The sequence below is a fragment of the Cinclus cinclus genome, chromosome 27 (assembly GCF_963662255.1).
Source record: "Cinclus cinclus chromosome 27, bCinCin1.1, whole genome shotgun sequence".
Classification (NCBI taxonomy): Eukaryota; Metazoa; Chordata; class Aves; order Passeriformes; family Cinclidae; genus Cinclus; species Cinclus cinclus.
In genome coordinates, this window is record NC_085072.1 from 6,404,577 (window position 1) to 6,465,109 (window position 60,533).

The 60,533-nt window shown below is 45.5% G+C and overlaps 1 protein-coding gene across 5 annotated transcripts; it reads left to right on the forward strand.

The window, feature by feature from the left end:
* The first annotated feature begins 3,570 nt into the window (after positions 1-3,570).
* Positions 3,571-59,299, forward strand: KDM5B (lysine demethylase 5B). 5 transcript variants are annotated; one of them, XM_062509348.1, is made up of 27 exons: positions 3,571-3,771; positions 15,912-15,989; positions 17,280-17,402; positions 18,254-18,424; positions 23,866-24,000; positions 27,146-27,239; positions 28,379-28,482; positions 29,909-30,067; positions 30,624-30,743; positions 31,194-31,352; positions 31,785-31,966; positions 34,739-34,901; positions 35,888-36,007; positions 37,683-37,877; positions 38,419-38,600; positions 39,342-39,466; positions 39,784-39,934; positions 43,842-43,956; positions 46,628-46,983; positions 48,080-48,218; positions 49,998-50,177; positions 50,998-51,183; positions 52,917-53,402; positions 55,280-55,391; positions 56,730-56,884; positions 57,544-57,873; positions 58,439-59,299. In XM_062509348.1, the coding sequence occupies exons 1-27, from the start codon at positions 3,634-3,636 to the stop codon at positions 58,574-58,576; spliced, it is 4,596 nt and encodes a 1,531-aa protein (XP_062365332.1). In that variant the 5' UTR covers positions 3,571-3,633; the 3' UTR covers positions 58,577-59,299. The 5 variants fall into 5 exon arrangements, with proteins under 5 accessions (XP_062365332.1, XP_062365333.1, XP_062365334.1 ...); XM_062509349.1 differs by having other exon boundaries at positions 51,025-51,183; XM_062509350.1 differs by having other exon boundaries at positions 3,571-3,756; positions 51,025-51,183.
* The last annotated feature ends 1,234 nt before the right edge of the window (positions 59,300-60,533 follow it).

Sequence of the window (60,533 nt, forward strand, 5' to 3'; positions counted from 1 at the left end):
CCAAGCACAGGGAAGGGTGTGATGCTGTTGGAGTGACTCCAGAGTAGGCCATGAAGCTGATCAGAGGGATGGAGCACCTCTCCTGAGAGGGAAAGGCTGAGAAAATTTGGATTGTTCAGCATGGGAAAGAGAAGCTTTGGGGGAACCTTTCAGTATCTGAAGGGAGCCTACAGAAAAGATGAAGAAAGACTATTTAGAAGGGAATGCCTTCACACTGCCAGAGGACAGGGTTATATGGAATATTGGGAAGGAATTCCTCCCTGTGAGAGTGCTGAGGCCCTGGCCCAGAGCAGCTGTGGTTGCCCCATCCCTGAAGTGTCCAAGGCCATGGTGGACAGGGCTTGGAGCAACGTGAGAATAGTGGAAGGTGTCCTGCCCATGGCAGAGTGTGGAACAAGATGAGCTTTGAAGTCCGTCCCAGCCCAAACCAGTCTGGGATTCTGTGATCTTCCTTGCAGTGTCTGAGTCAGGTACATAAATGAATGCAAACAAGTCAATATAGGCTGTGTGAATAAGGTGCCCCAGGCAGGTGATGGCTGGTGCAGGAGAATGAAGGGAAAATTTGCACTAGTAGGAAAGTTCACAGTATGGTGCCCATCCAAGAAAACACAGAAGATTTGCTAAATATTCCTCCAGGCTGAGGGGACTATTGCAGTCAGATGGTGTGTGAGGAGGTCTGTGCTGCAGCAGTGTGTAAAGGGACACTTAGATTTAAATAGTTCTAAACAGATACTCTGGAGCTCACAGCTGGGTGAGGATAGATGAGTTGCCAAGAATAAATCCCTGATGTAGTGAAGAAAGCTTGGCTTCAGTTGGAAGCCTTGGCATTCCTCACCTTGAGCCAACACTTTTGGATGGCCTTTGCACTATGTTTTGGAGTCCTGGTCCCTTTTTTCTCACTGTCCCTGCTTGGTCCCTGCCAGCCCTGCATCTGCTCCTGGGTTAGCCCTGAGCTGCAGCAAATGGGGGAATTCTGTCCACAGGGCACCAGTGGAACAGGCTTGGAGAAAGCCCATCTAATAAAGGGTGTCTATTAATGACAGTCAACTGAACCGTGGAGAAAGAATATCTGTGCTCTCATTCCAGCCGAGGGAAATTGGCTTTGATTCCTGCAGTTTGTGCCTCTAATACTTGGGGAATTGGGTTTCTAAGCCAGACAGTGCTGTGCCACACTAATCCCCTGAACAGAACAAACACTGCAGATGTCACAGCAGAAGGAAGAAATAGAGAAGGCAACATGCAAAAGTACTCATTTGTGGTGATGAAGTGTTTTTGTTAGCAGGTAGCAAGGTTAGCAGGAAAGACAAGTAGGATGCCTGATGGGATACACAAACCCTCCAGGGCTTCCTGCTTACCTTAAATCTCCATCTTATCCACCCCTGAGCCACTGCTCTCCCTTGAAGGCACCTGTTTTTTTATCCCTGGGACATCCCTTGATCTCCTTGCTCTGCTCATCTTCAGATCTCTGTAGCAAATGCTTTTTCTCCTCCATCAGAACTACCTAAGTAAGACACCTGTGTCTGAGTGGTTTTTCATCATAGCCCCATGGGAGGCCTTTAGATGTGACAGAAATAGTGAAATAGTCCTGCTGACTGTGGTCCTTCAGATCTGATAAAAGGAGTCCTCGGGGAATCATTGCAGAAATGGATTTATTTGTGGAACACCATAATCCACTGTTGTTCAAACATCCCCACACAGACACTCAAACCCAATGTTGTAAAGGTAGTGGTCCCTGCCAGAGGCCCTCAGGTTTGGGATGTGCTGCAGACCAGTTGTTGGAAGGTGATGTGTATACCAGCTAAGTATTCTTTCCAGAAGGTGATGGCCCAGCACAGTCCCTGAGCCCAGGGTTGGGATGGAGAACAGCCTGTGTTGCCGGGGTCAGAGCTGGTGCTTTGTCCTGTGCCCTTGGCAGCCTTCTCTGAGCCGTGGCCAAAGTCCCCAGGCTGTGGGTCCTGCTCCTCTGTATCCCTCAAGGTGACAGCTCAGAGGGATTGCTCCCTTTGACACTGCCTGCACACATGCTTTATGAAAACTGTGTCTGCTTCCTTTTTTTCCCCTCCATTTTAAAGTGAGGAGAATAATTAGGTTTATCCTAAACTGGTCCTGAGCACTTTTACAAATTTTTGATTGACTGTGAGCAGGAGCAGCAGGGTGGAGAGCTGACAGATTCCTCCTCATCGCATCTCCTGGGGACAGTGTTCCTCTGCCGTGGGAGCAGCTGCATGCTATGGAGCTGATGCCATGAGCGTTCCCACTGTGGCAGCATGCAGTGGGGTAAACTGAGGGAGGGCCTCAGTGCCTGCTCTGGAACTCGGTGGTACTTCCCTAGCCACAGCAGTTAACAGTGGACGCTTTTCTGAGATTTAGTGGAAATTTGAAGCCAGTAAGAGAAGTTTTTCAAAAAATGACACCCTGAGCATTGTGTGCACATCTAAAGCGTTGCAATTATTTAATTGTCGGATGTGAGAGCACCTGGGTTGGCAGCGCTCTGGACCGGCGGCTTGAAGTACCGAGGGTGACTTTGTGCCTTCAGGGCCCGCGTAGCCCCGGTTCCGGGGGTGTGGGCGTCTCTCGGGGGTCCCTCGGGCCCGGGGGCGGTGCCGGGGCGGGGGGGGGTCGGTCCGGGGGCGGGGCCGCCCCCCTTCCCTTCCCCCCCCCCCCCCCCCCCCCCGCGCACGTGCGCTACGTGCGGCGCCTGCTGCGGCTGGGCCGCCCGTCCCCCGCCCGGCACCGCCCCCCAGTCCCGGCACTGGGGCCGGGACCGCCCAGTGTGGGACCCCCGGCGGGAGGAGCCCCGGTTACCGCCGGGGCATGGGGGGAGTGTGTGTGCAGCTCGCCGCGCTCCCTCGGACCGGGAGCGCTCCTTTGCCCCCGCGCTGCCCGGGGCCGGCGGGCAGGACAATAGCTCGGCTCCCCCCGAACAAAGGGGCCGGGCCGGGGCCGCGGGGGCTCCGCGGCCGGGGCAGACAATGCGGCCGCGCGGAGGCGAACGGCCCCGCCCCTCGCGTTACGCGGCTCTTGCGCAGCCAATGGCGACGCGCGGAGATGCTCTTTAAAAAAAGAAGCGCCGGCCGTGGTCCGCTGTCAGCTGTGCGGATCCCTCCGCGCATGTAAACACAGCGCCGGCGGCCCCGCGAGGGGGGGCGGGACGGACCGGCCGGGGGCACGGCGGGAGGGGAGCGCGGCCCCAGGGGCCTCCCCGAACCAGCGGTGCTGGGGGGAGCGGCCGCAGCGCGCCCGGGGCGAGGGGACGCGCACAAAGGCGGCGGGAGCAGGGGACGCGGAGCTTCGGCCCGGCGGGCCGGGAGGAATCCCCAGCGGCCGCTGTGAGGGGGGCCTCGCTCTCCGCCGGGGCCCGTGTAGCGGGCGTGGGATCGGCGTCGCGCGGGCCGGGCCGCGCTCCAGAGGAGCCGCAACTGCCTCTTACCCCCGCCCCCAGCGGGCCCTCCCCGGTCCGGCCCCGCGCCCCCTCACAAAGGCGCGGGCGGGGCGGGGCAGCCGCGCCCCCCTCCCCTGCCCGGGCCGGGCGGACTCTTTTCCCATCCCCGGCCCCCCCGCGGACGCGCACGGAGCCCGGCGGCTCCGGAGATTGTTCGTAGCGCGGAGCGGAGCGGCCGCCCCGGCCGGGCCATGGCCGAGTTCTTGCCCCCGCCCGAGTGCCCCGTCTTCGAGCCTAGCTGGGAGGAGTTCGCGGACCCCTTCGCCTTCATCCACAAGATCCGGCCCATCGCCGAGCAGACCGGCATCTGCAAGGTGCGGCCGCCGCCGGTGAGTGCCCGCATGGCGCCGCCGGGAGCGGCCTTTGTGTGGGGCCCGGCCCGGCCCCCCCCCGGCCCGCGGCCGCGCAGGTGACCCCGGGCAGGCGGGGCCGCCCCGCCGCCCCTCGGAAGTTTCACCGGCCGGGGCTGAGGGCACCGAAGGGACCGACCGCTCCCTCCGCGAAGTGGCTCCCAAGTGTCGGAGCTCCCACTGGGGTAGTCGCCGAAGCGGCCGTGGAGGGAGCGGGGGCGGGGGGACAGCTGCCCCAGACAGGCCAGGCCTCGGCCCGGCTCCCGGGTTTAGCCGGGGCCTCGCGCCCAGAGCAGCCCCGCCGAGCCCCGGAGGAGGTGCCGGGGTGCTGCCCTCCATGTTGGCATTGTGGCGGTGTGGGGCCGGGGGCGGCGGGGAGCGGGTCCCCCCGGCCCCGCCGCGGCCTCCCCGGTCTCGGCGCACTTTTAGCACAGGGAAATGTTTCTCAAGTTGGACAAGACCAAACTCCGCAGCCGTGAGTTTGGCTGGTGGCTCTGCGAGCTGAAGCCTAGACAGACATGGCCACCATTTTAGAATGCAATCCACAGTGGGAAGAAGTAGTAAGCCTTCATCATCATCATCTCGACCGATGGTGTAATAAGCTCAAAACTAGGGTATGAATTCTGATTTCCCCTTGTTGGTCGACTCAATTTACTAAGAAATGCTGTGACGATCTTAAGAACCGTAGTTTTGTGTAGTCAGAATTGTTAGTTTGTTTAAAGGTATGAACACCCACACTGGTGAGAAGAGGGCCTTCTCAAAGTAAAAATCTAATTAAACAATGTGTGAATCATCTTTATTTTGAGTGAATTGCTCTTCCCCTTATTGGAGAGTGGTGCGAGTCTTGGGGTGGTGCAGCAGGGCAAGGCAGTTAACATGACTGCAACAGCTAGAATAGAATGCTAAACAGGCATTGAGCCTACATCTCCATCAGCAAGGGGTAGACTGTAGACTGAAGTTTCGTGAGGGAGACTTTGACTTTCAAAGAAATAATGTTCAGAAACACACACTTCTGACTTTTGTGTTTTGGTTGTTACTGGGACTCCTATTGTGTCCATCCTTTTCCTTCTGAATTAAAATAGTAACTTGCTGACTTAGTGTCTGAGGTGGCAGAAATGTTTGTAGCAGAGTGAATAATGTGAATCTTGCTGGAGAAAAAGGAAGATGTTTCAGCTCTCTGGAGAAAGAACCCTGATTGCTGTGTGAAGACTGCTCTTGAATTTGTGTCCTGGTAGAATGTGCTAGGGCTTCTTTTCATGCAGGGCAGCCAGATACTCAGAGTTAAGGGTGGAAGATGGTTTTGTTACAGAGTCACTGCTGAAGTTGTGTAGTATTTTTTAGTAGATGTTCTGGGGTTTTAAGTTGCCAACAGTGTTTCAGCAACTGTGACAAGAACTGCTTTTTTTGTTTGGTAGGGTTTCTTGGGGGAGTTGTTAGTTTGTTTGGGTGTTTCTGTTTTTGAAGGGGGTCTTTATTTGTTTCAGAAACATGTCATCTAAAAAAATCCCATCTTTCTTAGCTGCTTGTGTAAAAAGCCAAAACTGTATCAGAACGCTACTTGTAGGATGTTATCTATAAATCAACAGCCCTCCAAAGTACTGAATTACTTATTGCAATTGTGTTTCCAGCTGCTCTCATCTACTCTTCCTGAAGGAGCAGGTATTGCTCCAGATACTACACCAGGTATTGTGCCTTCCTGGCCATGTGATCAGCTCTTTGAGTGTATTTAGAAGCTGGATGAAAATAGTGGGAGCTGCTGAGAGCTGAGCACGGGTGGTTCTGTGGAGCCTGGCTTTGGTAGAGCTGAGCTCCCATGGCTTTATCTGCCCTGGATAATGCCTGGGATGACTTGTGAAGTGCGTGGTTGGTTCAGCGGCCTGGAGCATAGAGGGAGCTCTTCCAAAGCGACCAGAAAAGCCTTTAAGTTGACGTAGTTCCTGGCCTTGCCCCTGCGATCAGGAGCCGCAGTGAATATTCAGTTATTGTTCTTTTTGATGTAATTGAGGGGTCTGTAATACCGTGAGCTAAAGACTGTACTACCCTTTGCACAACGGTGTGTGTGTGTTCCAGCTGGATGCCGTGTTTGGTGATGGCTGAGGTTTGGAATCTTCCTGCATCCAAGGGAATCTCTTGCCGGCGTGCGCAGTCTGGTTACGTGCCGGGAAGCAGGTAGGCAGCACCATGAGCTGTCAAGATCTGTGCCGAGAGAGGAATTTAAAATTCGATGATTGGACTGGCATTATTTTAGCTTAAACTCTGCTGTGTAGTTATCAGCAGATGAATTTGTGTTTCTGTATCTGAGCAGCAGTATGGAATAATGTTGTGTGAGACTGGTGGTGCCCAGCTGTAGCTTCCCCGTTTGCTTGCGGCCAAGTCCTTGTTCCAGAACTGGCTTTGATGCTCCAGCACTGGAGAGTGCACAGGAGAGCTCCATGGGCTCTGAAGGATTGGCAGCAGGGCTTTCTGTGGTCCCTTTCTGCTGGTATTAGCTGGGAACCAGGTGGGCCCAGAGAAAATCACGCATGTGGTGGCTTCTTGTGTGGCAGCTTTGGAGGACAGTGACCTGTTTAGTGAGGGGATCAAGGTAGCTGATGTGCAGAAGACATCTGGGTGGAAAACTGAGTATTTTGGGTGATTCAGTGCATGTTCACAAGATGAAAGAACATCCAGGAATATAACAGGAGGTGCAATTTCTGCATTGCAGTTTCCAGTTGAGCACTCAAAAGTTTTCTTCCCCTCCATTTCCAGTTCAGTTTGTTCCAGCCATCACCAATGACTGAGTTTTGCTCTTACTTGGGGTTTCTGAGATACTGCAGTGACTGGTGGAGGGTACAGCTCAGTGGCACTGTTCTCTGTGGCTTTTTGTCAGCAGTGTGGAGCATGAGTAGAGTCCCAGTGGCGGCAAGGTGCTCGGATGGTGGTTGCTCCTGGTAGTTAGTGGCCTGCATAAAGTAGAGATTTAAATTTGAGTCTGTTGTGGATCTGTGGGGGAAGGGGCAGCTGGATGCAGGAAAGTGGGTGAGGTACAACTTTTTTGCAGTGCATCATGTACCATTTTGTAATTAGAATTTTCTTCTATGAACCAAAAAACATCTTTTATTAGGATTTCTTCATTTAAATGGTATCTGGTAGTATGGAATAGACTAAGTTTACTCCAAAACTTGGCATGTCAACTGCTGGCCTTATATTCTAAAAGGCCTTTGCAGAACATGTGATAGATCTGCAAATCAGTGGGAGCATTTAGGGGGTCAAATGAAGAATTGCTTGAGAGTGGAGTTGTTCTTTAAAGTAGGCAGTTAATAGTAATTAATGGAAGCAAACAGTCTTACAAATGTGAAGCTTAGCTTCAAGAGTTAATGGTTACATGTGGACCAGGAGTGATATCAAATGCTCCAAGCCTTTCCTGAAGATGGACTCTTCCTTCACTTTGTTGCATCATTGCTTTGCAGTTGTGAAGAAATAACAAATAATGTTTGTTTAAGCCTTACTTAACCATACAGATGCATTTCAAAATACACAGTATTGTACAATGTACTAGAAACATCATAACTTTCCCAAGGCCAAGCATGAAAATTGAGAATGTCCAGTCTAAATTTCATTGCTCTAAATAACGTGAATTTGGAGAAGTACTGTTAAGACTTCCAACGAAATTAAACCAAGCACTTAAATATTCAAAAGTCTGTATTAGCAGAGCTGGAATTTTGAAGGAATTGACACTGGAGTTATCAAAATTATTGACTGTCAGTTTTTAGTAAATCCTGGAATACTGGTGAACTTGAGAACAGGGAGAAATAATTTTCGTAATGGTTTATGTTCTTTGTGGGTGCAAGAGTTGAGCCCCTCTAGCTCCAGAGTGCAAGAACGTCTGGAATAGTCCCAGACAGGAACTTGGAAGATGATAGTATGGAATACAGTTGTATGAACACTACTGTGGTCAAATTAGTTCTGTTTTTTTCCATGAGACCAGGTATTTGTTTAATTCAGTTGTGTTGTCATTGTCTGATATCTAGAAATTGTGTTCAATATTCTAATTATGAAAATTACCATTGTGCAAAATTAATACACAAAATCACAAATTATTTCAACTACTAATGAGTGTTTGTAATGAAGAATCCCTTTCTAATGGTGTCTCACAACCTCAAGCCAAGGGTATGTAATTTGCATTGCAAGTCTAAAAGAGCAAAAGCTGTGATTCTGAATGGAGTTATGGTGGTCGCTTTAGAGGGATTCCAGTTGCCCAGTAAACAATAGATGTTGTGAAACAGTAATCACTTAAGTAGGACTCAATGAGAAGGCTTACCTTTGGAACAAAGGAGCATAGAGCATCTTAGAGGAGGAAGGAGTGTAGAAAAATAACTAGATGCCTGTGAAAGCAGTGTAATGGTGGAATGGGAGCTCTGGATAAGCCAGTGCATGCAGCTCTAGAGTTTCTCAGTGATAAATGGGGGGATTTTACCTCTGTGGCAGCACAAGAGTAGAAAATTCTGCATTCAGGATTCTGCATTTGCTGGAGGATTTTAAAAAGATTTGACAACTGAAGAGGGCACAGAGAAGCATCAGAAAAGTCTGGCACATGGCATAATGAATTTTGAAATATTTAATGTTAGCAGAGCCTGAGTGGTGAAACCTAAAGGCTCAGGGCTTGGTAGAACTAGACCCGATCCTTCAAGGATATATTTTGAGGAGCAACATTGATTTAAATGTTTAGACCTCTTAAGGTCTGTTTAGGCTTCTCATTCAGCTGGTTGCTTGATTTATTTTCATTTTTATGGAGAAACAGAAAACACAAAACAAAAAACCGATTCAGTTTTGGAGCAGCTTGACTGAGGGTTCTGGCAATGTGGTCCTGGAGCCATGAAACAAACCACCACTAAAACAGGAAATAATGCAGAGAATTGCAGTACTTTGTCTGAAACAGGAAGCTGATGGTGATGGTCCTTCAGATTTGATAACACAGAGAAGCTCAGTCAGTTGATTTTATCAAAAAGAAAACACAGAAATAACTTATTTACAACGCGTAAGTGAACTTTAGTAGGAGAAACCAGAGGTGCTGCCAGTCTGTCAGTCCCTGCGAGCCAAGCCTGAGTTGCTGGTCCTGCTGAGCAGGGGCCAGGCTCAGGTGAGTCAGGAAACAGCATTTCTGACTGAGGGGATCAGCTGGAAGGGGAAACGGAAGGATGGAAAGTGGTGGCTCTGCCACTTTGGGAATTTTGGGATCAAGAATGAATGGGGTTTTGGGAGGGGAAGAGATATTTTAGTGCTGAGGTTCCTCTTCCCCTCCTGTTCCCCCTGTCAATTCATGTGAAATGTAGGTCAGCTACCAAAGGTCATTAGGAAATACTGGCTTTAAATGAAAAACTTGTCATATCTATCACAGGGGTGATATTGTAAAATTAAGTAAATTCAGAGTAGGTTATTTACTGATCTCTAATTAGCAGGAAAATCTGCAAAAGAATAATTCTTTTTATTTTATTATTTATTTTACTAATGGCAGTGGCCATGCACAGAGGTCACCATGGTTGCTTTCTGCTCTTCAGGAACACTGCAGCATTGGGGTGGGCTTAAGTGGCAATGAGAATTTCCTCTCCTTGCTCAGTTTCTTTCAGTGAGGGATTTTCAACACACACTCTTCAGCTCATTGAAAATTTAAGATGAAAGAATTTAATCCAGGACTTTCCATATGGGGTAGGAATAACATAGATAGAATTTCTGTAGTTTTTTGGTTAACTTAAGACAGTCAGGTAGCAAATAGCTGGAAATGGAGTTTAAAAGTAAACATGGCTCCCTTGCCCAGCATTGAAACCAAAGCTGCCAGTGGAAGAAGCAAACCCTGCCACGTATCCGTTAGGACATGCTTGCTGTCAATCCCAGATGACTGGGTTATGTCTGAGATGTGCTGGGGGGAATGCTGTGTCCATGCCCACAAGACCAGGTTGAGTGTTTTTAGAAGTCAGGATGAAACTTGTGAGATCATCTAGCCTGCTGCCCTTAGGAGTGTGTGAGTGAAAGGTCTTCCTTGGGAGCAGGTGCTTTTCCTGGGATGGTGAATCTGAGCAGCTGAAAAGGCAGGATGTTTGGAGAGCCAGGGCAGTGGATGGTGGAAGCCATGGGGAATCCCTGGGCAGCTGAGGCTGGTGGAGTTGTCCTCAGCTGTTCTGGATGGCTGTGAAATTCAGGTCTTTTCCTGTTCTGAGTTACACTGGGAGTGAAATCGAGGTTTGAAAGCTGCCGGGTACCACTCTGAAGAGGGTATGGACTCATTCCAAGGGCTGTGGTGGGACAGCCTGAGGAACGGAGTGTGCTGTCTGTGCTAGTCACACACGCTCCGGGATGTACTGGGGATCAGAGCAAAGGTCTGTCCATAGGTAGTCCTGGGCTTTGAGGGGAGGTGGCAGCAGCTCTTGGGATCTGCTGCACTTAGACACCTGCAGCTGGGTCTGGCCCCAGTCCTGATGGATGCTCTCTTTCAGGGTCTTGGTCAGTGTTCTGAAGTGAATCAGGGATCTGGGATTGAGAATCATCTCCAGATTACCTGAGCCTTTATTTCTCTCCAGGTGTGGAGCTGGCACAGAAGCACTGGGATCTAGAGAGGTGGTTCCCACTGTACACTCATCCTTGGCTGTGGTTCTCAGATGGGAAGGATCTGTGGTTGTGTCTGTTCTCTTTTACTAGTCTGCAATACATAACAGAGCCAGTTTTGTCTCAAATAAGAAATACTCTATCAGACTTCTTTTTGGAGAGTTCTGCACAAAAGGTGGGTAAATGCACCCAGCGTCCCTTACTGGCAAGGAGGAATTCCAGGGGGTTTGATGGAAAAATCTCCTTCATTCAAAATGACCAAGGAAGGACTGTTCATCACAAACTGGGTTAGCTGATGGTTGGAGTTCCCAGCCAGTGTTAGCCTTTAACAGGGTCACAGGGGGATTAGTTCCCGTTAGACAAGAGCTTTGTGGCTGACCCACTGCTGGCTGATAATGGCTTTCTGTGGATTCTGCTGTCTGAGCTCCAAGTGTGTTTTTAATGTAGTCATAAAACCAGGAGACTGAAAAGGACCTCCTGAGCCACCGAGTGTGCTCCCTTCCTCTTGGAGGCAGCAATCATGGAACACCTTTGCCAAGGCAAGATCATAGATGTGGGAACAAATAATCTAGGTCAGGCTCACAGGGTGGGCATCCCAGGAAGGGGGGAATTGCTGCAGTTCACTGAATGAATTCTCTGGCAAGAATTGCTAAGATATTCCTTTGGATCTTACTATGAGCTGCTCTCTAGCAAAATAATGAAAGGGCTGTCTTTTTTGTGTGTGTGTGTCAGACACGGGAGAGACTGCAAGTAAAATGCTGCTTGCAGTTTTCAAAAGATGTTGAAAAAATATAAGAGACTTCAGAAAAAAGCCCAAGGAAAAAGACCCTTTTATTTGTAGGACTGGAAAGCTGGTTCTGTAAAGAGAAAAAAAAAATGGTATTTGTTTATTGAAAAATGTCGTGAAACATTTCTTCTGGGAAGGATTCAGGAATAGCTGCTTTGGCAGTGAGCAGACAAGGGATTTGGTTATAAAGGACATGAGGATAAGGGAAGAAGAAAAGCTGAAGCCAACTAACTTGTAGAACAACTTACCAAGGGACAGTGGTAATTTCTTGTTCACTTGAATTCATAGGGGTGGGGGTGGTTCAATTTTAATTAGTGAATTTGGGTGAGGTGCAGGTTTGCCAGCTGAAATGCAGTGCTCTGAAGCCTGATGTCCCTGGAACAGCTCAGTTGGGAGCTGGAATATGGAAATCACCAAAATAATTCTGCTGACCATTTGTAGGTTGTGCTGCTGCTTGAAATACTAATGTGATCCTTAGAGTGTGCCTTCTGCATGTCTGGATTTGTCCCTCAAGTTTATAGAAGAGTTTGGAATTTCGAAGTCAGTCTCATTTTTGCCTGGATTTGATGACAGATTTATCACAATTGGAGGCTAAGGTGAGCACAGGATTTTGTTTGTCCCTTGCAGGCTTATAACAGTCAGGGATGGACAACAGAACACAATAGAGTCATTTCAGATGAAGAGGCCTGGTGGAGTAAGAACTGGTTTTTTTCTTTTAGGAAATTAATGTTTTCTTGCTTTCTGTGTATACTTAATCTTAATGCTTAGCATGGCTTTTGGAAGACACTTAAAACTGAACTTCCTAAGCTTTTAAAATTCATTTTTAAAACAGGAAAATCCAAACCAGTTCCTTTGAGGAGCTGGATGAAGAGGGTAAGTCTCTACTGATTCCCAGGCATGAGCTTTAGGGAAGAGTGCCTGGAGAGTTGGGGGTGGGGGCTGGTCTCTTCCCCAGCAAAGCTGCTCATGTAGCTCAGCAGCTTGGCAAGTGAATCCTGCACAATAAAGCTCCCTCTCGTGGTGCTGCTGCCTTTCCAAGTGCATAAAAGCATTTCTGTCACACAGAAATGTCTTTTCATGGGCCTGCAAGTGAGCATCACATTTGGCTTGGTAACTTGTGCTTCATAATGTGTCCAAGATTTTTGTTGAGTAAATAATACACTTATTAAAGAAGGGTTGAAAGTACCTTGTTTGGGCATACTGTGGAATAGAGAAATATTATCCTCACTGGTTATATCAACATTGAGTAGTTTGGATGCTCCAAAATAAACTTGTTGTGATTTTAAAATGACTCTGTGACAGTCAGGATGGACTGTCTGCTATACCTGCTGTCATTTCTCCAGATGGTGAATGGCTGTGGGTCTGTAACAATGTCATCTGACACAGTTTGTGTTCAGTGGGATGTGCTGTAGTGTGTTTGTAAAGCCAGGAGTGGTTTTATAATAATCAAATGTGATATATTATATATGATATTTATTTCCCTCACCTCTACCTGCACTACTGCAGCCTCACCTCAAGTCCTTGGTGCAGTTTTGAGCACCACAGTATAAAAAAAGACATGAAGCCATTGGAGAGCATCCTAGGGAGGGCTGTGAGAATGGTGAAGGGTCTGGAGGAGAAGCCTCATGAGGGGCAGCAGAGGGACAGGTAAGGATCTGTTCCCTCTCATGACAAGTGACAGGACTCATGGGGATGGCTGGAGCTGAGTTGGGGGGTATTCAGAATGGATATCAGGAAAAGGTTCTTCCCCAGAGGCTGCTGGGGCGCTGAACAGGCTGTCCAGGGAATGGGCACAGCTCCAAGGCTGAGTTCAATAAGTTTTGGAAAGCGCTCTCAGACACTGGGTGGGTGTCTGTGCAGGGCCAGGAATTGGATGTGATGATCCTGATGGACTTGGTGGTCCCTTCCAACTCAGCATATTCTAAGATACCTGCCTTAAAACCTTGGAAGCTGGAGTCAATCCAGCGTTGCCTCTCATTAAGCCAATTTATGATCACCCAGCAGAAGCTCTTGCAATGACTTTCTCCTTGCTAAAAGTGAAACACTTTTAAGCTGTTAAATGTTTGATTCTGGCTGATGAACCCATCTGCCTGATAGGTTGAAAAGTCACCTTCTGAAGGTGCTGTTGAATAAATGGAGTTTCCAAAGCTTATCTTTGAGAAACGGCTGACGTACCATCAGGGTGTCTTGGTGTGTGCGTTGGTCATTTAGTCATTGGTAAACTTCAAAACTGCAGGTGTAGGAAATGCCTGTTGTGTTGTCTGGAGTCATGTTACTTCTCCAACACAGTAGGTGACTGGTGCTTTGCCAGAGCCAGTTTTGGCCCAACAGGTAGGACTGTTTCCAAACATGCACCAGTCAGTAATAAATAGACACATGGAGATCATGGAGATAATCAGCTAATTCTGGAGCAGGATGTTTTGGGTGCCATGCTGTGAACGAGGTGTTTCTGTAAGATCATGCACATAAACTTCCTCATTTCCTTCCATAAGTAGAGGGGACTAGCCTGCTTTGTACTGTCTGATATGGATTGGGCCTGTGTCTGCCCTAGGCACCCTTGGAGCTGGATTTCTTTAGTCTGAGCATGAGCCAGAGCCTGTAGGAGCAGGTAGGGATCCTGTTCCTCCTGTTGTGCCCAGTAGCATGCAGGCTTTCCTCTGGGCCCTGCCCAGAGCAGCAGCCTATGCCAGCAGATGTGTGGCCAGACCAGAAGAGTCTCCTGTGCTGTCCCCTCCCTTCCTTGGCTTCACTGATGTGTTGCCACTGCAGAACTGCAGGCGGTGGCTCTGAAGCACAGCCTAGACTGGTGACAGTTTCAGAGGTGCTGTCATTGTCTACATGAGCTGAATTCTTGTCCATGTTCATCTTATTCCTGGATCTTGTCCCCTGCAGAGCCTTATTAGTGTATCTGGTCTGGGGTAATGCACAGTGCACCCATGGACAGCCTTGGCTTGCTGCTTAGCAAAGCCAGAAGCAGCACAGCCCTCAAGGTTTAATTTACTCTCAGCCTAAGCAGAGTTCCCTACAGTTCTCCCTTGGGCAGTTTAATACAGTCCCCAGTGTCTCAAGGAGTGTCATCACCGCTGTGTCCCTTCCTGGTCTCAGTGCCTGTTTCCCTGTCTTTGGTACAGAGCAGACTCTGGAGTTGTGGCTCATGATGTAACCAGTTGATTCAGACTGAGAGTCAGATTTGTCCCATTGAAGTACAATACTTCAGATCCTGCCCAACTGCTCCCAGTTGTGCATCTCATCTTACATCTTGAAGGCCCTAAAAGATTCATCAGACAACCGGATATTAGAAAAGAATGTCAATTCTCTTCCTCAGACTTGATGGTTTCATTGCATTTGGTTGTCTGGCATAGACAATAGGTAGTAAAAAAGAAGGGTTAGTGTTATCGAGTTTCTCAAGAACATGCACCAGGCAGTCTTGTGGTTTAAAGCAGGAAAATAATAGAGAAATATGTACCACTGGTCAAGGATTGAGTATTCTCTGGATGATTTGGCACCCTGACCTCCTACCATTGTTTAATTCCCAATTCAAATGTTAATTTCAACTAGCATTGTCAAGTTGTGATGTGCTGCAAGTGCCTTGCAGGATCAGAAAACTGCTATTACCAATTTTGAGGTCTGGATTAGTCAATGCAAGCTTGGTAAAATGGATGAATGGATTGATGGCCCTCTTTGCTCTTCAGCTTCTCCACACTCTTGGTGAATCTTGCCTCCTTGTTTGTAAGACAATTGTTTGGAAACCATGTATGGTTGGTTTTGACTCCAGTTTTCATATTCTCTGTGAATCTAAAATTAAAAATACTGTGTTTATAATGCTGATCTTACTTCAGTTGCCTCAGCCACCCAGTGCTGAAGAAAGGTTTTTTTTTTCCTGAAGCAAAGTTCTGTCTTACTACTGTCAGTAGCTCACTTGTTCATGATCTTCATTCTGTCATTAGTGGTAATAAGATAACTTTATATGTAATAAATTCCTGTCAAGTTTAAATCAAATCTAATTTATTTTTGTGAAATTGTGTATTGCCAAACCAAGCGTGTGCAGTAAATGTCAGAGATCTAAAAGATAAAATAGTTTTATAGTTGTGTTTATAAATAAGTCTTCAGTTGCAGGTATTTTATCAAAGCAATAAAAATATTTTTTAAAATTGGTCATATTCCAGCTCTTCCTGAATGTTTGCAGCCAAGGAAATTATTAAGCATTGGCAGAGGGTGCCCAGGGGAATGGTGGAGTCACCATGCGTGGAAATGTTTGAAAGATGTGTGGATGTGGCATCTGGGGATATGGGCTAGTGGTGAACGTGGTGGTGGTGGTGGGTTAGAAGTTGGAGTCAGTGATCTAATGGGCTTTTCGAGCCTTAATGATTCCATGCTTCTGTGGAGGCTTACAATGCAGGACAGGTCTTCAGTTCCAAAATGCAATTCATTTTGTGTTCCCATTATCTATTTTTGAGGCACAGTGTAGTGTTCTAAGGAGTAGGCAATGGCACTCACTCACTCAGTATGTCTCCCTGTTTCTGCTCTCTGCACTTGTTCCTGGTGAGGGGGATTTGGGTATCAGCGCAGCCCTGGCTCCCTGACAGGTCAGGATGCAGCCACTGAGCCCCCTCTGTGCCAAGTTCCGTTGGGGCTGAGGAGGCTCTGGAGGCCCCCTGGGCCCCCTTCATGCTTTAGGCTCCTTTGGCTTTTGACTGTCACAGAAACTTCCTTCCTTTTCCTGATCTTTTGATGGAACCCTTCTGTTTTCCAGGACTGGCAGCCTCCATTTGCATGCGATGTCGACAAGCTTCATTTCACACCAAGGATCCAGAGGCTCAATGAACTGGAGGTAAACTGGAAAACTGAGCAGTACTTCTGCTCCCAAATGTGTCGGTGTGTTTTTGGGAGGTGATGTTTGCCAGAGTTGGCCATGAGCTGACAGCACTCTGGACCACAAACAGCAATTTTTAATTAGCACGGAAATTCATCTGTTTCAGAACCTAGTTAGAAACATTCCAGGCATAAAAGTAATGTTAATGCACATTAAAGGAACATAATTTAAGCCTTTTCCACACAGGCGTTTTTAAGTAGTTAAACTGTCCAGGGCCATAGATCTGTGTCTGTGTTTTGCACTCATACAGCATCTTTCAGAAGGAAAAGAGATGAAAATGAAACACTTGGAGTGCTTTAAAAATAGCCAGCCTTTTGGAAGAAACAATTGCAAAATCTGGATTCAGTTTGGAAATTTGCTGTTCAGAAGCACTTTCATTCACTGCTTCAATGAATTGACACTGAAGGGGAGTGTGAGGAGCCCTGGTTGGCTCTGTGCTGGTACCATTTGGGATGATGGTGACTCTGTGCCTGATTATTCTCCCAATTCTTGGTTTTTAAAGCCTTGACGTGATCACGTGAAGTGCTGGGGAAGGGCTCAAATGCTGGCTTGGAATGCTGAGAGAGGGATTTGTGTGACCACAAGCTGTTCAGAACTCCCTGGAGTTTGCAGACAAGCTAATCTGTACAGACATGGTCATTTTTTGCCTTAAGATAAGAAAATGTGCTGAAAATAAGATACGTCAAAATTTAAGTTACTGCTCTTACATAGCAGCAGTACAGTGATCTTCCTGTGGTAATTGCTGTGGAACCAGTCAGGCTTTCCCTGCCCTGGCCCATTTGTATCCTTAAAAGTGAAACAAATACACCAGTGAGTGAGAAGGGATAACGGAAATAAACTTTAACATTCTTTTTTGAAGAAAATACTTTTTGTTTATTGTTTGTTGCAAATAAACTAAATACTAATAAACTATTGCAATAATTAATGTGTAAATGCAATAAATCCTGACAATGCATCTGGTTTAGGGAGCTTTTAGCAGTAATAACTTACTGTTTGGCTGTTCTCTGAAAATACTTTTCTCAGTGCAGTAAAAGGTAACAAAAAGTGACTCAAGGAAAGATACAGATACCATTAGCAGTATCTGTATGGAATTTAGTTTTCTTCAAATGGTGAGAGGGGAAAAATGCAAAATTACTCTTGCAGAGGGCAAAGCTGGGCAAGCAGCTGTGGCTGCAGTGCTGTAAACCTTATACAAAACCTACATCTGCTTTTAGCATGCAGTTCACTTGTTTGGTTTGTTGGTTTCAGGCCCAAACTCGTGTAAAGCTGAATTTTCTGGACCAGATTGCAAAGTTTTGGGAGCTTCAAGGATGCACACTGAAAATTCCACATGTGGAGAGGAAGATCTTGGATTTATTTCAGCTTAACAGAGTAAGACCATTATGGAAAAACTATCCTGAAAAGCTGCTATGTTACCTCAGTTCCTGGGATGGTATCACAGCTGGTCAGGGGAGGTTTTGGGGTATATCTATACCATTGTTTAAGCTAACATAGCTAATGGGACAGAAAGAATAAGAATACATTATCAGGGAAAGACAATAAGTAATACATTATAATGGAAGTTTTCCTATCACCTAGATCACCTCAAATTTGCAGCTGTTCTGTAAAATTGAAATTGGGTATACTGGTCAAGAATAAACTTAGGCTGAATTGGAGAAACTTCCTGAACAGTGACAAAAGTGGGAGAAAAAAATTTCCATTAGGAATATGGAAGAAAAAAAATCAAATTACTTTTAGGATGAAACTTGTTAAACTTGTGGAGAAGTTTGTGCATACTGATAGCAAGAGATGGGATTCTTTGAAAGGGTATGTTCTTTCTCATGTCTTTATGTCTAGGGCAGTTTTTATTGGGAATTTTTGAGCTTATTTTATGACACTTCTTACAGTGAAAAGAGATGAGTGTCCTGTGCTAGAAAGTTGCGTTGGGATACAAAGTGACAAATTGCAGCCAAATAGGTTCTTAGAGTAGGCTGAGTGACTGTACATGGAACACAGGTGTTGACTTCTTTGTAAAGTAATTCAACAGCTTTGTAATTACTGAACAGGTTATGTGTTACATATTCCAGTTATTGCCTTAAAACAACTTTGATGTCTTAAGTGGTTTTTTAAATCTTTTTTTTTTTTGTGGTTTAAAATGTCAATTTGGATGTTGTCCTGCCTTTCTCCTCGAACACTGGCAGTTTTATCATAAAATATGTGACCATTTTATTTTCACTTTTTAGCTAGTTGCAGAACAAGGAGGATTTGATGTTGTTTGCAAGGAGAGAAAATGGACCAAAATAGCCACAAGGATGGGCTTTGCTCCTGGCAAAGCCGTGGGCTCGCACATCCGCGCACATTACGAGCGAATTCTCTACCCCTACAACTTGTTCCAGTCAGGAGCGAGTCTCTTGGTAAGCTGTGCTGAAACCACCTGCTCAGCTCATGTAGCAGCCAGGCTGGGAGGGTTCTTTTGATTTCTAGAATGTTTGTGAAGCTGCATTTCGTGCTGGGTGTCATGCAGGTGACCATATGCCATGATCAGCAGTTTTGAAAGCCATGGGCAAACTTTTCATTAGAAATGAAGTTTTTAGCATTAGTTCCCCAGGCAACATCTGACTCCTGCTTTGAACAGTGTCTGTTGGGATTTTCTCTCTGCAGTTTACAGGAGCCTCATGACAGGCGACATTGCTGTAGTGAGTTCTGTAAGGCCAAGTACTGCTGTATTCATGGAACATTACCAGGTCCATCCCTCTGCCACAGCAAGTGCTGGGGGCCTGTGTCACATGCCTGGAGTGACTGAGGGACTGTGCCAAGCCATGGCTGTGCTGTGGCACGTTCACTAAGGGAGATAAGTTGCAGAAAACTTCCTGGCTGCTGTAGTGATGTTAACAGCAGGACTTGGGATTTTTTCCAAGTTTAAATCTTCATCCTTCCTAGTAATCAATCTTTGATTTGGCCATTAAACCAAAATTCAGGGTTGATTGAGAGTGGAGGCCACATCATCTCTAATGAGGAATAGGTCTGTTCTTTTAGAGCAGCAGTCATTTATTTGGGAAGCCAAAATTGCTTGCAGTTTCCAACATCCATTTTTATTTCTTTGAAATGCTTTTTCCATTATGATCTTTCAAAGGTAGGAGTGCTGACCTTTTTCAAGCAATAAATGCCCTAATCCTGTTACAAGCAACATCTGTGTACAGAAATCAACACAGGTATTAACATAAAGCTACCAGAATGAGGAAGGGATTTTATGTAAATCCAGAGAAGTTAGAATTAAACTTTTTATTTAGGCAATGACAATCATTTCTCAGTGAAGAATAGCTAAGTTCTGCTGGCCCTTCAGAAAAAGGGGTCTTTTGCAAACAGGATAAGAACAAAATAGGACTGAAGATAAAAACCTTCATGCTAAGGAAACTTCTGGATCAAAAATATTTTGGCTTCTCTCAACCATTTATGTTAAGTAATGGAAAGCAGCACCATTTTCTAAAGGCATTTAATTGAAAACTTGGCATTTGTATTAGGTCTGAAAACTGTAATTTCTCTTTGGGATTTTTATTGAGCTCGAATGTTTGTTACACCTGCTTTGCTGCCATATTTTTGAGGTGCCATTGCACAGGGAAATTAAAAGTTGTAGCAGAGTGAATATGGCACCATAGTATCCTGGGAATGGAAGTTTCCTGAGAACGTCTGTCACACAGTTGACACTCACTTCATGGTTTGTTCAGTATTAAACCCTTTTAGAAGAGGAGAAACCTCCTTGGATGAGGAAATGCTTCTTTTTAAATGACTTTTCAAGCTCTGTCTTGCAATGGGCACTTGCCATCTGTCCAAACCGATATGGAGGCAGTTATAGACAAATTATGCATGTAAGGTTAACTTATTTTTTTAGATCCTTCCCTCCCCAGGCAGTTAAAATATTCCCCTCCTATAAGTGTCAGCTGCAGATTTTTTAATGACCTGAGAAAATTCAAAGAAATAAGTTGGTGGGTTTAGACCACCTTTCACTCTAATTTGACTTTTTTTCCTGACACTGTTGTCTTTCAAGCGAGTTGGTTTTACAATACATTTTCTGAGTATCATCTCAAATGAAATTATTTTTTGGCATAATTTCACATGTTCTTATTAAGTGGTGCTTACCCAGATGCTTCTTGTGTAGATGTCCATTCCTATGTGTCTGTTCAGTGTTTTCCTGGGAATCTGAGCACCTGAGCTGTGTTTTGAGAAGGTGTGGCTGTTACATGTGACAGCTGTCAGTTGGAGATGTGCTTCCTCTTTCAACAGCCTGTTGAGAGAAGCTCTTCACACAGCTCTGGTGATCATCCAGACAAGATTAGTGCTTGGATTCACTGAGTCTTTTGATATTTTTTTTCTTTATTTGTTAATGCTTGAAATATTGGTTGCCTTCTTTCCTGCAAAAAGCCGAAAAAAATGAAAATATGTAGTTTCCACTAATGACTGTGCTATAAATTTAATCTCATCTGGATCTGTGTCTAGCATTAACTGTTTGTGTAGCTTCAGTACATGTTAAAATGTCTCCAGGAGTTATTTTTTACAGATATTCCAGCTGGATGTATTTCTGTCTGCATGCTGTAATAATGAAACTCTCTGGAGCTGTTCAGAATGGAAAGCATGTTTTCATTAAAGCTCATGTTCAGTCCAACAGCAAAAAAATCCTTAAACCAGCCAATTTCTAATAACCAAAGCAGCACTCCACAGGGGGTGGAGTTTGAAATTGGACTACACAGGCCTCGGGTGTCTCCAGAGCAGCTGCAGTGAACCTGTTGGTACTGGTTCCTGCCACCTGTACCTCTCACTCCCAGCTGAAGTAACTCTGTGTCCGCCCAGAGAGTCACACTGAATACCCAGAGGGAAAAGTGTCCTCTGCATGAACTGAGGATCCAGACTCTTCCAGTACATCTTCTGTGGTGCATTGCCCAGATGTTTCATGATTTAAACTGCAGCTACATTTTGGGGGCCTCGAGGTGCTCTTACTTCTGTTTTTCAGTGAATTTAGCTGACTCAGTAACTGTGCATCTGGTCTCTTTTCCAAACTAAGACTTTAGTGGCCTTAGTGGGATTCATATTTCCAAAGATTTGTATGTATGTGCTTCTGATAAAGATGTTTCAATGTAAGACTGTTCTCTGGCACTTTCATTGTTCCTGGAGAAAAATGAGCACCTCTGGAGTTTGGTGGGGTTTACCCTCCATGTATGTGTAGCAGGGGTAAACCAGTTGTGTTCTGCAAGTACAGGGAGCCTGACTGATTGGCTTTTGTGTAAATTACTGCCAATTTAATTACTATTAATAAATGTCTAAACCTGGAGGAGATGAATTGTATCCCTTTCCCCCCTCCAATCGTTTGACTTCCTGAAGGCCTTGTGATCATTCCTGCTTTGTCCTTTGTCTGCTCCTTTGTGGCTTCAGCTGATGGGTTTTAACTTGCTCTCTGCCACTGCTGAGGGTTCAAGGATCATGTGTGTAAGCATCATGGAATATAACAAGATCATGGTCAGAGTGTGTGAGATGAGCTCTGGGGAATGGTTGATAGAAGCTCAACCTTGCCAAAGCCTGGTTGGGAAGAGAGAAGGACTGGAGAGATGGCAAGCTGTGTCCTTGGCTGGAGACAGTTGATCGTCAGCATAGGAGTAAGGAAGGTACAGGGGAATTCTTTTCTTTAGAACTTAACAGTTCTAAGTGTTCTCTTGGTAGAGCTGAAGTTGTGAATTAACAACCAGTCCACACCACTGCCTTTGCCTTGGGTTAGAGAGACACTGGGAAATGTTTCTGCTTAGATAGGTGGTGAAACATCATTATTTAGGAAAAGTTTGTCTTCAGGTGTTTTTCAAGGAAGAGTGAGTGCTCTTTTTTTAATGGGGTTTGGGGTTTTTTGTTTATTTGTTTTGTTTTCTTATTTTATTATTTGGGGAATGGGGTGAGTTTTTGGTTAGTTGTTTTTTTTATTTTTGTTGAAGGTTTGGGGTGGTTTTTTGTTTGGTTTTTTGGGCTTTTTTTGTTTTGTGTGTGTTTTTGTTTGTTTTGAGGGTTTTTTGTTTTGGGTTTGTTTGGGCACTGTGCTGAAGTAAGGCACAATGTGTTGATTTTCAAGGTTTTCTTACATTCTTATATTTTTGTATAGAAAAAGCCTTCTAGATCTTTTTTTTCAAGCATTTTATGTCCTCTATTATCAGAAGCAGCAGAAACTCCTTTTTTTTTCCTGGTAATTTTGGTTTTCACATGAGGAAATTATTCAAGAACCCAGATTTTATAGAAGTTATTTTCTGGTCTCTCATTTTCAGCCTTTTCCTACTCATTTGCTCTTTCTGCTTATCTGTTTTCTGTTTTGAGAAATTGTTACTTTTTGTTTTCTTTCACTGATGTCACCTCATCTTCTTTCACCTTTGGTAGATGCCTCATCCATGGAAACATTTAAGGCCGGGTTGGATGGGTCTCAAACTTGGGTGGGTCTAGGAAGGTGTCTCTGCCCATGGCAGGGGCTTAGAACAAGGTGATCTTTAGGGTCCATTCCAACCCAAACCCTTCTGTGATCCTGTAATTCTGGTTCCAGTGGGAGCTTTAAGGGACCAGGCTCTTGTGAAGAGGCAGCTGCAGTGCTCTGGGGCTCCAGACCCAGTCTTTGAACATCAGCCAGGACTCGCTGCTCACGTGCATGTGCTGCAGAGTTCAGTGGTAGTGTGTATTTAATGCTGAAATTAAGTCAGCCATTTTCTTTCAGAATAGAACTCTAGAGTTTACAAAGTCTAAGACTGGAGGCAGTCTGAAAGCAAACAGCGGTTCTGGAGGTTTCTTTGGTCAGTGTCACAGGCTGTCTGTGGGTGATGTTAATGACATCCTGCATTCCCTTGACTTATACTGCTTTTTTGTTAAATACATCATTTTTCAGCATAAACACTTTTTCCTCTTTTTCCCTCCATGCTTCTGGCTGTAATTTGTTTCTGAAAGTCTGTTTTCTGTGCTGTCTATAGAGCATCATCGTCCTCACACCACTGCAGTGGTTTTTTCTGTCCTTTACTGCTCTCTCTTGCTGAGTAAATGCTTGAGAACAACAGAACTAGGGAAATGTGGATCCAGCAATTTCATGAATTGCTTCCTGGCAACATGAGATTATTTTTTTCTTGCTGTAGGATTTGTTTGTTCATTAAAAACTGTTACATTTTGTCTGCAGTTACTGAGTGTTGTGTGGCCTGACAAATGGGGAATTGTCATTAATTATTCTGTTTCTTGCCAGAGGTATGCACAATTTTCAGCAATTAAATGTGTTCATTCAGCAGCTTGAAAGAACTAAAACTGTTCCGCATCTTTTCCCTTCTGCCCTTAATTCAAGCAGCAGTTGTCCTTTCCAGAAGATGGAAAGAAGGGAGCTCCTGCAATGTGGGTAGTACAGAGCTGTATTTCAGTTAGGACAGGGATGTTTGATACGTTGTAATTTACTTTTATATTGCTCTGTATGTTGGCATCACAACCACTCAACCTTAGGACACTTCAGCAGTTCCAGAGTGCTGGTGACCCAGTCTGCAAAGGCCCCACCTGCCAGAAGTATTGGGCTTGGTATTCCACACAGAGAAATGTTTGGTGCACATTAACACTTAAAGGATGACTTTGACTTTAAGGGTTTAAGGTCCATTATTATGGCTATTGCAGCCATTAAACTGAAAAGAAAAAGTGATGATGTGCCTTGTTCGGGTAGGCAATGTTACGATTGTCATACATGCTGTTTATTAACTCAGCACGGGAATTATTAGGGCCCTGTCTGTTCTTTCCGTGAGCCAGGAAATTGTTCTACGTGGTTTGTATTGCAAGGGGAGGTAGAAATTAAGTAATCCAATTGTCTCTTTAGTGCTTGCAGAAGCCAGATCTGAGCAGTGACACGAAGGACAAGGAGTACAAGCCCCACGACATCCCGCAGCGGCAGTCGGTGCCACCGTCGGAGAGCTGCCCGCCCGCCCGCCGCGCCAAGCGCCTGACTCCTGAGGTGAGCCTGGGCAGGGCAGCAGGGACCCTGAGCACCCTGTCACTCTGTGTGTGTGTGTGCGTGTAGGAACAGCTGCTTCACTGTGTCAAGGGCACCTAAACGTTTATAAATTTATAAACCATAAATAATGGGTAGGAATTGGCTGGTATTTTACCAAGTGTGTTACTGTGGTTTGGAGTTCTGGGAGGCTCTGCTGTGCAAGCTGTTGGTAAGTGTGTAACATAACAGCAGAGTTATGCTTTCAGCATGATGTACGTTCTCTGGGGCTCTTAGATTAAAATACAGGTGACAAATCCGGGATGTGAAGCAACTTTGATGTGTTGTTCCTCAGTCAGTGAGCAGCACTTACTCTCTATATGTACTGGGAGGTTTCTGTACATCTCTCAAGAGTTGAAGTCAGCTATTAGAGTGGGGAAGATTTTGATTATAGCATTAGTGTTGTTGTCATTCATTTTTCACACTTGAGTTCTGTCAATTTGTGTTAATTTACCCATGCAATATAAGGAAAAAATGTATACCATCAAGTTGGTTTAGTTTTGTACAACTTACCTGTCCTTAAGCAACAGTAATTATTTGGGTAAGCGTGAAATGTAATTGGTTATATCTCAGTATCTTCTGTGAAGACATATTTTAGGACATCATGTGTCTCCTTTGTTGCTGGAAAACAGAAATACGTTGGCTCCAGCCTTTCCAGCCTTATGATCCTATCTCCAGAGAGTTCCTATTTCTTTTGTTTGAGCAGATGAAGAGTAAGGGAGGATATTCCCAGGAGAAGGTCTGATTAGTGGTGACATCATGAGCTAGGAAGGTCACAGTTTGTTTCAGACTCTTATTAACTTCCATTGTTCTGGTTTTGGTCTTTATTAGTACCAATAATACAGCTTAGCTGTTGCAAATTCTGCCTGTAATTATGCTTGGTTAATGAGTTACAATTAAGGGTTTCTTAAGCTTTTCCACTCGAGTACCTGGTTATAAGTAGATTTATAATTCTGGGCAAACTTGAGTAGTTTGGGCTGAAACTTTCCATTTGAAGTGTCTGGCTGTGGTTGAAGGATACATGTTTTCATGGATCCCTTAAAAATTGACAGCAGGACAAATATACACTAAAATTCCAACTATTTCTCTGGCAGCGGTATCAGATGGCACTGACAGAGAGAGCACATTTTTGTCATTTTGGGGGAAACCAACTGCTCATCCTTTGCCAAAAGGCAAGGCTGCCCTCTCAGCTCTTGCCCCAAGCACCACTGATGTTGTATACCTGATTTTGTGGAGAGAAAACCCATAATTAAGAACATAACTGGAACACACAGCGCTAAGGCTGAATTGAGCAACGAGTGGCTGGCTTAGCCAGGAGCTGTAGTGTTTTAAGACAGTAATTTCCCAAAGTTAGGATTTGTAAATGTGAATTTTGCTGTTCCATGTCAGTGCAGTCAGAGAAGGTGATTACATCCCTTTTATTCTACATTGAAGGTCCAAGCAGTTGGCATTTTCACTGACCTGATTGCAAAAGAGTAACATTCAGTCTCAGTTTTTTGCTCTAATGAGATACACAATTATTTGTCAGGGTCTTAAACTGTGATTCCTAAATTCATTCTCATGTTTGCCAGTTTGATGTTTCCTGCTCTTTAAAGGCTGACCATAAACATTTAGCAAAAGTGAACCACAGGAAGTACTGTAAGTTACTGTGGCCTGTAGGATAAGCGTTAGTTTGAAGTTGTGAGACACATGAAGTTTTACGTTGCCCTTTCCTGCCTGGTGAGTAAACAGTCAGGAGAAAATGTTCATCATGAGAAGAGAAAAAGGCAGTGACTGTCCAGGCTGGCTTTGAAATGCGAAGGCTTTAGGTGCTTGATGTCGAACAGTTCAGTTTGAAAGACCACAGTAATGCAGGGAAGGTAAAAGTGAGATGACTTGATGCAATAAAAGGCTCAGGCAAAACCAAGAGCTGCTCTTGTGAAGAGCAGTATCAGGTGAAGCACAGAAGGCACAGCTCAGGGGAGTTGAGGATGCAGAAGATGGGGGTCTGTCCCTGCACTTGAGGTTCAGGGCACGATGGCCCTGAGGCAGAACTGCTGCACACAATTAACAACTTCTGTTGGTGTATATTCTATATGGGATATATAGGATTTCTGTCTGGTCTGATGGAGACGTTTGGGCATAGTGATTTGGAAATAATGTCAAAACCAGCTCTGTAAAAATCAAACAACACAACCAACACCTACAAAGAAATGTAGACTGAGCAGCAGTTCCCACCCCTTTGGAGTTCCCGGGGCTGTGTCCAGTCCTGCGTTAGACCTGGGCCACACGTCCCATCTTCTGGGCTTCAGAGAGTGGCTGACTTGTTGCATGACCTCATTTCCTTGAGGGAGAGAGACCTCTTGTAACACTGAGGGATGGGAGAATTGTTCTCCCACCATCTCAAAATTTCAGGGAAGAAATGTAAGAATTAAATGGAAGAGCATTATTCTGTGTTGAAAGTTCTAAGACGTACCAACAAAGGTCCCTGCTTTGGAGACTGGAGCATGTTCTGCTCCTCAGGAGTACAAGAAAATCTGTGAAAGCACAGAGTTCCTTTTTCTTTATTTCTTAATGGGTCCCACTGAAAGTAAACCCAAATCCTGGTATCATTATTGGCATGGATGTTTTGGAGGATTTGCTTTCAAATCTTCCATGTTGGTCCCTGCATTATTTCTCCCTGAACTCATTGTAAATAATTGAAGACAAGTATTTCAGAACTCCAGGTGTCTGTTTAGATTTAGTGGTTTGTAAGTATCAAATAGTTCTGAGTTTAATTGAAGCCCTCAGAGTTTCTCTCTGACTCTCACCTGTCTGCCTTTTTCCTGGAACAAGGAAGATGATGATAAATCTCAAGCCCGTGTAGTACCTAAGTGAGGTGTTTGTGTCTCACCAAGGAATCACGAAATAGTTTGCATTGGAAGGGACCTTAGAAAATGTTTAGTTGGGACTCACAGAGCCAGCCTTTCCCACAGCCAGCTGGAGATTCCAAATTCATGTCTCTGTGCTTGGGCAAGTGGCCAGATCAGCTGGCAGTGAGCATCTTCCCAAACACAAGTGGCAAACCAGAGTCTTCCAGCTAAGGATGTTACTGAGGGGTTTTTCCTTGTTTGTTTGCTTTTTTTTAAAGGCAACCAATGTTAAAAGTGAGACTGACCCTCCGGAAGCCAGAACTCACAATCTGAGACGCAGAATGGGCTGTGCCCCTCCAAAGAGTGACGGTGGTGAGTGAAACACAGCATGAATGCAGCTTCTGTTACTTTGCACAAATGTGTTTTAAGACCAGAGCTAAAATCAGCAGTTGGAACTATTCAAAGTATTTTATAAAAAAAACAAAACAACTTTCAGTTAATTTTAAAATTGTTGGGTTTTTAAATAAAAAGTTCTTTTATTGGTTTGAAGTATTTTTGTTTGTTTTTTTTTCTTGTAAGTGGTTGAGTTTTCTTGGAGATGATATTTTCATTCGAAAAGGACACTTCTTTGAACTTGGGTGTCTCTTTTGGAGCAGTTGGAAATGAGACTGGAGCCATGATTTTGTTTTGTATTTTAAGTAACATCAGTCCATGAGCTTTAAATAGAAGAAACTCTTTTAAGAATGTATCTGATGTGAGACACTTTTAGGGAAGAATTTGGACTTGAAATCAGGAAATTAAACTTATGAAAGTAAAAGATAGTATGCTTTGAGCCTATTGATAAAGTTCCCATAATATGATTAAATTGCTGCTATCAGCAGTCCTGAGTCTGTTCTCTCCTGAAGAAATAATTATTTGAGATGGAGAAACAGTATTTAATGCCATCAACAGAAGAATAAGCTTGTTGATAAATAATTTAGCCAAATAAATACAGGAGCCATTTATAGCTACTCAATAATTGAAATTACCTGAGCAATCTGTCAGTCTCATTTGTTCATTCAAAATCTTTTTTTTCAATAATTTGTTTAGATTATGGTGTTTTGATATGATTATTTTTCTTCATGGAGTCTCTAAGCACTAGGCTCCCTCCCCCAAAAGCAGAAGTAAAAAGCTCTTGGCAGCATTCTTTTAACACCACATGGAAAGAAAACCTTAGCTTATAAACCTGTTCATAATTCAGTTAAAATTAATTGAAATGGCATATAAAGTTCTGAAAAACTGTGGGCTGATAGCCAGTGCTGGTGTGGTGGTGCTGGGACTTTTGGGTAACACTGGCTTCTGGAGGCATTGCAGGAGTTCAAGTCTTGCCCTGTGCTGACTGAAACAGGTGTAGGGGGGATAACAATTCAGCAAATACTTTGGTATGATGCAGTCTAACAAGCAACAAATAATAACAAAGAATGTGAAGCATTGAAATATTTTGTAATTTTCTCTTCTTTTTCTTTGCCCAGACAAGGAAATGCGCAGTGGGGTGAAACTGCCTGAGAAGAAAGAACTTTCTGCGGAGCCAGAGAAGGACAAATCCAAAGTCAGATCTAAAAAACCTACCAATGCTGTGAGTACCCTCTGCCTTCCCGCAGCTGCATGTTTTGCAGGCATTTCTGGATTTCTCTGGGGTGTGTAGTAAAACCTGCTGTCACTTGGTCTCACGGAGGACTCTTGTCTCTTTCCTGGAGCCCCAGGCTGAAGCACAGCAGTGTTTGTGCCTGCTGGAATATCAACACTGTCAAAGCTTCCTGCCTCACAAAGGTGGAAATGACAGGATGGTTAAGTTTCATTATCTATAACTACAGTAACTTTTCTGTCTCCAAAGTAGTCTCAAAATAAGCATTTTGGAACATAGTCCAGTTGAAGTGGTTCTTGTGTGACCTGATCCCTCCCCACTGCTCTGTTACCTTAGAGGAGCTCTGTGCAGGCTGTGGCACATGACGCTTCACAGACCTGCCCCTAATTCCACAATTTTAGCACTAAATTGGAAGCTTTGTTGTTCAAATGCCTCTTAAAAAAACAAACCTGTTCCTGATCCAGCTCTCTACATGCCACCAACTAGTCCCCAAAACCCCTACCTGAAGGCAGTAGTAGTTGTCTCACTTTTGAGAAGATAATACTGAGATTCTTTCTGCCCATGCTACAGATTGTGTCCCTCCTAAAACCAAACGTGCTGTCATTCAATCCACACCTGGAACTGGTACCTGAGAATGAAGAGTGCAAATACCAGAAACCTGACACCCTCACCCCCCAAATGAAAATACCTTGTGGGGAGTAGCAGGAGAAGCTGCTGCTTATTTTAACAAAAGGCAAGAGGTTCTGCCTCTCCTCATGACTCTGTTCTGTGTTTGGGAAGAGCCTTCCAGGCTGTTGCTGGTGAGAGTTGGATGTAGGACAGGCAGCATAGAGCCCATCCCAGGTTGGAGTGCCTGTACCTGTTCCCTGGGGGCTTGACAGCTGCTCTGTCAGAATTAAGAGCTGCCCCCCTACACAAAGCTCTGCTGGGAGGTTGGTGCCTTCTCTGGGTATAATAAGGAACACCCCCAGCAACAGGAACAGCTTTCTCTCCAGATTTCTGTCTTCCAATGCAATTGGTCTCAGAGGGGAATGAAACACCTGAGGCTCCACATGGGAAAAGTGTTTGTGAGCCTCCAGCAGGTTTTGGGTTACTCTTGACCAGCCCCAGGTGTTGGGTTGTACCTGCCAAGGCCACAGTGCTGCTGCTGTGAACTGTCCTGGCACTCAGTCAGGTCTTCTGACATTTGGGAAAAAAAATGCATGGAAGGGCTTGCAGCTCTTGTGGTCTTTTCTTAAATTACAGTGGGAGGTGTTTAAACTTCTAAAAAATATTCAGGGTGTTTTTGTCTCATTTCCATTGCAGAGATAAAGTAAGAATAAGCTTTGGGAAGTGTCACAGATGGGAGCTACCAAACTGCTTTCACCATGAGTTACCTTCAGCGCTCCCATTCCTACTGTGGAATTTTGTGTTACAGGTGGATTTGTATGTGTGTCTCCTGTGTGGCAGTGGCAATGATGAGGACAGACTCCTGCTGTGTGATGGCTGTGATGACAGTTACCACACCTTCTGTTTAATTCCACCCCTTCATGATGTTCCCAAAGGGGACTGGAGGTGTCCTCAGTGTCTGGCTCAGGTAATCTGACAAATCACTGCAGTTAGGCCAAAGGCTAATTTGTATTTTGTGGGGTTTTTTTTAAAATGATCACAGGAATAGAAAATACAATTTGTTGTTATTTAAGGTTGTGCAAACAAGGTGATTGAGCTAAAGCTAAAATGAAGACTGGGAATGCATCATATTGCAAAGCTGACCCTTATTGTTTTGAGTCAAAAATTGATGTGCCTTTGAAGAACATTTTGTATTTTAACTGACACCTTTTCTCTGTACTTAAAATTGGAGTGTCAGTGGGTGCTTTAGTGCAGTGATTTATGGATCTTATTCTGCTTAGCTTTACTAGAGTAAGGAGAAATTAGGCATATTAATTCATTAATGTTTATGCAGATTTATATATAAATATTGTGATTTGATGAATCAAGCAGTTTCTTCTTCTGACTCTGCCCTTTGAGAGTGTTTTAATTTCAGTGGTGTCCTTCCTTCTTACGGCTTAGAAGCTATTCCAGGAGCCCATTTGTGCAAATCTGAGCAGTGTTGTGTTAATCTGTTATAGAAACAATTACCTTTGCACTTGCAGGAGTGTAACAAGCCTCAAGAAGCCTTTGGGTTTGAACAAGCAGCACGAGACTACACCCTCCGCACATTCGGGGAAATGGCTGATGCCTTCAAGTCAGACTATTTTAACATGCCAGTACACGTATGTTCCTGCTTTATCCTCATGTTGTGCAGAGTTCATTTGGTGTGGTTAGCTAAAATAGATAACTCTGGGGAGGGAAGAAGGGAGGGATTCTGGTTGTGAATGGGATGAAATCCCAAATCAGAGGTTCTCATTTGCATCAGCAGATCCTGGTACTTGTTGGTGTCGTGGTTTCTTGTTCCACCAGCTGCTTGTGTTTTTATTTGTTTTTTTCTCACTTTGGAAGAACTATCTTTAGGGAACAGTGACTGTCAGCCATTCCTGAGAGATCAGGACAGCAGCATCTCCTGGAACCACATCTCTGCTGCAGTTGTTTTTCTCTTTTTGAAACAAATTTAAAATGGGGAAAAGCTTCAAGCTAATGGAGGTTTCTCCCTGAGACAGCTTTGATGCGCATGCATCTTATCTACTGATTCCTAAGTATGTAGTCCCTTTTCTTCTTGTACCTAGATGGTCCCCACTGAGCTGGTTGAAAAAGAATTTTGGAGACTTGTCAGTACCATTGAAGAGGATGTAACAGTGGAATATGGAGCTGACATTGCTTCGAAGGAGTTTGGCAGTGGCTTCCCAGTTAGAGGTGGGAAGTTTAAAGTTAGACCAGAAGAAGAGGTAGGTCTTTGAGTTCAATGCGAATGTTTTTATTGCAGTTTTTCATTTAATAACTCTCCTTGGTTTAAATAATGGAACTGGATTGCAAAGCGTTTGTTTTGTGTATCTGGCGGAGTATTTGAAGAGGAGAACAGCATTGGGATTTTGAATAAATAAAATTCGTTGTGATCAGTCATTCCAAGCCATATATTTATTCTAGTGGTTAATAAATAAATTCCAAACCAAATAAAACCAAATATAAAAGGTCTCATTTTAACAAAGCAGGTCAGGGTTGTGAAAGAGGCAAAGACAATGGAGGGTTTAGTCTTTGAGTCACTGACCTGTTTCTTCTATTCCTTGGTTGGTTTCTTCTATTTCTCTTGAGCCGTTTTATCTTCTTAGGTTTTTCACTTCCTGTTGTGTAAGCCTGTCACTGTTCTATTCAATTTTCAGGAATACCTTGATAGTGGCTGGAATTTAAACAACATGCCTGTGATGGAGCAGTCTGTGCTTGCTCACATCACTGCGGACATCTGTGGGATGAAATTGCCCTGGCTGTACGTAGGAATGTGCTTTTCCTCATTTTGTTGGCATATAGAAGACCATTGGAGCTATTCCATTAACTATCTGCATTGGTGAGTTTGGGGAATAAACCCAGTCTAGGAAACAATCTCCCTTTCCTTTCCTATTCTCCTTAATTAGTGGACTAAAAGCAGATTCACAGAGCTCAGCCAGAGTAACCACTGCTGTCCGGTTGCAGCAGGGTCAAATCTGACAGTGTAATTCCTACATTGATTTACTTTTGGACAAGAGGTCATATTTTGGAAAGAGACATCCATTCCCAGTTTTAAAAAAATCCATGAGAGATGCAGCAGATACTCCATCAAATGTTTTATTATACTCAATGTAAACTAAAAACCATGTGAGTTTTCTTTTAAAAATCATCCAACTTCAGCTAGCAACTCAGTTCTGGCACGTTTTGTCTGTTAGATGGATCATGCTGTCATAAATCCTCTCATCAAGCCAACACTTGTCAGCTGCAATCAGGATAGATCTTTGCCATCTCTTTGATATTCTAAATAGACTGAACTCCTTGAACTTCTCACCTTACAACAGCTTTTCTAGAGTCTGGATTATGGTTGTCACTCTTCCTGAAACCTGTCAAGCTCTTTCTCTTTCCTAGTTCATATGAGTATTCAAGCAGAATGGTCAAACCACATCCCAGCTGCTGTTTAGTGGGTCCTTTTTGGTTGGTTATTCAGTTGCTGCTCCTTGAAATAGCAGCTTCTGCAGTGCAGCCCAAGAACCAGTGACTTAATTAACTTGATTTTGTGATGCTTACTGTTACAAAAACAAATGTTTGAGTGAGAGTTAGCAAAGGAGTGACTGTATTACATGGTGAAAACGATCTTGTCATGTTACTGGGTTTTTTTTTCTCTTTGTCTGAGTCTTCTGTCAGACTGAAAACTGTGGGTGGGAGAGGAGATTGCAGCACCAATTTTATTTCTTCTAGGAGAGTTTCCCTCACTGTTCTTAGAATGTCTTTCTGTCCTCCATAGTGTGCCCCCAATTGCATTATTGTCTGCAGAAGGCCAGAAAGGTATGTCAGTGCATAGGTGTACTTGTGCATGCACAAGATACACCCAGATACCTGCTTTCAATTTATTTGTCCTCCAGTGGGAAAGTCTTTGATGTCCTTCAATTTGCAGATACTCTTCTTTATTTCCCTTCAATGCAGAGGTTTGAGTTTGCATTGGAGGGCAATGTGCAGTTGAGGTTAAAGCTGTTCTTGGCAAGAGCGGTCTGAATGACCTGCTTCTGCAGAGACAGTGGTTCAAACTCTAAATGAAAGACTCTAAAAAGCAGGACTGGTTCTTGGGAGAGCCCTAGGGATGGTGTGTCCATGTTCAGCATTCCCATGTGCCTTGGAGGAGCCTGTGTCCTGCCTGGTGCAGTGTTGTGAGCAGCTAATCCCAAGTGACCCAGGCTGCAGCAGCAAAGCTTTCCCAGGGTTGAAGACAGTAGTCCTCCTACAGAACTCTGAGTTGTGCGTTAGTTCTAGAAATGGCAAAAGGGAAAAAAAACCCAAACCTTTCCTTCAAAAGATGCTTGGAAGTAAATAAGATGTCAGTCCTGGACAGAGGAAGAATTGCCATCATTGCTGCTAGTATTTGTACAGGCCGGGATGTGGAGCAGTCAGGTAGCAGAGCAAAAAGACCTGTGACCTCCACTGCTACTCCCTCAGGCTGCTGGCACCTCAACACCTGTATTAGAACTGTCTGGTACTTGTTCCCCTGAGATCCAGAGACCCCCCCAGTTCCAGTATCTTGCTCCAAGTTCAGCACAGTTCATATGTCGCCCATTCCTCAGGGCTGGCGTCTGTCAGAGAGCAGAACTCCTGACTAGCCCAGTCCAGACACAGGATGATTTTTAGTTGCATCTGTGGCTGGTCTTCCTGGATTCCTAGAGTTGTCCCAGAATGATGGCCGGGTCTAAGGCCACGGAGTCATTTAATACTCTGTAACAACTCCTTGTGTGTAACTGCCCCTCCACAGTCCATCCTGCTGGCTGTCCTCTTCCCCTGACACAGGGGCTGTGTGTGTACAGGAATGAGCTCCTAGGGATGAGAAATAGGATTTCTGGATTCACACTTCACTCTCTTGGAATCCTCCCAATTGCTTCATGACTGATGGAAGAAAAGAACACTGTTGGGTCAGTTTTAGTCTGCCAACTCTTCAGAAGTCTTGGAATAAGGTGATTTGTCTGTTTTCCTTTCTAAATATCTTTTCTAAGTTGATTCTTTCTAAGGCCCTGGCGGCATTTTTGTCTCAGTACTGCAGTGAGCCAGCATTGGTGTAAGCTTGAGACACTGTCTGCTGGAACACATCTGCATCCCCTTAATTCTCTCAGCTGGCTTGCATTGGGTAAAGGTGGTGCTGAAAGTTCTTTGTTCCTACTCTGGATATGGATTTTTTTTTCCCCTTGAAGTCTTGCATGATTTGGAAGTTTGATATCTACTTCCTATGTGTTGCTTTTATGGCAGTTAGGCATAAGACAGAAAGAACTGGCATTGGTTGTTGGACCCAAGAGAGAGTTTGTGTTCATAGGAAAAGACAAGCAGCTTATGTTTTGAAGTTGTGCTGGAATCAACAGAACTTCAATGAGGACTTCTTCAAACTTTCTCCCTCCCCCACAATATTTGATGTACCTGCGCAGAAGTGCAGGCAGTTAAAAGCAGGTCTGGAGAAGAGGGACCTATGTAAAATAGGAAGATTCAGGAAGGTACAGAATCTTTGCATTCCTTCCTGGTGATATGCCCTTCCTTTGACATGGTGTATTTTAAAGCAGAAGACTAAAAATGTAACTTAAAGTTTGCTTATATTTAACTTTTTTTAATAATCTTGCAGGGGGGAGCCTAAAACGTGGTATGGAGCCCCAGGGTACGCAGCTGAGCAGCTGGAGGATGTAATGAAGAAACTTGCTCCAGAGCTATTTGAGTCCCAGCCAGATCTCTTGCACCAACTTGTCACCATAATGAACCCGAACACTTTGATGGCCCACGGGGTGCCTGTATGTGTCGGACTGCTGTGCTACTCCCCCAACCCAACCCTCTTTGATTGGAACGCTACTTAAAGCTGATAATTGAAGCCACTGTTATTACAGAGGTGGTGTGGTGGTTTCCATGTGTGTTGCATCTTTCTTAGCCACTATAATGTGCCAGTGTGAACAGATGGGCAATGGAATTGTTGCCGTTGGAATCGACTGGCAGACTCTTCTCTGGAGATCCATCTTGGATATTTCTATTTCTATGTCTCAGCTGGAAGGTTTAGGCTTTACCTTTGGAACAATGGCAGGAGCTCTTGTAGGTCTGTTTAATCAGACACTGTTTTTTTTGGCATAGGGTTTCTGTCAAGGGCCCAAATCCTATTCTTCCTTTATTTGTCATCCACATTCTCTTATTTTTCCTGGATAAGTCCTTAGGTATTTAAAAAACATTTTTTTCATCATATTTCATCTTATTCCATACTAGATTATTCATGGGAATTATGTCCCTTTACAACTTAATTGGCTTTTGATGAGCTGACCTTGGGACTTAAAAGGAAAATCAGGAAAAAGTAGCTAAATTTGTGGTGTCTCCTATGATAGCCTCCAAAATGGAAGGATGCAGGAAGACCTGCCTGCTTTCATGCTGACTGTATAGCCCCAACAGTGTTAGATGAACAATAATATGAATGTTAAGGTTCCAAATTTCTCAACCCCTTCAGCTGCACACTGGGGAGAGCTGGATCTGTATTGACACTAACCCTGAGGTGTGAAGAGCACAAAGCCCAGGCAGCCAACCTAGAAGTGTTCAGAGTGGGGTGTGGCTGAGTGGAACTTGGCTTTCTGGGGTTTTGCATGGCACTTTATCAGCTGCCAGTTGTAATTCTTGGGCTTACAGTTTAAAACCCTCGGAAGTCCTCACAGAAGTTATTGCGAGCTGGAAATCCATGTTCTCCTTGCAACCCTCAGCTGTGTTTGGGTGTGATCTGACACTGGCCTGTCTGTTCCCCCAGGTGTACAGAACCAATCAGTGTGCTGGGGAGTTTGTGATCACCTTTCCTAGAGCTTACCACAGCGGCTTCAACCAAGGCTTCAACTTTGCTGAAGCTGTGAACTTCTGCACCGTAGACTGGGTACGTTTCAAACCGGTTTTTCCTTAAGTGAGCAGTTCCAAAGCTGTTCCTAGCTGGTGCACAGCTCTGATTTACTGCTGATGCACAAATCTAGGCCACAGATCAGAAGGAGGCTGTTACTGGAGCATGGTGTTTGCTGAAGGAGTTTGTCATGCACTGAACTGCGGGCTTCCTCTGGTTCTGAAGATTTGGTTTGGAATTATGTATCAGGGCTGATGTAGCTTTTGCTGCAGGAGGGAGGCACATTCCTGTGCATGCCTGGAGTATGAAATGCGCCAGTGCTGCTAGAGTTTGCTCATTTTTTGTGTCCCCAAATTCCATCTCAAATCAGAAGCTGAAATGAAATTTCTCCATTTATTGCACTGGGAATTCTCTGAGGGGTTTAGAGCATTCTGCAGCTGGAAACCAAATCCAACTTTGATATCTTTCCTGCTTTAGCTTCTGTGATAAAGTCAGATGATACATGTAGTACATTAGTAACAATTAGAGACATTGATAGTCCTTTTGTGGAAATAAAAATAGGAATTGCATCTTATGTGAGAGCATCCTCTTAGGTAGCAGAGGTGCTCTAGCAGCTTTAGGGAAGAACACCTTAATGAGAAGAGAGCAGAAAGTTCTCAAGTTCCAAGTGGAAGGTTTACAAAGCAGTGCATCATTCCCAGTAAGCTTCACTCAGCTCACTGAACCAGCAGAGATGAGCATACATTGCAGTTCCTAGGTTAGAGTTATTGAATAAGATCTTTGTCTTTTTAAAAATAAAGAAAAATAGAGGACAGTTTGCTCCCAAGTTACAAGTAATTTTACCTTCACAGCAAATGACTCAGACACGCATGTTGTCTGATCTCACAAAGACTCTTCGAAGCTTCTGATACTTCAAATTACTTCTCTTGTGAGTTTTTTTTACCCCAAAAAAAGGTCTTGGCTATTCAGAAGTGTAGCCCAACTAAAACATTGATAGATGTAAAAAACATTACTTAGAAGAGGGGGAAGACTAATATTGCAAGAGAGTTTTCTGCACTTGACTGTGCTCGTGTGTCAGTTGGTTTGATTTGGTTTTTCCTCTTGTCCTTCCATGAGTTTCACACTGGACCCAACACTTAACCTTGCTGTACTCTGAACGTTCCTGTCTGCCTGGCCTTAAAATAGATCTGAGTGACCTGCCCAGCTCAGGATGAGCTGTGTGCTCTGCCTGTAGCCAGTTAGGGACATCAGTGCTCCCTGAGGCAGCAGTTTCTCATGCTGCAGCACACTTCATGTCAACAGGGAGAAGGCCCAGGGTGCCCTGCACCTGCCTGGGGTGGGGCATCCCTCAAGTGGTGGAAATAGGCCAGGCTCATGTACTTGTCTTTTTGATGCTTCCTCGGCCTGAGTGCATTTTTATCATCCTGAGCCCACTTGGTTTAGTGATTTAGTAGCCCTTTATTACAGTCTCTACCAGACAGGGCACCTCCCTCAGCTACACAGCGCACACCCATAGAGTCCACTGGGAAAGAGCCGCTGGTGTGCACAGCTTGGGGTCTTGATTTCTCTGGTGTTACACTCTGAAGTATGAATATTGTCGCTGGTGTATTTGTCTTGACCTTTCCTTGGGGCAGTTTTTGGTTGGTAGCATACAGAGTGAGTACCTTGCTGTCATTTCCCACGTGCACCCCCTGATGCCGTGTCTGCCCCGCAGCTGCCCCTGGGCCGGCAGTGCGTGGAGCATTACCGACTGCTCAACCGCTACTGCGTCTTCTCCCACGACGAGATGATCTGTAAAATGGCTTCCAAAGCAGATGTCCTGGACGTTGTGGTGGCATCTACAGTCCAGAAAGACATGGCTGTTATGATTGAAGAGGAGAAGAGGTTGCGTGAGAAGGTTGATAAACTGGTGAGTTGTAAGAAATAATGATTTGGGTGGGAAGGGACTTTAAAGATCATCTCATTCCATCCCCTGCCTTGGGCAGGGATGCTTTCCACTAGACCAGGTTGTTCCCAGCTCTATCCAACCTGGCCTTGAACATTTGGAGGGATAGAATTCATTATAATGAATGAAGTAGCAGTTGAAATAGTGATTTGAGAACATGCTGGTTCTTTTACTAGGGTGTCAGAAGCTTAGAGGTGCCTAGTCCCTTCCTAAGTTGTGGATTTCAGAGGACCACCTGGGTGGAGAATCATTGATCATGCACCTTGTTTTAGTACCCGCCTTTTAATGTTGTTTAGAATGTCACTTTTAAGGTAATAGTTGTACTTCTAGTAATTTGGTCAGAAAAGTTGATTTTTTTCGTTAACCAAGATTTCTGTCTACCTGGGTTGAAGATCTTATACCGAAACTTCATTATTCTTTTGAGAAATTTACCTTCTGATGTTTTAGCTTGGAATAGCCTCCTCTTTGTAAGTCACTTCTTCATTAGGCTTTGATACTCTTGCAGGGAGTGACTGACTCAGAGAGGGTGACTTTTGAGCTGTTCCCTGATGATGAGCGACAGTGCCTGAAGTGTAAAACCACCTGCTTCATGTCAGCAGTTTATTGTCCCTGCAAACCTGGGCTGTTGGTGTGCTTGTACCACATCGAGGACCTCTGCTCCTGTCCCACCTACAAATACAAACTGGGGTAAGCTTGAGGTAGTAACTAACACCATGCTCTGAAAATAGTATTGTCTGTGTAGATACTGTGGTTTGGTAGTCTCTGCTGCCAGTGGGGCTGGTCTCTGTTTCTTTTTCTGTTTCGGTCCTTTGCAAATCCAGTGCCCCCATAACAATGGGACTGTTTTGTGCTCCCACACAAAGCTTCTTCAGCATTCAGCTCTTCTTGCTCTATAATGGCAAAAATTGCTGGCTAAGTTGGTTTGCATTTTTATTTATAGCAACCAGGTCATTGTCCCTTAGATCCAGTCCTTGCCAAGGAGTATTGTTTTGCTTTTTGGAGCTTTCCTTCCATTGTTAAATTTCCTGTGCTGTTTAGTACATCTTCTGTCCTACATGAATGTAGGTTGCTCTAAGACAGTGTCACAATTCCTTAATTGTTCTGTAGAAATTGCTGTTTGAAGCAATTACAACATTGAAATTATCTCAAAAGAAACGTGGTATGGTTGTAAGGTCTTCGTTGTGTAACCCTGAACACAGAAGCTTATTTCTCTGTTGTATGGACCAGTACATCTTAGAATTACCAAATGGTTCAGTCTGGAAGGGACCTTAAAGCTCATCTCATTCCATCCATACCATGGGCAGGGACACCTTCCAGTCCAGGTTGCTCCAAGCCCCATCCAGCCTGTGTCCTCATCTTGGTGCCCCTCCTTCCACCCTCCTGCTGCCTGCAGTGTTGCTGGATGTTTGAGTCATGTGCTGCCTGCAGGTACCGCTACACCCTGGAGGAGCTGTACCCGATGATGAACGCGCTCAAGATGCGTGCAGAGTCCTACAACGAGTGGGCTTCCAACGTCAACGAGGCCCTGGAGGCAAAGATCAACAACAAAAAAAGTGAGGATTTTACCTACTGCCTGTAGCACATCATTTAAAAGGACTATTTTTTCAGTTTTTAGTTTCCGAACTGTAGTAATTTTTTTCCTTAAGTGACAATCAAAAGAAATAGTTTATCACTTCATGTTTTTAAGTAAATATTTTAGCTTTTACAGCCCCAGAAATGATACTTTCTCTGTGTGACAAGACTGTAAATCACTTTGACAAAAAGTGTAACTGAAGTAGAAATAGAAATATATTTAGTGTGTTGTGTTTCTAAGCACCATGGAAAATCCATCGCAATGGGAGACTTCTTAACTTAATGTCTTATCCAACAGGTCTCATCAGTTTTAAGGCTTTGATAGAAGAATCAGAAATTAAAAAGTTCCCAGACAATGACCTGCTGCGACACCTCCGGCTGGTGACGCAGGACGCAGACAAATGTGCCTCGGTGGCACAGCAGCTGTTGAATGGCAAGAGACAGACCAGGTAAGTGCCATGTCACATCTGCAGGGAAATTGGGGCGCCAGAGATGAATGTCAGTGGCCAGTGATGGATGCCAGTGCTCTGCAAGACTTCAAAATTAATCTTTATCTCTTCAGCAGACCAATTTTTGACAGGGAGATTCAGCTTTACTGCATGTTATAACTTAACATGCTGAGATTTCAAATCTCTTCTTTCTCTCTGTTTGACAGTTAGTCTGTAAATTCATTCCAGTATTCCCTGGAAAGAAAAAAATGGTGTGATATGTCCAGATAAAGTAACACTCAGCAAGATACAGTCCCCTTATCTTTGTGCTATGGGCCCTGTAAATCTGTCCATATTGCAGGTGTGGTTTTATTCATTACCCTCTGTGTTGTGGAAAAACAAAGTGCCTTAACTCCCTGAGCTGCTGCTGATGGGAATGTTGTAGGAGAGCTCTGAAAAAATACCTGCTCTTTACATTGAATCTTTTAGACAGGTTATGTGCTCAAGGGATTTGAAGTAGGGCAATGATCTTTGTGAACTGCCTGCCTGGTCCTGCTGGCACTCCATGTCTGAAAAGAGCCAGAACAGAAGGCTAAGGCCAGTTCTCCTCATTGCACGAGTCTAGTTGTGCCTGTATTGATGTAAGAGCCTTTCTCTCAGGATTCACAGATTACCGTCTTCTGTTGTATCATTCTTCACCCATAGATCCCAGACTGGTGTGGGTTAGAAGGGACCTTAAAGTTCATCCAGTTCCACCCCTCTGCCATGGGCAGGGACATCTTCCACTATCCTAGGCTGCTCCAAGCCCTGTCCAACCTGGCCTTAGGCACTTCCAGGGGTGGGGCAGCCACAGCTTCTTTGGGCAACCTCTGCCAGGGCCTCACCACCCTCACAGGGTACAATTCCCTCCCAGTATCCCATCTAATCCTGCCCTCCTTCAGCTTAAAGCCGTTGATTAGGGCACCCAGACTCACCGTGGGCACACTGAGCCTTGCAGGATGGTGGTTTCTAAGAAAATGTTGGGTTTATATATGTGGACAACTGTATGGCTCATGTCCACCAATCTTAAGTGTGAAGTACTTCAGAAAAAATTGTCATTTGTCCCATTTGGAGAATTGTCATCCATTTCTGCTGCTTTGAACAATGTGGTGTTTATTGGAGCAGTTGCCTTTTGTGCTGGTAGAAGTGCAAGTGTAGTTCCTGCCTGTCTAAGCAGAGATTGTGGAGCTCATCACTCCTGCATTCTCTAAGTACTTTGAAGACTGCCTTGGAAGGACTTTGGGGGTAGAATGTTCAGCTGTCACACTTAGACATGATTCCTGTCTTCCTTCCAGGTGTTCCCTCTGTTAGTATTTGTAGTAGGAACTTGACAAAAATTAATTTTGCTGTCTTGCATGCACAGGGGAATGAAGCCTCTATCACAGCAAGATAAAAATACTGCAGTGGGGAATGAGAAATTCAGCACTCCCACAGGCATGACTTCTGCCAGATAGGGAACTTCCAACCTGGAGATTTGAGGCATCATCATCAAAGGACTTGTCCACTTCTGGTCTCCTCCTTCATTTGATGTTGAGCCATTTCTTCTTCTGGCATTCTCAGTCTGTGTTCTCCCATCCCTGGTGCTTGTTCAGATCTCCCAGTGCTGAACTGGGAGCAGCAGCCAGGCCCTTCCCAGCTCCTCTGTACTGGATGGGTCCTTCTTGACCTGAATATGTCCCTGACTTTGGCCTGGGAAGAGATGGGAGCAATTTTTATCTTCATCTCCTTGACTAAGTCTGTTCTTTTGTCACCATGAGAGTCTCTCAGCCTTCATCACAGCTGGGCATGCCAACTCCTGCAGCATCCTAGAGTAATTAACCCTGTGCTGCTGCTGTACAGTGTCAAGGCAGTGCTTGCGCTGTGATTTATTTGCTCTAGAAGTCCTCTCTAACAATTTATTCTTCAATCTTTTTTTTTGCCTGTTTCTGGGAAAAGTCCAGTTTCATGTCTTCATAATTTTAGGAGTTTTAAAACCCGTGTTACTTTATTTTTTTTTTATTATTTACAAGGTTGAAGTGAGGACACATATCTTCCTTTGAAGGAAGATACAAAGAAGAGAATTATCTGCTTAAAGTCTTAATACATGTTACATCCCATGCAGATTCATATGCCTGAAGCTCATATCTGCAGGATGCTTGACAACCTTCATCACACCCAGTCCTATGTGCTGGTTAGGAAGGATTGTGGATTCTGCCTAAAGTTTGGTTTGTTCTTTTGGCAAACTTTCTGTTGTGGACTGAGAATTTTGGTCTAATCCTGAGTTTGGAAGAGTCATGTAGGAGATTTGTCTCCTGTAGGAAGGTCATCCCTGTCAGTCACAGCAGTCAATGACCCTAGGGGATTTCCTCCAGTATACTAAACATAGCAGTTCATAGGGAGAAGACCAGGCCAGAAGGTAATAAATCATAGTAAATCCTGTGACTCCTGCTCACCAGCTCCTCTGCAGTACCTGAAGAGATGCAAATGGACTGTACATCTCTGTTTCCTCTGGTTCTCTTGGTGCTAGGGGATTAAACCCTCCCAGATGCTGGTTCTGAACATCTGAATGAGGCCAGAGCACAGAACACAGTGTGGCACTTGTTCTTCTGGCACTAGAAGGCAGCAGTGTTCCTGCCCTGCTGCCATGTTTTCCTGTCTATCCCCTTCCTTCTCTAGGCCTCCTGAAACCTGCTCTGTTCCTTAGAATCTCTGAGAATTTGTACTTGGAGACCTTTGTGATTAATAACCCTGGATGGACATGGGTTTGGCTTCTGTCATTTCTTTTTCTTAGGCTCTTGTAGTTTCTGGTTTTCAAAAACATCTTGTGACAGCTTTGCCATTTAGATATGTCTATATATATGTGTATATAAATATTTATATATTTAAAAACTTTTCCTTGCTTTTCCTTGCTTGTGCTTTTCCTTAGAAGACACTGTGGAGCTTGCTTAAAAACCAGTAGAACAAAGCAGCCTCTAAAGAAACCTGTGTTTTACCTGAGGCTTTGAATTAATTTTATTGTTCGGCTGACTGGGGGGGTTTGGAACTCCCAATGTGATCCTGTGTATCTGTTAAAAATACCTATTTTAAACACAGAATGGTAAATTTAGATTTATTTTATAGTGCTCACATTCCAGTCATGCTGGCATATCCTGCTGGGCTGTTCTCCTCTTTTGTATAAATAGCACACTGTGGATTCAATTGGAGCCAGCATTGAAAGGGATCTCTTCCCTTTTCTGTTCAGGATTCTCAGACCTCATTAATACTGGCTTGAGTTTAGACAGGCTTTAATATTGAGCAATTCGTTAACACTTATAAGCCACTCGTTTGATACAAAGCTTTCAGTTAAAAATAAAAACGCTGATTTCAGTGTAGAGAGGATTTTTCAGAAGTGCCTACACAACCTGTCAATATAAAACCCATTCAGAATTGGGATTTGTTCTCTTTCAGTGTGGGCGCGGGCAGAGCTGACTACAATAGCTACTGCAACATAACTGAATAGTTTATCCACAGTTGCTTTGTGTTCTGGGAAAAAAAAAAAAAAAGCTTAATTTTATTCCGTAATAACCAGTGCCCTTCCAAGGCTGAGTAGTTGTTCCAGAATCCTGTTTAATATGAGTGTTTCAACAATAGCTTGTTCTGCAGTGTCAAGCTGAGGTTTCCCACGTGTGTGAGCCCTGGGCTGCTTGGATGCTTGTAAATATTCTGCTATTCCTGAAGAAGGGCTAGCTGACATGAAATCATAAGCAGATGTCAGGGAATCAAAAAATCACAGAATGGTTTGGCTGGGAAGGAACCTTAAAGCTCATCTTGTTCCACTCCCTGCAGCCTTGTCCAACCTGGCCTCGAAGCTGAGTGTTTTGATGTTTATTTTTTCAGTGATAACCAAGAAAGCTGAACGGTGTCGTTGCAGGTACCGCTCCGGAGGAGGGAAGTGTCAGAACCAGCTGACGGTGAACGAGCTGCGGCTGTTTGTCAGGCAGCTCTATGCCCTGCCCTGTGTGCTCAGTCAGACACCACTGCTCAAGGTAACCTGGGGAAGCCTTGGGAAGGGAGCAGGAGCAGTTAGAGTGATGGGTTTGCACTTTCATCTCCTAGCTCACTGTTTGCTCTGAGAATTACACCTGGGGACTGGTAGGCTGGGGTGACTTGTGCACATGGGATACTGAGGAAAGGGGCTCTGACTGGCTACTGTTCGTGGTCAGCAGAGTTTTATATTGCACAGGCGAAACAAACTATTCATGTTGTTTGGAGGATAGCAGGAGAAGGAGCAGGATGACCTGGTGTCCTAGTTTGAAAGACAGGTGTTTGCTAAGGAAAAGCAAAAGCCTTTTTTTGAACTGAAAAATGTGATTTTTTTTTCTTCTTACAGATTATTATGATTTTGAAATTAAGGGAGTTTTTTAGGTAAAGATATGGGGATAGGAATAACAGTTTTTTATTAGTATAACTAACAAGACAAACAAAAACAATAACGGCTATGAAATTAGCCACAAACAGAACAGTAACTCAGTTCTAGTCTTTTTTGGCTGCAGGCACCTTTTTTTTGAGCTGTAGTTATTGGTGTTGGGGGCAGGCAGGTTCTGTAGAGCTATAGGAGGGTTGGGGGTGATGGTAGTGTTGTTTTACGTGGGAGAGAGAGATGGGAGAGAGCTTTTTGCTTACGGTGTCAGTCCCAGTGCTCAGTAGAGTGCTGGATGGTGGCAGGTGAAAGCCAGAAAGCAGCAGTGCAGGGTCCGACAGCAGTGAGGATAGCTCCCGGTGCTGGGATGGCAGGGATGGGGAAGAGGCGGCGCTCGTTCTCTGAACTTTGCGGGGGAAATGGACTGAGCCAGAGCCTTTTGGCTCTGTTTTGGCTCTGGGGTTTTCCTCTTCTCTTCCTTCCCCCTTGCTACTAGGGCTTAGTTAACAGGTATTTTACCATGACAGTGGTGAAAATTCCACAGAGGGAAAAGGGAAAGAACTAACTTGCAACACCTGGGTAACTACAGGTTAAAAGTTTGGTGTCAGTTAACTGGTCTGGTCTTACAAGTAAAGCCAGGTTAATCTGAGAACATTCAGACTTCCCAGTGCTCTGAGAAATAGCTCTCTCGTTCTTACCACTTCCCTTCTTGGTCAGTCCAGATTCAGCTTTTTCAGTCTTGTAATGAGGTCCCTCTTTGTGCTTTCAACCCACATTCCAGGAAACCCCACAGATACCTCCAGCCAAACCCAGCCCAGGCTGGCCAGATCCTCTCTAGCAGAGAACCTGCTGCTGGCAGGACTCAGATCACTGTGAATCCCACAGCCACCAGCTGTGCTGGTTCTGTGCTCCCCAGATGATGAGCCCTCAGGCAAACTGAAAGTAATTCAAAATCTTGTTTCAGAATTTGCCAAAATGTTCCATATCACGCTGAGGGGCAATTTAAAAAATTCTGTGCAGCTGCAATTCCTGTCTTAAAGGAGAAGGGCTTTGCATATTCGTGACACTTGAAACCAGGAGATGCCGTATCCAGCTCCTGAACTGCCGCTCAAGTATCCACCCAACACTGAGACACCAGATGGTGCCATGAATAAATAGGAATAAACCAGTTCAACTCAGCTTTGACTGCTGCTTTGGAGCCTTTATCTGCCCTGCAGTGTGTGGATCAGATGTGATGCAGTCCTTATTTACAGTTATTTGTTTATAGCACTGAAGCTGTGAAGTTTTCTTGCTGGTTGAAAAGCAGGAATTTGGAAATGCCAGACATGCAAACAGTTCCTCTCCATCTGGCATTCCTGAACAGGGAAATAATAAGCACATATGGTCTGAGCGTTGCTTTGCATCATTCTCAACAAGCCTCAATTATATGTCATTGTGCAAATTTGGCTGTTAATATAAATGACCAACATCACTGGAGATGAGTTCACGATTCAGTCTGTCTCTAAAAAATGTTTTATTCCATGTTGGGGGGAGGTTGCCCACCCTGGGAAACAGCCTCGCTGGCAAAATTCCAAGGTGTCAATGTGAGGGAAGAACTTCCTGCAGGAGCAGCATTTCAGGCAGTACTGGGAGTACTGGGCAGGTTGGTCCATACAGAATAATCCCAGCCTTCACCGTGGGATTGCTCTGGATGACTGTCCTTTATCCTGGAGAAAATGCAAACAGCCCCAAAAATACCTTTTGGGGTAATGAGCTGCTGAGTGCATGGAGAGAAAGAAGTTGTTGCCCTGCATGAGAGAGTAAAATGCCTGTGGCTCACTGGGACTATGGGGTGCAGCTCAAAAGCCTTAGCAGTGCAGCAGAAATGAACCCCAGAACCTCTGTGCCCTTCCCAGTGTTTTTCAAAACCTTCATAATCCTCACCCTGCTGTTCCCCAGCTGCCTGAACCATTCCAAAACAAAGCCAGACAACAGCACCCATGAAACACTCAATTTCTCTTTACATCCTTTCTGTTATTCAGAGTGCTCTTTCTGACACCTCTGGGACTGGGATTGCCTTGTTCTGAGATACCCAAGCTTGTGGCCACGTTACATATGAGGAGGTGCTGGCAGCACTGTGTGTTGAAGACACTGTTGTAGTGTTTCAGCCCTTGGGATAATTTGCCATGGGCACTGTGTGCATTGCAGTGGGGGGTTTGCCCAGAGCCTGTGCTCCCATTGTTAACCCTGCACTTCCACGGATAAGTGACTTGGAAGAGGACTTTTGTCTGATTTATCATTTCATTTGTGTATTTCAGGATCTCCTTGACCGTGTGGAAGCTTTCCAACAGCAAAGCCAAAAGCTCCTTTCTGAAGAGATGCCCAGTGCTGCGGAGCTGCAGGAGCTGCTGGACGTCAGCTTTGACTTCGACGTGGACCTGCCGCAGCTGGCGGAGCTGCGCACGCGGCTGGAGCAGGCGCGCTGGCTGGAGGACGTGCAGCTGGCCTGCTCAGAGCAGAGCTCCCTCACTCTGGATGACATGAGGCGCCTCATAGATTCCGGTGTGGGGCTCGCGCCCTACCCGGCGGTGGAGAAGGCCATGGCAAAGCTGCAGGAGCTCCTCACCGTGTCCGAGCACTGGGATGACAAAGCCAGGAACCTGATAAAGGCCAGGTAGAACTAAATCTCAGTGTTGCATTTTGTAATTGCATGAGTTGCTTCAGATGGAAGTGCCCTGATTCCTGGAGGGGCCCCCCTTTGTTCATCCAGTTCCCAGGATGAAGGCAAAGCTTGTGCCAGCCGGAAGGGACTGGGCTGGAGGAGGGGGATGAGGGATGGACCAGTTTCAGGGGTTGGAGTTGCCTTGCACTGTTTGTGTTGCACAACCATCTTGTGTAAATTCTCCTTGTGCCGCAGGGAAGGGGTTTAAGATGCCTCGTCCTTCTTTTCCACCTTCCCCCCTCTCCCAGTTTCAGGCTGAAGGACACGTGTTCAGATCAAGCTCAGATAGGTACCCCCAGCAGGTCAAACTTCATAGGCCATAGAGGTCCACGTAGGACTGTTTCTAACTAACAAGGAGAAGATTTTTCCAAATTAATTGGTGCAGGGAAGAAGGAAATAAGCCAAATACATCCTTATTAAGAAAAATTTTCTTGGGATTTTTATCTTCTGATTTATAAAGTAAAATGGGAGAGCACGGTATACTTAAAAATTAGGAACATGGCACAGACTAACATGCTGGGTTTCTTACCTCAAGATTCCTTTTTTTTAAAATTTTATCATACTTGGAGTATTGGAACATTTCTTACCTACTACTGGCCACAGTGTTTTAAGACAACTTCATATAGCACATCACCAACTAAGCTCGGGTTTAACATTCAATAGGGAGCTATGTTGTATTTGCACACTTCTAAAACCTCAGAATCAAACTGGGAAATACAGAAAAGCCAGTTTCAGGCTTTTAGCCCTCTAATGCAGAATCTCTTAGCTGGTGCTGGTCTGGGGTTTGGTGGATGTTTGTCATCCAAAAGTTAATGAAAGGTAAATCTCCCTTAAATGCAAATGTGAGAATATTCCTAGTAGGAGTCTAGAGTAAGCAAACAGATATTTCTAAACCTCCCCTGCTTCTGACCCCCAGCTCTGCTGGGTGCAGCCAGTATTGAGCATAACATCATCAGTTGGTGTGGCCCTCTGATGTTAATAACCCAGGTGAGTGGAAGAGCCCCTGCTGTAAGCAGCATCTCACATCTGGGCTGTTGTGTTCCCCCAGGCCCCGGCAGTCCCTGAGCAGCCTGGCAGCAGCAGTGAAGGAGCTGGAGGAGATCCCAGCCTACCTCCCAAACGGAGCAGCGCTGAAGGATGCGGTGCAGAAGGCCAAGGACTGGCTGCAGGAGGTGGAGGCTCTGCAGGTACATGAGCCTGGCTGCTGGGGAGGAACAGTGACCCTGCTCATGTCACTAGAGCCACCCCACACCCCATGCATGCTCCTCCAGGGCTCTGGTGTTGCTCTGATTTGGAGCACCAGGTCTGGGACGTTGGTTACCTCAGCCATGGAGCAGCTCACTCACTGCCCTGATTCTTCCTTCCGTTTCTGATCTGTATTCCTTCATCTTTGCAACTAAGTGTCTCCAGTAAAATCTATGAAACAGCTATTAGCAAAAACTTAAAGTTACTGCATTATGGAACTTCACCTTCAGGTCACTTTTTTTCAGTTGCTCAGTAAAAACTCCCTGTTAATAACATCTTTGTGTGGTACACTGAGGTACAGAGTGGTGATACAGAGGTACTTTCTGGCTCAGCCTTGCAAGTGCTCAAGCGGGTGTCAGTGGGACTGCCCAGATCAGACTAGGGTGGGATAGCCCTGATTTCACATTTTGGTGTAGATTGCCAAATATTTTCATTTGTCCTAATTTTTTTTCTATAAAGTGAGCTCTAATCTAACTTAGGGGCTCTGGCCTAAATTGGGCTTTTAAATAAAAACTTCTCTTGAACTTTTATTTTAAAAAATAATTTTCCTGGATTTAAATATTTTGAAGGAATAACATTAATGTAATGCTAAGTTTCATTTGAGGGCTGTCTTGAAAGAGCTTGAGTGATTTTTTTTTTCTCTTGGAATTTGCCAGTTTCTTGGTCTGGACTCTGAAATTCTGCCTTCTGAATATGGAAAACTAGTTCTATTAACGACAAGAATTTTTGCTTCAGTTTTGTGAAGGATTTGTTAAATGCCTGCAGTCACTGTGACTTGCAGGAAGTTCTTGGCATCAGAATTCGAAGTTGCTAGAGGTGTTGGGGTTTTTTGGTGAATAGTTCTCCAGTCCCATATCAACTGCCTGTTCTAGAAATTACCTCTGGAATTTCCTCTTGTGCCACTTTACTCTGGGTGTGTGGTACCTGTGTTGCCTGAGGTGTGGGGTGCCAAGGGAATGGCTGGAGCTTGCTCCTGAGTGTCACATGAGATACTGGAAGTGGTTCTCATTCTTGGCCTGGCACAGCCTGGGTTAAACTTGTCTTCTGGTGCTGTAGCTTCCTACAGTGCCTGAAAGGAGGCTGGAGCCAGGGGAATCAGACTTTCCTCCCAAGGAACAAGGAACAGGATGAGAGGGAACTGCCTCAAGTTGCACCTGGGGAGGTTCAGGTTGGATGCTGGAGAAAATTTCTTCATTGAAAGGAGCAATGAGGCCCTGGCACAGCCTGCCCAGGGTAGAGTCACCATCCCTGGAGGGATTTAAAAAGCATGGGGATGTGACACTTGGGGACATGGTTTAGTGGTGGCTTTGGCAGTGCTGGGTTAATGGCTGAAATTGATCTTGGAGATCTTTTTTTCAGTGTTAATTACTGTATGATTTAATTATTTCAGAATTATTTTGATTTTCTGCTGTGAATGCAGTGTGAGACTGGGAGGCTGCTTATGTTGTTGGCAGTCTCTGGTTTTGTTGTGTTTTCTTTTTAAAGGGTCATTTGGCAAGTGTGTTCTTGCTTCTTAGCCCCCAAATGTGTTGTTAGTTTTGTCTGGTAGTCAATGATTAAGTGCAGGAGCAGCACAAATGTTGGACTGATAGTGCAGGTCAGTGAGCTGTCTGAGCATTAAATTCATTTTTACAAGTTCTGAATTCCTTCAGTGACTGCTGTGACTTGGGCAGTGCTGTGTCTTGGGTGCATCCAGCATCTCCTTATTTCCAACTGTGCAGGTTGGGGGCCGTGTGCCCGTGCTGGACACGCTGGCAGAGCTCGTCACGAGGGGTCGATCCATCCCAGTGCACCTGGATTACCTGCCCAGGCTGGAGGCCCTGGTGGCTGAAGTGCAGGCATGGAAGGAGTGTGCAGCAAACACGTTCCTGTGTGAGAACTCTCCGTATTCCCTTCTGGAGGTGAGAGGTGTGGATTGGAGATCAGCCCAGTCAGTCATGCACAGGCACAGGGACTCAATGTGCATCCAGGAGGGAGCAGTAAATATTATTTGCAGAATTGCTTTAGGATTGCATGAACTATTTTAATAACTTTTGTTAGTGACCTATACTTCTAATAATAGTTTTAGACTTTTAAAATGCTTAAGATTTAGCTATGTTTTCTCTGTTCTTCTTAATCAGTGGCTAACAAGAGCAGGCAGTGCCAGTGTCTACCATTTTCCATATGAATATGGGAATATTGACAAATCTGTGGCACTGGATTAACTCCAGTGCATCAGGCTGAGCTGCAGGTGAACAGGTTCCTACCTGCTCCATCCTCCTCAGGTTCAGGTATGCTGGGCTGAGGCTGGGGCTGTGTTTGCTGCCCCTCTGGAGCTGTGGTCCTGCACCTGCAGTCCTTGAGCAATGTACACTCTGCCCAGCACTGAGGCCCTCTGAGCCTCCTCCTGTCAGGACAGAGAGCAATGTAGGGCAGCCCCTGGAATCTCTGCTCTTTCCCAGGGTTTGCAGTTTCATCCCCACGGAGGTTGTTCCGCATATCGGCTTTCTCTCCCTCTCTATCTCCCCCACAGCAGTCTGGGTGAAACACAAGGGTTGTTTGGGTCTGGCCATTTTACAAAACTGAAATGCCAACTTTCCAGCTCTCTCTACCTTCCCGATAACCTCACCCTAATCCCTCAGATCTTTGATGGAATAACTGCAGGAGCCCTAGTTCTCACCAGTTGCCTGTGGCTGCATACAGTCAGGAAGGTGCCTTAGGTGCAGTGTAACACTGCTGCAGGCAGGACACTGTTGTTCTGTCCCTCAGGTGTTGTGTCCCTGGTGTGACATCGGGATGCTCAGTCTGAAGAGAAAGCAGAAGAAGCTGAAGGAGCCAGTGCCAAGTGGCAAGAAGAAAAGCACTAAGCTGGAGACACTGAGTGACCTGGAGCGGGTGCTCTCTGAAAGCAAGGACACTGCATCCGCGGTATGTGGTCACATCTTTCCTAACTGGAATTTCTTCTGAGTTCCTTGAATCCTTGTTTATGATTGCCTCCTGTGCAGGAGTGTGGCTTCCACCCTGTTCTTGCTGTGCTGCTCTGCAGAATTTCTGGGACTGCATTTTCTGTGTTTGCTTCAGACTTCCCAAAATTGCTTTCTGTGGAAACGTGTTGCTTTGTGCGTTAAGCAGCCTCACATTTTGCTACGCAGTGCCTGTAGCTCAGTAAAGCACAGGAAGACAAAATATGTAGACCTGCTTTCCCCTGCCATACCTAAATCCTATTAAAAATGGGATAGGGTTTGCCCAAGTCTTAGCCCAAAGAACACATATAATCCAGCACCATTTATAATTAAAGCAAACACTCTAAATAATTAAAGAAAACCTCATGCATTATGGAGTCACTGAAACACTGCTCTGGGTCGAGCAGGCTCAGTTGCTGGTGGGGAAGGGCTTCATTCCAGCAGACCTAGTGCAGAGCCTTCACCTGAGCCAGGTAATGATGTCCTGTGGCTAATGTAGGGGCTCATTGGGTGGGGCTTGAATGTAATGTAATGTGGGACATTTAAGTTTTAACCTATGGCAACTACTTGAAACTTGTGCTTTCAGTGCTTTGGTGTTGGCCTCTTTTGTCTGATCCCCAGAGCTGGAGCAGTGTCCCTGTCATGGCAGTGTGGGGACTGGGTCACACTGAGTCCTCTGACTCCAGCATCCCTGCCTAAGGAGACCCAGGGTACTCCCAGGGGCTGAACCCAGGATAGGGAAGTCATTCGGTGTGGCAGGGTTGCTTATGACTCACAAGGGGAGCCAGAACCTTCCCACACTCCCAACCCAGCTCAGCACCTGTGTGCACATCAGAATGTGCTATGCCCCGGTGCCATGTGTGCCCAGGATGGACACAGTTCTCATTTTTCCAGAGCTGATTTTAATCCAGGAATTATGCTTGAAAGCCATGGTGTGAGAAATAACCACTTTGTATGTATTTATAAACCCTTCTCGGTATGTTTATATACATTATAAAATGCATAGAATTAATTAGTTGTAGCTGGTTTGAACAACCCTTATGGAACTGAAATACATTGCTGTCTTTAGAGGAGCTAGTGCTAAAGATTCCTGAAAACAGGAATTTGTAGGAGCATCTGCAGAAAGAGTAAACAATACATCCAGGGTACGCCTGAATTTTGCCTGCTGTTCACAATCCCCAGAGCAAGTTCATAGGTCAGGTCATGGCCCTGAGCACTGGGCAGCATGTACAAAGTGAGGGTCAGAGGTGAATTGCATTTGTGAAAACTGCCCAGGAAGCTTTTCTGAGTATCCAGAGTCAGACTGTTGAGAGACGCTTCCCAGAGCACTATCTGCAATCCAAACTTGCACTTCTTCAAGATTTGAGCTGCTTGAAGGCAGACCATGTTTTTGTAGTACAAAACACAAAAGCTTGGAACAGAGGAGGGGTTAGAAGCTTTTTTTTTTCTTTTTTTTTTCTTTTTTTTTTCCTTTTTCTTTTTTTCAAAGGGTTAAGCTTTTTCTCTCAGGAAGGAAATTGAAGTCACACCACTGCACATCCTCACTGCTGCCCCTCCAATACCTTTTGCTGGCCCACTGCTTCATTCCAGCGTTTAAAGCCCTGGAGACTGGCACATCTGAAGGGTGACAGAGCAGAGGGCACCCTGTTTGTACCAAGCAGTGTTCCCTTGAAGATGCCATCCTTTGTCTCCTTGCAGATGGCCGCGCTGGGAGAGGCCCGGCTGAGGGAGATGGAGGCGCTGCGTGCTCTTCGAGCGGCGAATGAGGTGAAGGCGCTGTCAAGCGAGGAGGACGCCGAGCTCAAGGTGTGTCTGTGCCAGAAGGAGCCGGCTGCTCCCATGATCCAGTGTGAGCTCTGCAGGGGCTTCTTCCACACCGGCTGCGTGCCGGTGCCCGGCCCGGCACCGGGGCCGCGCGTCTGGCTGTGCCCGCACTGCCACCGCTCCCAGAAGCCGCCTCTGGAGAAGATCCTGCCGCTGCTGGCGTCCCTGCAGCGCATCCGCGTCCGGCTGCCCGAGGGGGATGCCCTGCGCTACATGATCGAGAGAACTGTGAACTGGCAGCACAGAGCACAACAAATGTTGTATTCAGGGAATCTAAAACGCATCCAGGACAAAGTTGGCTCAGGATTACTCTACAGCAGGTGGCAAGCCTCGGCGGGCCAGCTGCCAGAGACAAACAAGGTGAGTCTGGGCCAGGGCTGGGCTTCCTGGCACTGGGCTCTGGGGTCTGTGAGGACAGGAGGTGACAGTGCTCTGGGGTTGGGTCTGCTGTGGCTCCCTACAAATCCTGATAAGGCAGAGGGTTTATTCCTGCTTCATAGCTGTCAGGAGCTGTGGGTCTGCTGGGCCCCTCAACCAGGGTGTGTTGTGTGCCCTAGCAGCAGCTTCGTGTTCCCTTCTGCTGGAGTCCAGGAACAATTCCACCCAAAGAGCCTATTTTCCCCTCTCCTCTTCCAGCTCCTGTGCTCTTCTGTGACACCACTAATGACAGAGCTGCTGAGTTGTTTCTGGAGTGCTTGCTATTAAGTTGGTCTTTATATTCTGGTCCTACAAGTATTCAAATAGAGTTTTAAGTGTTGAGAATTAGTGACAGAGGCACAAGCTGTCCTGTGCATTACCGGCTTGGCTCTAGACAAAGTTATTTTTCAACAAAGTGTCTTCATCCTTTGCTGCCTCTCCTCACTCCCATTAGACCTTCCAAGCTGAATATTCTGCTCTTATTGCTGGGTTTAGCCACAGCAGCTGTTTCAGGTGGGGTAGTCAGGGAGTTGTGTTTTTTCAGTGAAGATCTTTCTGCAAAAAGCACACATAAAGAAGGAAATTAAGTAAAGAATTTTCCTGAGATAACAAATGCAAAAAATATCAGAAATCAAAGCTCTGCGCTGTATAAAGAACATGAAACGCCCCGAAATGGAATGTACTCTGTTGCTCTTACATTTTGAAACACCTGAGTTTTACTAGTCCAATCCAGTTACAGTTTGGCTGTGTTTCTGGTTTTGCTTTCATTTATGTTAAAACATAAACCATGCCACACATGCCTGACAGAGTGTTGCAACTGCTTCTCATTCACCCAGCTGTGACAATGGCTTTTGGACCAAATTTTTCAAGCAAGCAAGTCAAGATATAGAAATTAAAATATCTTTAGGTATTTAAGAGAATTTTACTGGTCGTTTAGGTCTGAAAGAATCATTTTGCTAGGTCAGCTAGGGTAGCTGAAAAGAACTGGCCAGGACTTTGATCTTTCAGCCAAAAATTGACACAGTGAGTTTAGTTTTATTTGTATGATGACATTAGCTCAGCATTGAACTGCGAGGTTTCTTCCACCCAGAGCAGTGTAACTGTTTTTGGGGGTCTGGACCTTAAGTCAGGAAACCTTCCAGATCAGGGTATTTCTGGCTGAGCTAGTCCAGGTCCTACATTTCCCAAATCAGAGGTCCTTGGGAAGCTCAGTGGAGGAGCATCTGACCAGGTCCTGCAGTGAGCCAGGGTCTCTTCTGAGCCAGGCCCCCAGCACACCTCAGCACAGGTGTGAGCTGAAATTTCAGTCTCCATGGATTTGAGGTGTTTTCTGGTGAATCCAGTGTCTTACCATGGACATGGCTGTCCTGTTCTGTCCCAGTTCTGTTTTCCCTGTCATCTGGGCTAATTCAACAGTCACTTTCCCACAAGAAGCTCTTCAGTAACCATTGGAGCTGGGCTGCTTTGACGCTTTCCAAAGTGAGGAATGTGGGTGAGTTTGAAAAATTCCCTTGAGAACAGCAGTGGGAATTGAGGAGAGCCATATTCTGAAAGGGGCCCAGGCGCTTGGGTTAGTGAGGCAGAGGGTGTTGTGGAAGGTTCCTGGTGAGATGCCCCTGGCAGTGTCAAGGAGGTGCAGGGTTTGCTGTTGGTGTGTCCCTGCCTTGGCAGGGCAGGGCTGCAGTCTTTTGGACCAGGGCAGTGAGATATGGGATTTCAGTAGCTGTAAGAGAAACAAGTGTGAAACAAGTGATCCTATCACAGTTATTCTGCATTTCAAACTCCACATTTAGTGAAACTATCTGTGTTTTGTTTTCTAGGTGTCACAGACAATTGGAGCTATGTCATTCTCCATGCCTCATGACTGGGACAACAGAACCATGTATTTGCATTCTCCATTCTCTACAGGACAGCACTGCATTCCACTTCATGGTTTGTAATCTTCACTTTAGTTTGGGGGGTTTCCCTCTTCCCCTTCCTTTTTTCTCCCATGTTTGGTGGTGCAGGGAGGGTGTCCTGAGATGACTGAGCAGGCCTGTGACTGCATAGCACAGGTGTTTGTTTCTCCATCTCCTCAGCAACTTTGGACCTCATTGTCCAGCTTTGGCAGAGGGGTGCATTGCTCAAGGATAGAAATTTCCCATGTGTAATGAAAAGGTGTGGCACAATGGGATGAGGAATCAGGAGAGCTGGTGCCCTCCCACGAGAACAGCTCCCCCAGGCTGTGCCCCAGCCAAGCTGCAGAAGGGGGAAAGAAAGGGGAGAGGCCACTGGAAGTGTAGGAGGTGGATGGGAGCAGCTGGGATGTGGTGCTGGAAGCCATGGGATACTTAATGCACAGGACACGTGTCCATGTGAGCTTTGCTGCAGCACAACTGTCCATCTGTCAGAGACTGGAGCTGCCCCAGCCCCTGTGGGGCTGCTCTACTGGGGTCACTCAGCACAGGCTCTGGACCATCCTCACCTCAGACTTGGTGGGTTGGGCTAACAGTCAATCTGTGAATTGCATCATTTTATGACTGTGTCAGAAATTATTTATCATTTCTTCTCTCTTCATGCATAATGCTCCAGGGACACAAGTCTAGACTTACCTTCCTGTCTGTGCAGCTCAGTCCATACCGGTGTTATAAAAGCCATTTCAGTGGAATGTTACAGTCCACATCAAACAAGGCAATTCTTTGTGTCACCAGGTTTACTTTTCATATTTGTGTTGTAGTGTATTAATAAACTGTTATTTATGCAAAGACTTGGGCCTCCCCAGCCGAGACTGTTTCAGAGCCCTGCAGGAGCTTTGGAGCCAGTAGCAGCAGTGGGTAGTGACCACAGAGCAGGACCTTGTCACCAAGCTTATCCTCTCAGCCTTCCTTCCTCTCCTCTCTTGGCTCCCTGTACAGATCTCACTCAATTTGTTCATCTTACCCACTCGTTGGGTAGTGAGGGGATTGTCACACTCCTGTAGCTCCTGAAGCAGTAGAATTTGCGAGGAATGATTGGCAATGCCTTATCCTTGAACCATCAGGGAATGGGAGCGTGGCAGGGTGCTGAGCCACAGTGTGGGAACTTCTGTGCAAGCCTTTATCTTTCCTTTTAACCCTGCTGTTAAAAATGAGCAGTCAAGAGGGAGCAGATAAGAACTAACTCATACAGTTGCAGATCTAAAGTCTTTCACTATTTTTTATTGTGCTACTAGAGATTTTTCATTATGTGTGCAGTTCTTGTCAGTGCTGGCACTGAAGAGTTCCTGCTGTGTCTCCTTGTCTTTTACACTAGTCATTAGCACCGAGCTGGACGAGCTGATGATGGAAGCCCAGCTGCTGCAGGTTTCTTTGCCTGAGATCCAGGAGCTGTACCAGGCCCTGTTCACGAAACAGAGTCCTGCCCTACAGCCTGAGCAGAGGTCACCCAGCACAGCCACAAGTGAGAAGGCAAGTGTCCAACAGCAGCACTGAGCTGGGGCACCCTGGGAAGGGCTCTGCCTCAACCCTTGGGCTTTACAGAGGTTTGTGTGTGTAGCTGCACTTCAATGAAAATGCATTTTCCTTGTGCAAAAGGAGTCAAGAGGTCAATAAGAAATTAGTTACGAAGAACTGAATACAATTTGTGGCCTAATACATTTTTGAAATTTAGATATATGTTTATTGTCAGTCTCTGTACTTTAAATACATTTGTCCTGATTTCATAGAATTGCAGAATCCTAGACTGGTTTGGGTTGGAAGGGACCTTAATGCTCATTTTGTGCCACCCCTTGCCATGGACAGGGACACCTTCCACTAGACCAGATTGCTCCAAGTCCCATCCTGGCCTTGGACGCTTGACTCTTGTCCTATTTCAAGGCTTGCCAAGGGAGCTGCTGTGGAAGCTGCAGGCTCACAGGCAGGAAATGAAGATGGTTTTCTCTCTGAGTTCTGTCCCTGGGGCTTGCCCCTGCCCTTGGCTCCTCTTACACATCTCATGCTACTGAAGATGCGGCACTGTCAAACACTGCACTTGTACTTAAACCTATTCCTAAAATCAGTGTATGGAATAGCAGGATAATGGATGCTAGCTGCATACTTCCAACCTTGCCAAAATGTCTTTCCCATAGAATGAATGTTGCAGAGGAAAAAAGGATGGGATGAGTTACACGGAGAGAAAACTGAAGCGGCGTTTCGAGAGAGAGAGCTTCTATGGTGAGAACAGAGCAAGAGTAAAAAAGATGAGAACACCCAAAAAGAAGAAACTGAAACTGAGTCACTCAAAGGATCAGTGCAGTAACAAAGTGGAGAGAGAGCGGGAGCGGCTCCTGGAGCTGCAGCGTTCCAGCGACAGCCACTTGCTGCCCTCAGACACGTCGTCGTTCTCAGAGCAGGAGGACTCCGAGGATGAGGATGCCATCTGCCCAGCTGTGAACTGCCTCCAGCCCGAGGGGGATGAGGTCAGGAGCGTCAGAGCCGCCATGGTGTTCTGAGTGCTGGGATCTGGGGCAGGGAGCTGCCTGCCCTGGGACTGTTTGACTGCAGAAAAGCTGTTCATGAGGGGTGGGGGAGGCCCTGGGTTAGCCAGGGATGTCTGTGCAGCTGGGATGGGCAGGACCGACCCCACCTGCCCTGGGGTAGCCCTGTGGCATCAGAACAGCTGCACACCGTGGGAGGGGGCAGGTGGGGCCCTGCAGACACTGTGTCCATGGCTGCTCTTGGGATACAGGTGTGGATGGGCTCTGTGGGTGGGGGCAGTGCCTGGGGCTCTGCTCAGACCCATCCACCCTGCAAATAGAGAAGAGGGACATTGAGTCTCTGATAGGCGGGAAAGCAGTGGGGAGATAAGGGAGGGTGTGCCCTGTCCACAGCCCTGGAGAGCAGGAAGCACAGTGAATATCCAGCACCCGCCACCTGTGGAACAGGACATTTCTCATGTAACTAAACCAGGAGCCCCAGGATGACCCAGAAGTGTGGGGGACTTTGCTTGGCCCTGCTCTGATCTCTGTGTCTGCTCTTCACCAGGTCGACTGGGTCCAGTGCGACGGCAGCTGCAACCAGTGGTTCCACCAGGTGTGTGTGGGCATCTCCCCAGAGATGGCAGAGAAGGAGGATTACATCTGCGCCAGCTGCGCCGGCAAGGACGCCCAGTACCGGAAGTAAAACCCCCATAAACCCTTCAGGACTTGAGTAAAGAAGGTTCCCAGATTTTCAGTTAAGCCACAGGGGCTGGTTTAAGAACCAGATTGCAAATGGTGCTACTTCTATCCTTATGGGATCATTTTCCAGAACTCAAAACAATTTTTGACACTTTTGTATTTTCCCTTGATCTGTTTGTGGTTGTTGAGGTTTGAGATGCTGACTGTTTGCAGGGGTTTCCACCGATTGGGAAGGCATTTGACACATGCACCTTTATTGTACAGCATTCAGTTACCTCTGGGATTTACCGGCATATTTAATTCAGCTTGGTTTGGGTGCAAAAACAAACAAAACCCCCGCACCATGAATTTTCCAATAATCCTCTTTTGAGGAAATCCCTGTTTACTCTGTTAACTCTTTGGAGACTTTAGTTTTTTTCCACTTTGTTTTTCGTAGACTAGGTTTATTTATCTGAGCAATAACTTCTATGTCTGGTTTCAGTGACTGGAATGACAACTGAACAGCGTGTTGCTTCTAGCATTGGTTGATGTACAGACAGCAAATGTTAGATCCTAGTGTCACTGAGGGCCCTGTGATGTAGAAGACAGGAAAAAAAAAATCTGTAAAGTAATTGCCACAGCTGTATTTTGGCTTTCTCCTTTTTTGGGTAGCTTGTATCAAATGTTGCAGTTTATATTGTGGAATAAACCCCTGGTTATGTTATAAAATTAAATGTTGGTGTTTTTAGAGAGTTTGAAATGAAGTTTTATTTCCCTCTGAATCCACACTGCATCGCTGGGTTCTCTAAGCCAAGAAATAATCACCTTCCAAAGAAGCAATGCCGAAGCTGTGGTCGTTCTTGTCTGTTCAGGTTTGGAAGGAGGAGGAAGGTCAAAATGCTACACCAAAAAGAAAAAAAAAAAGAAAAAAAAAAAAAAAGAGTTTTTCCAGGATTTTTGCAAAGATTTTCCAAAGCTGAGATTATTTGCCAGTTGAGTGCATGAAGAATTAAAGGTACAATAGTGGGTTCACACAGGAGGCAAAGGTGTGGGGTAGTTTCTCCTGCCAGCCCTGCCCAGCTGCAACAGAGGAGAGACCCTCCCTTGCCACTGGGGCTGGTGGCCACAGTAACCTTCTCTGTGGCCCACAGGGAGCTGGCTCTGCACAGCCCAGGCTGGTGGCCACAGCAAACTCTGGCTGGACTCCCTCCACCTGCTTCCACCTGCATTTAGCCCAGAAGCCTGAGGAATAAGGAGATTTCTGGTTCTCACAAAGGCTCAGGGCCTGTAGCTGGGGCACTGCAGGTGTGGCACCACGGTGCTGCTGGAGGAGACTGGAGCTCTGAACAACACAGCTTGGGTGTTCAGGCCCACAAGGCACTTCCCACATGGGGCTGCACCCAAAATCCCTTGGAGAGCAATCACTGCTGTAGAACACAGCTGGAAGTGGCCTGGTGACAGGGACGTGCCTTCAAGGCCTACCAGAGGTGGAACTTGTGGAGCCCAGGAAGATGGGAGGGCTGGAAATGTTTTCTCGGGGAGAGCACTCTCCATGACAGCTTGTCCCAGCCAGAACCGTGGTGGGCTTGGTGTACCCTCCACTTGTCACCAGGAGGAATTTGCTGGTAAGTTTTTTCCCTGTTAGTTTTGCCTCTTTTACTATAGGCAGAAGTGCACAGCCAGTAGGGTAGGGCAGAGCCTTGAAGCATCTGTGGCTGATGGTGACATGAAGGATATGTGGGTGGGATGAGGACTATGCAGGAATTTGCTCCCACAGGGGTTTGGTAGGGTTTTGGTTTTTTGTGTTTTTGGCATTAATTTTTGACTGTTAGAAGAATCTTCAGCCTGGCCCAAGTGATCTGTCTGAAAGTGCCAGGGTGGGGGAGAGCCTTGAGTCTGTGTACATGAGCTGTGTCTATGCTTCCATGGTATAACTGGTTCTTTTTATTTAAGTACCAAAATGATGCTTTGAGAAATGCTTT

Bases quoted from the DNA above. Each gene is read 5' to 3' on its own strand.
- KDM5B (XM_062509348.1), top strand. From the start codon at position 3,634: ATGGCCGAGTTCTTGCCCCCGCCCGAGTGCCCCGTCTTCGAGCCTAGC. The intron at 36,008-37,682 runs GTACGTTTCAAA...TCTGCCCCGCAG, and splicing joins ACTTCTGCACCGTAGACTGG to CTGCCCCTGGGCCGGCAGTG. The intron at 39,935-43,841 runs GTAAGTGCCATG...GTGTCGTTGCAG, and splicing joins AATGGCAAGAGACAGACCAG to GTACCGCTCCGGAGGAGGGA.